The following is a 72,089-nucleotide window of genomic DNA, read 5'->3' as shown; positions in this document are numbered from 1 at the left end:
AACTGTCATTTTGTGAAAAAGCAGAATTAAGAACAACATACCAGAAAACTTGTTTGCCTTTAAAGTAATGTTGTCAGGCAGAGAAGTGAGGGGAGGGAAAACAACAGAAGGGAACCATTCCTTCATTATGGAAAAGTGAAAAATCCCTTAAAAATTTCAAGGCAACCAACATCAAGAGCAGAAGAGACAGGCTATGCAAAGGCCAGCTTTGCATAGATTCCAGGCAGAAGCAGCAATATTTTCACCTAATACTCTGTGTGTCCTAGAAATGGAATCATTGCTCGCAACAGTGGCTGTGTTCTGCATGCAAGCCATAACGCTTCTTTGTACAATGTCAGTTGCTCTTTCTAATTCTTATTATTCTCAAAACAGCAGTCCAGCTCATTGATACAGTGAAAGAGTAATGTCAGATGACTGGCAAGTGTCTCACCAGCAGGAAGTTAGCTGATAAGCTTCTTAGGCAGTGAGCTCTGGTAAGCAGGAAGCACTGGAGCCAGCTCAAGGAAGTTGCCCTTAAAATTGCTTTGCTCAGACCTCAACCTTAGCTACCTAATTAGAAGTTGTTGAAAGGAAGAGTCTCTGGTGTGTGTTATTCTATAGACAAGACTCAGGAAATGTGTTGCTTGGGCAGCAGTAAACAGGGAGATAAATGTTTAAAAGACATCATAAAAAGACATCAGTTGGATCATGAGTATAAGAATGGAAAAAATAGACTAGTATAAGTGTTCACTGAAAGGTTTTGAAGCAGCCTGGGACAGGTCCCAGTGGAAAAGCAGCAGGCAAACAGGCAAGCTATGCAAATGAGTATTGGCAATTTGAACATTTCCTATTTGTGGAACCCGATCAGGCCCAGTGAAAGGAATGGTGCATAATGAGGACTATCATATTTCTCCACATGATCTGCTGTATAGGAAGAACACTGAGAGACCTTTTTAAGGGCAGACATTCTCATTCTTTAAGGAAAAGACAAAGAATATTGTATTAGGAGCATTAGGTGGAGCTAATGATGGGATGGCAGTGTGAACAGAGAAAGGCTTAGAGATGTAAATGCATGATCTGTTAAGGTCATTAAAATTACATTTGCCTGAGTCTTCTCCCTCTACTCTGCATTGTCATAAAATTATGAATTTCTAAACTCATGAAGGCACTTATTTTAAAAACTTTCTCTGTATAAGTATTGATGTGTGTGTCTGTATACATATATATATATGACACACTCTATTAGATTATTTTCAATATAATTCAAACGTGATTTTGTTACTTAGAGTTCCTCTTCCTTCACACATGCTTACTGCCATGACACACCCCTTCACCCCATTAAGAAATCTCAAAGAGCAATTTCTTGGGGTTATGAACATTAGCTAGCTAGGGCTGGTTTTGGAGCTTCCTTCTGCCTGTGACAGATACAGCTTTGTTGCTAACACTGAAAAAAAATAATCGCATGCCTAGTTAAACATCCAAAGCACACACCATTAAGTAGCTTACTCTACAGTGCAAGCACCCACAGGTAACACCAAACAGTCCTAATTAATTCATTTTTGTCTCAAAGCTAATTATTAATGTAGTCACATAAATCTGTCATAGATGCCACTGGCATCAGATCTGTCTTATGGTCACTAGCACCCATTTCGGCTGCACTTAAGTCCTTTGAAGAAATGTGCAGCTTCCCCTCCTCCAGGGGTGCCATCTCACCTTTTCATATAACCAAGGGGACTTTGTAAGGGAGAACACAACTACCACTAGGCCCAGCTCCATTAATTCTGTGGCACTGATATCCACAATCTTTGTGAGAGGGTCAGCTATCAAGCTCTCCAGGATCCTTCCTGAAACTGTGATCTAGGGAATAAGAACTTACCATATTTAGTGAGTGTTTGATGAGAATGCAGGAGGATGCTTATGGCATGCAGTGGCTCCCTGGGCATTTGTGACATATCAGTGCAGTTGGCAGCTTGCAGTTTAAGTATTAGTGCTCCCATATACACCTCCTTTTTACTCCCCTGCTGATGGCACAGACACATTCTAAAGCCTTTCAAGGTTACTTAACTTCAACACATAGGCACAGCAGGGGGAACTAAAGACTGGAAGAAGGACTTATCTCTGAATTCTCATCTTATTGGGGGAGATATTTAAGAGCTGTAGACATATACATGTATGTATAGACATGCATATATATATCTATAAATAAAAAATAAATGTAACAGAAAATATGCATCATAAATGGAATTTCATAAGACAGTCCTATACTGTAATTTGTGGAGTATATGTCACAGGCACAATAGAAAGTCGAAGCTTAGAGGCATTATGGGCTGTCATGTCAAATCATACTTCAAGAGCTTTAATATGTGGATTACGGATACATTAAGCCATACTCTCCCCTGACTATTATGTCAATGGGACTTTGCATATTTGAATAATACTACAGTGGATAATCCTAGTACTATACCATGCATGCACAATAGGTCCAGGTATACCTGAAATATGTAGGAAAAGTCCAGGTTCTTTGCAAAACATTAATTATTTTTAGTACATTACCAGAGGAACAGATATCCTTGTTTTATAAACTCCTTTTATACAAAAATTACCAATCACAAATGTGCACTGATGATAAAAAAACTTTCTGTGTTTCAATAACACAAAACAATACAACATTTTTCCCAATCTGTTCTCTTTTAATTTTCAGTACATTGGAGCTGAAGATCCGAACACAACTATACTATCTTAACTACTTCTTTTCTCCTCTCTGCCCTCCAAATGGGTCCTTGCTGTTCCCAATTACTGAACTGTCCTTCCATTTTCTCAAGGGAGATTCAATCTTTCCACATCTCTACCTACTGATGCACCCTCTCTCTCAGTCAGTTTTTGAATTTCATCACCTCTCTTCCACCACAAATTCGACCTCTCTACAAATTTAGATAGCACTCACTTGTACCTAACTTACTTCGCCTCTATTTACTGATTTGTTTCTTCCAATGTGTCAAGAATAGGGCATACTTTGGAGAAGTGAACAAAACAAAATCAGAAAGGAGTTTCTAGTGAAAAACTTTATTTCTGTAAAACTCATTAAAGATGGTTATGTTTGCATTAGTTTCTGATAGGCAATAGAAGCATATCTATAAAGTGTTGCTGAAACCTGATGTCCATACTATATACATTATGCTGGAGATTTACTTCAGACTATTTGCACCCTTTCACCTTTTACTGACTGCCACACAGAATTTGGAATTATTTTGATTAATTTCATCCTAAAGTAATTCAATTTATGTACTCTTATTTAACTCCACACTGCAAACCAAAGTGGGTACAGTTGGAAGATTTACTGCAAAGGTCTTCCTTACCTGAGTTAAATGCTAATTTAGATGTACATATATCAAAGATGGTAATTTATTACCAGAATCACCACAGCTTCAGGTACCAATTGAAGTATCAAAAGATTGCAAGTGTAGTTATCCTTCTCTTTTCCCAGCTGAGAGAAACAGAGCTTTCCAAAGAAGAAATCAGTATAGGGCCCAGTAGAGCACGTTAAAACTTGTTATTGTTTGATGTAATGAGCTTAAAAAGATTCAAAGTATTAGAGGTTTATAGGAACAACATGAATATCTGGAGCTTATGTGTGAAATAAAGCAAGATGACTTTTAATCTTGAAACAATCTGTAACTTCTAGGAAATATATAGGACTTGTATGGAAGACTTATACAAAGATTGGCTGCTCCAGGATTCTTAGACTTTTGTATCAGCAATACATTACTACTGCTGGAGCTGGTTCTGGACTAAAGAGGTATCATAAATCTGATGTCATAGTGAAATTCTAGTATATATGTCATCTCTTGAATCTTTCAGAATTAGAAGATCATTCTCAGCCTGAATCTCAATCACAACTGTGTAGCAAAACCTACCTTCAGAAAAGAAATTTCTTCTATCCCTGTTGTTTCTTTCTGTTTCTGCTCTGGTGTTTTGGCTTCATAGCTCTCTTTGGTTTTATTTTCTTATGGTCTCCACAATCTTCTGTTTCCTTCTATAGTCCCATATTTATATAAGCTTCTGTTGAGGTTTCTATTTTTCTATCACTCCTTTAGATTCATTTCTCCCTAACTCTGCATTTCCTTTCTGCCTTTTTCTTCTCTTGAGAGACATTGTCACTCTTTGTTTACTCTGTGGTTTGTGCTATAACATTTTGTAAAGAAAAGAGAGACACATCTCTAGAGTGCTTGCTTATTTTTGAAGCCATGAGGAAGCATCTACTCTTCTGTAGTTTTAGTGTTTTGCCTTTTCAGAGATACACTTTGCTTCAGCTAACTTCAGATAACACTCAACCTCTCTATCTAAAAAGCCACAAGCACGCTGCCTGTGATAGCAGTGCTCAAGTCCAGTGATTGGTTTTTAACAGCAAATGAATGGGGGTGGTTTCCTTCATACTGTCTTGAAGGGGATCACGAATTTAAATCATTTTTTTACTACCACAAAAAGCTATCACCTTGCCTGTGTTTTTCTGCCCAGAGAATCAATTAGCTCACTTTCAATGGAGAAAACTAAATAAAGTGTTTGTAAAGTGGATGACAACAGAGTTTAGGCTCAGGGTTTGAACATCATAGCAATACAGACAGCGAGTCTTCAAAGAAGTACCAACTTGCAAAAACTATTCACAAAATAGTGGAAAATGCACTGATATCATCACCTCATGCAGAAGCTCTTAAGGAGCCTCTATGTAGGTTGAGGTAAAAAGGAGATTACAATGGAGAAACAAAATTATTTTTTGGTTGTATATCACCACTATATTCCCACTAAAACCGCTTGCCATCATGGATGAGTATGTATAAATTGTCAACAAATCCTAAAGTCTTTTGTAACAAATAATTTTTTTAAATACCAACCCATGTCTAATTGGTCTACTAATAGGCACCTCAGGTGACTGGATATGCTTTGGCATATAGTATTATGCTTCACAGCGTGCATTCCTGGTTCAATAAATTATAACCTCTTGTGTTTTGTTGTTTTGTTTAATTTATTTAAAAGTTCTTTCTAATTATTAACCTAAATTCTTTATTATTTTTCTTTTACAATGGATGATTTAACAAAGCTTTCATGCCCAATCTCACCCCCTCTGACTCAGGTAGAAATACAGTCTGAAGGGAGCTGAAAGCTTAAACTTTGATGCCTAACTGCCTGTTTTATTTTCTGGTACTGGATTCGTCAATCTGTTATGTAAGGCACTTTGATGAGTACTTTCTCTGTATTCTCTAACTGAATAAATAAATTTAATATGGTTGTGTGGGTTGGCTTGGGGTTTGGTTGGTTGGGATTTTGTATATATTGGAAAAAAAGTATCATAATAAATCAGTTTTTAAGATAGTTATGTTGTAGCTTTCTTTTCCCTTCCTGTGGAGATTAGGACTAAGTAATAGTTTAATAATTTAAAGTTCTCTGTCCAAAACTTGTCCCCTGTACATGATTTGAAGCCATCAAACACTATAAGTGTTGAAGCTGATGGGTTTTTTAAGTTTGTCTTTGGTTTTGACTATTTTCATAAACATTGTAAATTTATTCCACCAAGTCTCCATAACCCTTTAAATTACAGAACAGCAATAAAATGTTCAGGCTTCAGGAGAAAATTGCTCCTGGGGAAAAAGTCAAACCTTCTGCACTATTATATGATACCAGAGTTTAATGAGTATGTAAAGTATCAAATTAAAAAATGTTAGCAGTTTATTATAACTGAGCAATCACTGAATGAGAAACAGGTTTCCCTTTCATTGAGCATTAAGGACATGACCTGAGGCTGATAAGCATACTGCTGCTTTAGATTCAACACTTGATTTAGTGCTGGAGTAGTTGCCAGCCAAAAATCAACCTAGGATTTGTTTGTTTGTTTAATCAATAATTTTCCAAGCTGCTTATAGGAAAGAAGTATTGTAATGAATTAAGAAATTAACTAGGTTTAACTTATTCATCATCCACAGTTTTTCTCCAAGCCACTGCAACACAAATCATCCTCTGAAGACAGCTAGACCCTATACAACAATTCCTTATGATTGTATATTTCACCACAGTTCCACACACTTTAGGTGTCCATTTGTCTTCTCTGACACCTGTTCCTCAGTGCCTGCAATATTTGTTGTGGATGGAGAAGATACCACTGAACCAAGGGAAACAGAGGCATTGTCCTTTAAATCCTATGAGCTACCCAGGGCGTCCTTGCGGCGTTTGTCAAATTCTTTCCATGTGTCAGGTCTCCCAGCTATTCTCTTTCTGTGATCCTGGGTGTGACTTTTTGCAAACACCTGTCCCCAGCATCAGGACATACTCTTGTGTGAAGATCTCTGCCTAGTCCCATGTCTGCTGCAGGACCACAGCTTGTGCAACCACCATCAGTGATCACAGCAGCTTCCACACAGCCAAGTGTGCAGGATCATTTTTGCACCAACGAGGATGACTGGGATGACTGGCATGTGCCTAAGTCCTGACTCATGGGAGGCTGAGGTGTGTTGAGGATGTACTCATGAATATAACCCTCAGAAGCAGTCAGAGGACCCCTAGCCTTGACAGGTCTTTGGCCATTAGTCCTTGCCCTGCTGTTTGGTAGAATCGGAGGCACTTGGCCACTCTGAGCAGTCTCTTCTGCTCAGTGACAGGCCAGGATGTACATGGGTGGGAGACAGGATCAGGCCCAGTGAAGGGAACAAGGGCCAGACACAGCCTTTGGATGGCTGGACAGGACCATGGGGACAGAGTCTGGACCCACAGGGCAATTGCTGTGAGGGCTGTGAGGTAGTGGGGCTGAAGCTGGGCTGAGATGCAGCAGACAGCAGCTCCCAGGGCCAGGGGTGGCCCAGGATCCCACCTTGCTGCCCAGGATCCTGACCTCAGGATCAACAGTGGAAAGGGGCCGCTCTCCATTGTCCCTTGGCTGCAGCAGCCAAGCCTCACAATAGCAGTCCCACAGGACCCACAGTGGTTCCTGGGCAACAGTGTTCCTCTCCATCCTGCCTCCACAGGCTTTCCCTGCCACTCACATGTTTTAGAGAAAGATTGTATGCCATACATCAAAGTTATCGTTTTATAACACAAGCAAAATTTTGTGTTAGCAAAGAATAACAAAGTATAAATAGGCCTACAACAAAATCGAAACAGACGTTTCCCTTCCACACAGGTAATTTAAAGATTTTGTGACAATTCAATTGGAGTTTAGAATAACCAGGACAAAGTATCTCTAACACATTTTTCTTTCAATTAATTCATTCTTAATGCTAGGAACTGATGTTGTTTGTAATACAGTTGCTTTTTTTTCTGCTTGTCTCTAATAGAAATGTACTACAGAATTAGCTAGAATAGAACCAATATGAGATGCATCATCTGGAAAGGTAAACTTATGAGAGAGACATTAGCAAGCAGGAAATACAGATTCTGAATAAAATTATCATCTCAGTCTTAATTACATTTATTGACACAATAGTAATATTCTTCCCATTTCTTCGGTTTCATCCCTGACTGCTGCAATCACAATAAGCCCACAGTACAATTTGTTTGACCACACATTATTGCATTTTCCATGTAAGTAATCCCCGTTCTGTCACAATGTCTTTCCTAATGCACTCTAATAGAGAAGTAGAAATGCTAATACAGAGTCGTGCAGCAGGTCATGGTGGCTCTTCGACTTGCTTCTTGTGATTTCTGGTCAGTTCAGCCTTGCCATTTTCCACGTATTTTTGTTCATTTTTTCTTCTGTTCAAAATTGCTGCTTTTTTGGTTTAATCTTACTTTTCTCCTACTCACTGCAGTTGTAGATGTTATCATTTATAATGCAGAAGTATCCAGAAAACTGAGACAGAACATGTATCCTAGTGGTTGGGTTACAGAAACCCATGAGAAAAGGGTGTTTGCACCAGGAAAAAAAGCATCCAATCTTTTTCTCATGATCCTGATGAAACAATAAATTTTTCCAATGAGAAAATAAATGGTATTTGGAAACTAAGATATCTTGGTAGCTCTTCACTCTCCACCTTTTCAAAAGAATTTGACCAAAGTTCAAGCCTAAAATAAGGGAGTACAACTTTATTTCAAATTTTTTTTTTTTTTGCAATAAGCATTCAGTGTTGTGGGGGTTTTGCTTCTTTAAGTCAGAACTGAATGTGTTTTGACAGAACACTAGCATTCTTCCTTCCCCCCCCAGCCAAGCTCCTTCCCAAACTCCCTTTTCATAGTCTGTTTGAACCTGGACTTTAATTATGCTGTATGTGGAATTCTGCACCCTGTCTTCTGCTGTCATGGGATAGGAGTGGTATTTTGACCCATCCAAGTTCACACACTGCATCCTCAGACCATGCTGGAGCCTTTTGGTCTTTTTATATAAATGTACCACTAGTACACTACAGACAAAAAGCACTGCTCCGGGCTCTCTTTTTCTTCCTTCCCATCTATGTCAACCACAATCCAGCCCACTTGTTGCTCAGAAACTGCAGATAGTGTTTTGTTACGCTTGGGTAGCTTTAGTAAAGCATTTTTCTTTCTCTGATGCTAGTCAGTAACTTTCTCATAATCAATGAATGTCATTCACATTAGCAGGTTATTTTCATTCATCTTTACCAAGAATTCATTAGTCATTGGAGTTCTCCATAAAACATCCTGATTAATAGCCTCTCTGCTTTTGGGTTGAGTAGAAAATTTCTGTTGTAGTTGGTGAATTTCTCAGTCATTTAAGCACAGAATGTTAGAAGTCACAGATCTGAGGGTACCACCACATAGGCAGGATAAAAACCACTTAGGCAAACACTAGAAGAATATATAGAAGAATATATACTGACTTTTGAAAAAAACCACACCAACAAACAAACAAATAATAAAAAAGAACAGTCTATGCAATCATCTTCTCATATCGCTTCACTAAACCTTGGCTTTCAAAAATTTCCCCAGTATCTAAACTAAGTCTTTTCAGAAAATTCATCTGGTTTCTCTCTTAGACCTTATGATCATGGAGAATCATTCACTGCCATCATTATAACAGTTTTTATCTAATGAAATAAATTCATGTCTCTTATTCTTCTATCTGATAGACTGAATAAATGCAATTATTTCAACCTTTCTTTTTCTTCATAGGTCCCTTTTTCTAAACCTTTTATTATTCTTACTACTCTCAGCAACTTATCACAATCCTCTCTAAACCATGTTGTTGGACTCTGCTCCAGCCAAGGATCCACTAAAGCCAGGAAGAGCTAGAAAAAAAATTACTTCCCATATCTTACATCCAACAGTAGTCTTGATTCATTCAAGAATGAGTCTTTCCTGGTTTGCAACAGGATCACACTAATGGCTTCTATTCATTTTGAGATCTATGATAAGCCTTTTATCTTTTCCATCTAACAGCCAGCTAGTACCTATTTCAAATGTGTGCATCTTATTTCTCTTTTCTGAGTTCAGTGCTTTGCACCTGTCTAAAATCAATCACATGAAATTCAAAGAACTCTTCTCAAATCCTCATTTTTGACCTCCAAAATGTGTTTTCCAGGGTGAATTCTGCTATAAAGTTTGTATATATTGCATGGATTGTTCAAAGACTCTTATACCAGAATAATACATTGACGTTCAAGAATCTAATTTAACTAGGTTTATATGATTTACTGGATCTTCAATGATCTTTTGCAAAAAACCCTGTTGTTGCTGGTGTAAGTTGTTTTCTCAATTGCCATTTCTACAGAGTTCTGCTCTGCAAAGCCAATCACTGTTGATTTTGGTTTTTTTTTTAGCAGATTCTTCAATTCAGCAGACTATGTTATGTGAGATTTCTCTACTTACCATTCTACATTTCCAATGAAATAAAAGGGGATATACAATCAAGTCCATGAGGGATACATCTGCTGTTGCCTCTTCATCTGTTTCCAGTCTTACTCCAGCAGCTGCTTCTCTCCAGAGTCTCTTGTATGCTACTGATAATGTATTTGCTGATGTCTTCTGCAACCACCTTCCCAAGTGCTTTGCAAAGTTCAGTACATTAAACCATCTCTCTGGTTTCTTGGTTATCTCACCAATATCTTGGCTGCTACTTCCTGTGATGAATCAACCTTTGCTCACATTATCACTTTGCATCAGGCATTCAGACTTTCAGTCTGTCAAAGCTTGGAATTTATTCAGTTCAATGCTAATTTCTATCATACCAAGCATTTCTAATTGAATTTGTGATGCTTTCTGCAGATTAGTTTTACTCTCTCCCACTTCCATCTTCATGTTTGGCATAGGCATATCCAGCAGGAGGACTGACAGCATATAAAGGCCAATTACATACTTCTACAGCCTATTGCAGCTTTTCGCTCTGCTCAGGATACAGAAAGTTAAGTGCTGGAATAGCTTGAATAAGTCATTTAATATCTATGTGCCAAAAAAGAAGGATCCAAGGTAAGTGCACCAGGGAATGACTCCAGTTTACTACTTGACTTCCAGAAAGGGAAACAGAATGACTTCTGAAGAGAGATTGCTTTGAATGAGTGAGCAAATTAGAAATTGGAAAGATGATAACGGAAAGATTTAGAAAGTCTAACAATGCTTTGAAATCCTCCTAGTGCTGCTGTCACTGCCATAACCAGCCTGCTACTCTGCTACTCTGTTAAATCAGCCTTTCTAAATGCAGTATTTGTCAGTGACACTACTTGCAATTTGTTGCCAGTTCAATACTTAGCAGAATAGGTAAGGACAGCAGAAAAGGCATTTGCAGCAAGAAGTTTTCTTTCCATACCAGATGAGGAACTCCAAGGTTATCTGCGGTATATCAATACATGTGTTAATTGTCAATAAAAAGAGGCTAATGGCACAGTTCTTTACAAAGACACAGAAAGAGGGGCAGGAGCCAAAAACTCAGGAGGAAAAGAGGGACTTGTGCACAGGTAGACTGTGAGGGTATAAAAGCCCAGGGTTTTCTTGGTTGGGGGTCCTCCTTGGAGGCACCAGCTCAGGCTGTTTCTGTGTTACTGTGATGTGAATAAATGGCTTTGTGGAACGAGACATCTGAGAGACTCTGCCATGGGAAACCTGAGACCAAACTGGTAGGGAAACCTGGTCTGACTGTGTGAGTGGGGCAGAGTGGGAGAGTCAAGCCAGGCACCATCAACTCACCAGAGTCGGCCCCTGTGAAGGGGCTTTGGCCCCAGCAGTGACAGTCTCTGGCCTTGGGAGTGTGACTGACAGAGAGTCTCATGAATGGTCAAACTGGGTAGTTTCCTTAACATGGAATGATTTAAAAAGCTCAGAGGGCCATCCAAAAGTTGGTTTGATGTTTGAAAGTAACACTGATCAAACGGATGCAACAAAAGTGCATGAAGTGTTTTGGCTACCTTAGGTTAAAAGTAAAATGACACTAACAGCAGCTTCTGTTACCCACAGATGATCTCAAAGCATTTTATATATTATGTATAAGAAGAACAATCCACTCACTACTGGAACACAGTTATCTCTGTAGGAGAAGTGTGGCATTCCATGATAGTGACCACATGCTCTTCCAAAGTAATTTGATGCAATTGCAACCCTGAACACTTATATCCAGCAAGCATAAGTATATAAAAAATTCTCTACAGAAACAAAAAAATATATAGAGGAACATACACAAATACGTCTAGAGGGAGATGAGGGGAAAGGGTGTTTTAAAAATTTAACTTCTACATTAATTTTTTCTTTTTTATTGTTTTTTTCATGGAAACAAGATAGGTAAGTAAGACTTTCAAAACTTACATTCTCACTTCCTCTACTCACATCTGTGTTACTGTGATTTTACTCAACTGGTAAAAGGACAGCAAGAGTTGCTAATAATTAACATTTTTTCTTCCTCTCTTTTCCTCCTTCTCCCACACTGATACAACAAAATGGTTAGTGGCTGTCCCTGGTGGTCAGAAACTATGAATTTTCTTGCAGTATTGAAAGAATCAATTCAAGTCCTGCATATTTACCAATTGTATGGATGTCACAAAGAGCATCTTGAGTAGATCTGATTAAAATTATCTTCATCCGATTTATTGCAATAGCCTTTGTCTACAAAAGACTCTTGTGGTGTCAAGCTATGTGAACTCATGAGATCGATGGAGAAAAATTCTGGGGTGCATGCTGCAGAATTTTCATGTAATTCACACTTACTCTTTCTTTTTGACCAAATATAGTTTGCAGGTGAGAAAAATTTATTTGGTGAGAAGACAAGATTGTTTTATATATTAATACATCAGACCATCAGTTGTTAAAAAAACCCCAGGGAATATGATTCATGGCTCTGTGATTCAATGCAATAATACTTTAGTTCCATTGATTTCAACAACATTGTGCTGTTCTGTTGGAAAAGGCCCATTTATGACCTACACATAACAAATACAAGTTAAAAAGACTCTTTCTCAAATTTTCCTTCTCTGCAGTCCATCATTTATATGCACAGTTATGTACTGCATATACATATATTGTACACAGTCACAAAAATATGTTAAAAGAACTTATTAGGTCGAGTGCTCAATCACTCAAAAATGTTGGATTCGAGGTTACTACTGCAATGTTCATTTCATCCCTCATACATATGCATTGTGTTATAATCTTTAATTACACTATTATACAATATATTTTCCACAGGACCTCAGCCTCACTACAGGCCATGAATGTATGATACTCACTTAGTGATCAATATGATGATCAATATTTTTTTTTACCCTCATTATTCAGTGAGTGACCCAAGGCTTTACTTCATACAATTCAAACCTTATTTCTGAATAGGAGCTATGATTAATTTTTCTCAGGTTACTCTCAGAAGTTCATAATAAGGGTATCCCAGTGCTTCATTAATATGGAAGTACTTATTCTACAACTAAGCTACAAGTACCCTAGTGGGGAATATGGCAATATTATTCCTATATTGATGACAGGAAACTGCATATGTGGTTTAAGTGTCTTGCCCAAAATTACATGGATGCTGTCATAAGGACAGTAGATATCAGCTACCACAATAGTATTTAAGCATCATTGCTTCACTGCCATTCTATTTTTCCTCCCTGGAAGTCATTCACTGTATATATTTATTAGGGAATTTGACTTTTTTGTTTAGGTAAATGGACTTTTAACATTTCAAACATTTTCAAGATAGAAAAACCATCTCTCTTCCACTTTATGAATAAACCCTGAGATTATCTTAGTTGGTTAGAGCATGGTGCTAATAATATCAGGGTTGTGGATTTGATCCCTGTACAGGCTATTTGCTTAAGAGTTGGACTTGATGATCTTTTGGGTCCCTTCTAAATTAGAATATTCTGTGATTCCGTGAAACACTGTACCTGAAAATTACTGTCAGATGTTAAAATTCCCAGAATAGATGGAAAGATAAGCAAATACACCTAAAATAAAGTGTTAGTTTAGGTTTTGGTTTCTTCTGGGTTTTTTAACCTGCTAAACAATACAGCCTGCATAAGTGATCTAAAAATAACAAATGCATCATGATTGCAAAGACAGATGCTTAAAAATATATTTTCTATGCATCCTTTAAAAGCCTGCAGAAACCTGCAGTTCTATCTTCCAAACGTGTAGGTTAATTGCTAAAAGTTTCCAGAAATACATTAATAATTCAGTGTCTGCCTTTTTCTTGGACTTCTAATATGAATTGGATCTCAAATCATAAGCAAGTCATGTTTCAATAGATTCAGGAGTGTTTTGTATATACTACTATACTTTTCGCAGTTTATTGCACCAATCCACAGGGTTTTCTATAGATAGATCAACTCAGGATTGATACAATCAGGAAATTTGCCAAATTAATTGCATTTCTTTTATGAATCATAAGAAGAATATCATTAGGGCAGTATAAAGCTATGTCCTACAGAGCTTGTCCATGTTTACAAGCTTTTTCTTTGGAGAAAAGCTGTGAGGACAGACTGTTACAGAGTTACCTCTGAGACAAGGATGAGTTCTAAGTAATATAAGACACATAAATGTGCATCTATGAATCCATATATAGGTATGCTCATAAAAGAAACATGGCTATAAAAGTTAAATAAATATACATTGTTGCTGACTTAAAATCTTCTCAAAAGCATAGTTATATCAGGTAAAAAAATGTTCTTTGTATTTTCTGTTGAGAACTAGTTGACGGTCAGCTATTAATAGTTATTACAAAACACATTGTTTTTATTAAATCTTTTGTACTGAGTATGTTATTTATTTAACACTTAGGTTTATTTTCTTCAATTATCTAAGCAGAAATAACCCAATGGCACTAGATACAACTTCTCTTAGTGTTAACTTCAGGTTGGTGAGAAAGTTGACATATGCTCCAAAACAAAGTGAGGTTTAAAAAAACTCCCACAAAGTATTATTTGGGTAACTTATTGTGTAGAACGCTCCCTGTGGTGGGTGGCTCATTTCTGTTTATGCTGTGGCTTCTTTCGTGTTTTTCGCCAACAGCCAAATAAAATAAAAAAAAAAAAGAAAACTACAAAACACAGAAGAAAAGAGCACTACTCTGTCAGAACTCTGTATAAGGCAGAGGTGTGTGCCAGCACACTCTGTAATGCAGAGGTGTGTGATGTTACTGGCAATAGCATCCAACTGCATCCAGCTCCATCATTAACCCTCCACACATTAATTTCCGTGAAAGAAGTATCACCACCTCTAAACCTGCTTCCCAGAAGAGCAGCTCACAAAGTATAGTTTGGTGTTCTTTATGTTTATTTTGCATAATTTCTTCTTTCCACCCTCTGCTTCAGTTACTTAAACATCACAGCCTCAGCATGCTGCTGCAACAGAACAGCTTGATTTAGTTTCATACTTATGCCCCACCAGATTCTAATCCATATATTTGAACAGTGTTCCAGAACAAAGATACCATCAGCTAGAATTCACATTGTGATGTGCAACTCATCACTCTGCAGAGGAGGGAAAAAATGGGTTTTGGAGATTATGCTTTTATGATAACTGCATTTGTATTTTCTAGCATCTTGGATTTTGCATCAGGCTTTTAACAAAGTCAGTATGATGTTAATAGCATAGTATGATGTTTATCTTACACGAGTGCTCAAAAGTAGCACAACTTAAGTTTTGTATTTGTTAGCAGAAACAATTCCATGACAGAATCCTGGAGGATTTGCCTTATTAAAAATAATGTTAACTGCTACATTTCTAGTGTAATTTTCCTCTCCTCATAGGCAGAAATAATAGATAATAAAAAAATTAATTCCTGAAGTTCAGGTGTATTCTCATGATCATGCCAGTATCTGCTTGTAAAATTGGTTTATAGCTGGGAATACTTTGACAATGCTATAAAAGCTGATTTTCTGGCACTGCATTAGCTTGTTCCTGGAAGAACTATCTTCCAAGGTACAATACTTAATACATTTCAGAATAAAGATTTTCAAAACACCGGTTCCATGGGCACAATTTAATCACTCAAGCATTCAGCTATTTTAAACTACAAATATGTATTTTCAGAACATGTATATAATTCAACACCATACATATCTCTGAAAAAAAAGAGTAAAAGAACTTGCACCGTTTTGTTTTTTCCACAGATGACTGCCTATTCACAATAACAGTTCTTAGATAACTCAAAAATGCATAGATAATATCATCATGTAACCTCTTTCAGATGAAAAGTAAAGTACACTTGTTCTCTACTATAAACTCATGTAGCACAGTGCACATATTAAAGCAAAAACCACTTCACTACATATATGATTTTTGGCTCTGAGACAGAATGATGTGAACGATAGATCACATTTGAATTCATCATCACATTTCTTATTGGAAAGGCTCAAGATGAATGTGGCATAAAAACCTGAATACATTACTGCAGTAACTGTAGCTCTATTCTGGTGGGAGAGGAATATTTAATTGCAATCAGACACCAAGGAAGAGACAGATCAAGAAAATTTATACTTGAATTGAGTTTTTAAATTAACATAAAGTTCATGACTTACAGGTCAGATCATGTCTAGGAAGTACATAGTTAAAGCTTTTAGATGTCTTTATGCCCACTTCTTCCATGACTTAGGAGCATCTTCCATCAATACCCAGAATGGTCAAAATACAGGTATGTTGCATCATACTTTATCTGTAGCATTTCTGCCTAATATACGTGCTCTAAAGTAGTTTTCTTTAGTAGTATCTGCAGCATAGTTCATTTCAGCTCTGAATGGAAGAGACAGTGAAATTTCTGATTTTAATAACAATGGCCATGAAGCATTCAGCTATAAAGCACTAAAGTTAGCTTTGCATCCTTAATATTTGTTTGCCTGTGAGTGGGTGTATAATAGAAAAAAAAAGTTATGAATAAAGACACTTAAGCTGTAACAGTGTAACAGAATTCTCTGGTTTAACCCAAGCTGCTAGCCCAGTATTCAGCAGCTTGCACACGCTTTCAGATAGAAAGTTGACTCAGATAGAAAGTCGATAATGGAGATGAGTATCAATCACATGGCCTTGCTTTTTTCTGTGAAATAATTTGAGAATCTTGTTTTCTAATCACAGGATGGATCAATGATAAGGAAAATTTTATATAATTTAATTTTAATATTCTGTCTCTTACAGCCAGAATTCTGTCAAGCAGCACTTGTCCAAACCACCACCATATGAAGTTTTGAAGATACCTGAAGTTATGCACACTATTGCATTCATGTTAATTCCTGATTGGCTGGGGTAGAGTTAACTTTCTTCACAGTGGCTAGTATGGGGCTATGTTTTGAATTTGTGCTGAATGCAATGGTGGTAATATAGAGATGTTTTCTTTATTGCTGAGCAGGGCTTACACAAACCAAAGCCTTTTCTGCTTTTTGTACTGCCACACTGGCAAAGAAGTTGGGGGTGCACGGGAGGTTGGAAGGAGACATAGCCAGGACAGGTGACCCAAACTGACCAAAGAGATATTTCAAACTGTATGACATCATGCTCAGTATAAAAAGCAGGGGGAAGAAGGAGGAAGCGGGGGATGTTTGGAGTGATGGCGTTTGTCTCCCCAGGTAACCATTACACATGATGGGCCCTGCTCTCCTGGAATTGGCTGAACAACTGCCTGCCCATGGGAAGCTGTTTTGCTTCACTTATGTGTCTGGCTTTTGCTTTCTCTATTCAGCTGTCTGTACCTCAACCCATGAGTTTTCCAGCTTTTACCCTTCTGATTCTCCCTCCAGTCTTATTGGTGGGGGAGTGAGTGAGCAGCCACATGGTGCTTGGTTGACAGCTGGGCTTAAACTACAACAACACCCTTCCCTAAAACAAGTGCTCAGCAAAGCCTTCTAATAATATAGTTTTAAATCTTGAGTAATCTCAGACATGCTTTTTTTTGGACATCATCATACACAGGTCTTTTCTTTTGGGGCTCCTATTTTTCTTAAAATAATGAAAAATGAGTGTTAATATCTCTAGTTTCCGTAAAATTTTCCCAAAAGCAAACCATGGTCTGTAGGACAAATTCTAAAATGCCTATTCCCAATAGTCAGCTGTTTCACTTTCATTCAAGTGAAGCTCTGCTGCAATGCACCACACAATTTGTATGGACTTTACTGCCACTACTGAAATGTTCTATTATGCATTGTGACTCCCTGGTGTGTCTAATTGTGTTACATTGTCAATTTTATGAAATCTACTGTAAAAAGCACTTTATTCTTCTGTCTTTTCTGTGATGTTGTGCATTTCTTTCTTGTATTAAGTGTTTGCTAGTTTCCTATTAGATGTTTTCTACTTTAATTAGATGTTTGGAAGTTTTCTGGCTTTAAGCTATGTAAGCTATAATCAAGCTGCAATGCTTGATTTTGACATTTTTTCTAACAAATATCTAGAGTGTGCTTGAGTAATTTAGGGAGAGTGCATATAACTAAACTATGGAAATACAATATGCTAATAGCTTCCAAATAGAAAAGACATGCTCAAATGGTCATGAATTTAAAACACTTTGTCCTGATTTTTCTCTTTTTTGGAAAATAATTATTCTCAAAGTAAATCTTATCTGGGTTGCATCAGTGGATGTATAACAGTCTACTTTACAAACATTTACTTGATAATTATATTTATGAATGTAAATTTCCAAAGCTTAGATAGGTATACATTTATGCCTTTTTTTCTTTGTCCACATACTTAAAAGACCTACTTACATCCAGTTATCATAGCTTTAGGCATACTGTTTTCCTATCCTTTAAATGATTTAATCCTCTGCTCACACTGAGAATTTTTCAGACTTTCCTAGGCAGTGTAGAAAGCTATTCTTTATATACTCTGACATATTTTTTAAGTGTAACATGGAGATATAAAAAACTCCGATTCTTTTCTAGGTTGGGGTTTTTTTCCCTTTAATAACATTCTTTATACTAATGTGGACAAAATTCAACTTTATATCAGAAAATACATGTGGATCTAAAAAGTATGAGAAGGTTCTACATATTAAAATCAATATAAGAACATTGTTACATTTGAAAAAGGTCTTTTATTTTTAAGGCAATGTGTTAAAAGATAAGCTCAGATATTTTAAAGATATATGGAAGATATGTCTAGAAGAAAACAGGAAGGAAAAGAAGTCAATGGCATTTAAAATATGAAATGTATTTTACTGCCAGGACACAGATTAGCTGTGACAGGGACATCTAAATGCATCTTGAAGAGCTGTACATACAGAATCATTAGCGCTGCATGAGGACATCTTCTGTTGATCCAACAAAACCTATGAAGAATGCTTTAATATATATTCTTCTGTAATGTCTCAGGATTGTCAACTCATGAAATTTTTCTAACTCTCACAATAGAATGTGTTGCTGTTTTTTAAGCCTAAACTCGTTTTGTCAGATAATTGTTTATAAAAGAATCTGAAGTGTCTTACTTGAAAAGTTTATGATCCTTGAGTTTGTGAAGAAAAGATGGTAGGTGTATAGATTCTGAGAGTTTAAAGTCAAAACAGCAAAGATCATCTTCAAATTAATACTATTTTCAACTCATTTAAAAATCATGATTTTTTTTGTGTTTTCATCATATTTTTCAATGTTCAGAGATGGTAACTTTTAATCTACTGATATATAAATCTACTAATTTACACTTTGACACACAGTCTTTTGAAGAATTTTCTCACAAAACACAGTATCTATGGAAATCTGACTCACTTCAAAGAATAAACAACCTTCTCACATTATAGAATAGAATTTACATTGCACTGAAACCCTCTTAAAATCAGAAGCCATACTACATTCACAGTTTCAACCTAAATCAGCCAATTTAGATGCACAAATACAGAGGAAGAAAGGCAACTTTAAATGACCACTCTTTCAGAATAAAAGTATTAATTTAAAAGGCTTTTAAACAGATTTTCAATGGGATATTCTACATTTCTTAAATGTTCTGGAATGTTCTGGAAGTCCAAACCCAAAGAATTTAGTTTCTTCTACATCTCCCATTTACTGCCTTCATCTATATACACTGCAGGTTTGTTTTTCAATGGGTTGTTTTTCAGAATTCCTTTGAGAATCAAGAAGTGTCTCTGCAGTATTTCCAAGAAGAATAAGAAAAGCCTTTGTGATTACCCCCAAAAGATCACAGAGAACCTGCTGTACGCACAGGTTTAAATCATCTAGAAAAAAGAGCAGAGATAGTCACACAGAATCTGTAGTCAGTTAGCATAAACCATCCACCTATTAGTTCTCATTCCAGGCAAAGGAATGGAAGGATGGAACCACTCTTTGTCTGTTTGGCAGTGACACAATGCAAAAGGTAATGTAGGCATTATGACTTCCCTGCTCTTGGAGTTCTCTACTGCAGGCAGGAAGCCAGGAGAACATGCCCAGTTGCAAAAGGATTATAATCCAGCTTGCAAAAGAGCCATAGAGTCTCTGAAAGACATGTCTTTTGCACATTCATGGCCTTTGTCTCTCATCACTGACTGAAATCACATTTCCATAATACATGTAGCTGAAACACAGGTTATAAAGCACTACGTGCTTGTTGACTGGAGGATTTTTAGAGGGCTTTCAGATCTGGTTCACAGTAAAGAGTTTAACTACAATACAAAATGCAGAGTCACCCAACATCTACCATTTCTGCTCAAGTACTATCTCAGAGAAAAACTGTCTTGCAATCAGTCTTTGTATTTTCTTAAACTGTTGCTTTTCTCTCTGCCAGTGATCCTGGCCTCTTGAAAGCTGGTCCATGCTCTGTGGGAGATCAGCTTCAGAGATTATAGATCCATTTCTATTTTGGATGGCAGAGATTCAGATGTGAAGGGACAGAAAACACTGTGTAATACAGTCAGATCTCGTTTGGATATGCAAAATCTCATTAAACATCAGCTTCCCCTACTTTGGGAAAGGTGTGGACAAAGACACTGAGATGGAGGCATGGAGAAGAATGCCTGATGTAGTGAAATAGCTCAACAGGAAGTATTAGGGAAGTCTGACCTACAGAGGAAACCAAGTATATTTTAGCGTTTTCCTATGATGAGGTTTGAAGAATGTTCAAGAAATTACAAGGGTAATTTCCACATGGGGTTAAAAGCACTGACAGAAAGATAGTCCATGTTTAACTCAAAACTGAGGCCATTAAAAAAATCCTTTAATCTGAGAGAATCTGTCTGTCTTTGAATTTGAGTAAACTATTACAGCCCTCAACTACAGTAGCACAAGTATGTTGTTTACTGAATATTCATGTGTTAATGTCTGCTTGTTCTAAAATATTACTGAAATACATTTCACAGTCTTATAGTATCAAGCAGAAATCTTGCCTTTCTCAACCAATACTGTTGCCAAATTCCAGAATAATTCATCAGAATCATCTTTCAGAGACTTTTTTCCTTTTATAAATTCTCTCAGGTTTTTGGGCAGATGGATGCAGTTTGACAAATAGGTATCAGTTTCTTTTCAGAAAACATTTGAAAAGAACTATATACGTCAACATTTTTCAAAAGTATCATTAGAGGTATCATTTAAGTGTTTGCAGAGACACCACAGAGACAAACCAATTTTACGGAAAGGCTAATTCTGTCTCTGACAAATTCATTTGAATCTAAATATTTTTTATTGCCTGCCAAACTCATTGTGCCAGTGATTTCTAAATACTTAGCCATATGTGATTTAAATTTATACCCATCATTGACTTTCCCTTTTCTCCTTTTGCAGAAAAATAAAAATCAACAAAAATAATGACTTTTTCAATTTCATAGAGAAATGAGTGAGAGAGGAATCTACAGATATTACTGACAGTTACCATGGTTACAAAATGTGTTTTCTTTCATCAAGCTCATTGTACATTTTCCAGTGTGAGACAACAAAACACAATTTTACTATATCTATAAAGTCCACAGCTTGAAAAAATAACAAAGACAGTACATAATTAATAGTTCATATTACACTCAGGACAGTAAAAAATCTGTTATATTCAAATGGTTTCATGATATAGTCCAAATATTTAATATTCAGTATGATCATCCATAAAAAGATCTATGTCAGATTAAAATAAAATATCAGTATAGATAGCAGACGAAGTTCTAAAGATTAAGCACATGAAGAGAGGAAGGAAAACAAACCAAAGCAAAAGCAATGCAGGAAACAACAATCATACACACCATCTCCAGCCAATAAATTGTCAGCTTCTTTGTCAAACTCAGTCTGAGAAGCTGACAAATTAGCTTCAGGTATAGCTTTGTATCCTCATCATTTACTAGATAAATATCTATTCTTGTTTGAGAAAATATACTGCAAAATAGCCAAATGAGATTCAGGAAAATCAGAATTTAAAAATACCTATGTAACCCACACTATATTAAGAAACACAAAACTCCATTAAAAAAATGTATTCAGTTTTAAAAAACTGTTAGGCAAGGTCTGTGCTCATCTCTGTTGCCCTTTAGTACTATATTTTGAGACTGGTGTCAGAAATATTTTATGTATCAAAATTATTCAGCTCTCAGTAGCAGATTAAACACTATGTCAAAGAAAGTCACAAGAAGTTTATATAGTACTGCCTCTAATCAATTTAATCCATTCACGTGGACTTCAGATTCCCACTGAAATCTGAAGTGTCTGCTTTCAGTATTGTTCATCGGAATTTTGTTCTTCAGTCATTAAGTCACATTACGGACTCATCATTTCCACCTTTCTCTGCTGAGCATCTATCAGTATCCACATTTCACTGTTCCCCCTTTGCTTCTACTTGCCTTTCAGCTTTCATTATCCTCATTAGAAACACATCCATATTTTTGCTTTCATCTTTTCCTTTAAGGAGCTGAAGGATGACAAAATAGTTTTCAAAGGGAGCTGGGTCAGGAGCATAAGACATTTCTGATGGGATTCTTCTACCACGCAAAACAGAGCAAAAAAGAAAACAAGCGGAAACAAATTAGACCCATGTAAAATTAGAATTTTTTTCCTTTCATAAACAGTTTTCTAAGAAAACACAACTTTTTATGAATCTTGGTGAATAGATTGGGAAATATTTTGAAAAAATATATTCACAGTAACTCCATGGTTCCAGTGAAAATTACAATGATTAAAAAGCTTCTGGGATGGAAACTATATGTCCCTATGTATCTCATTTAGCCTACTGGATAGTATTTATTTTTACAAAGGAGTCTTAAAAAGATCTTACTAAAACTGAGCCTATCAATAAGGCTAATAATTTTGTTCCTCTGTCAAAACATGTTTGTAAAACTTGTCAATTTCTATCCCTTGCTATATTGAAAATGAAAAAAGAAAATAAATCCTATGAAGAAAAATTGTCTTTTTTTCATGAGTTCTGTATAAGCATGTTTCGTCAACTGTTTTACCAGTTACAGGAGAGCTGTATATCTACCAGTATGTGCTAGCTTCAAAAATCTCTTCATTTTTCTCATAGCATCAAAGTGCAGAGCCAGATATAATTCTTTATTCAAATCTCTTCTTATCTCCACTAACATCTTTGCTACTCACAAAGTTAAAGAAATAATCTGATTTTCTTACAGAAATAAAAAAAATCTGCTTTAAAAACATTACAAATAATATATTGGAACTTTTTTAAAATGGAAAATCAGTTAATTAAATCAAAAGCCAATAGAAAAAAGATTCCAAAGGAAGACTCTCATCTAGAGCTGAACTATATAAAAGCTTGTAAATGGGGTCTCCCAAATCAGACATGCTAACTGCAAGACCTGTCCTAGAACAGTTAAAGTATCTGTAGTGTTAGGCCAAAGGTCGACAAGCAGATTTATGGACTTCAAGTGTGGACTTCTGGATTATGCATGTTCCATTTTTTATACCTTCAGTGTTTCTTTTTTTTTTTCTGTATCTGCTCCAAAATAGAAAATAGTTCAGCACTCCATTAGCTGCGTTACAGGTGCTTCTTGATTTTGAAATGCCTATGAGTGCCTTAAGATATAAAACCTTATTCAAAATACCACAAGTATTATATAATAGTAACTTCAGACATTCTCCAGTTCAAAAAGATTGTGTCCAGCGTTCAATATATGAGGGAAAAAAAATCAATATAGGGCATAATAAGTAACATATACAGGTTAATTATTTTGTGTGCATAGGTTGTTGTCTGAAAGACAATGAATCTGATCCCTCCAGTCTCTTAAAGGCAGTGTTTTTGAATTTTAATTATAGTATAATTTAATTAATTGTATTATAATTTTAGTTATAGTATAATTAAATTACACTATTATTATGGTATAGTATAATTTCATTATAAATGCAATTATTATAGTATAAGTATATTATAATATATTTATATTATATTTATTTACAGTTTAAATACCCATATACCAATAATATGGATATTTTTGGTAGTTCCCCTAATTCTCCACTACCCTAGGATTAGGGTCTTGATTATCTACACAAAAATTTCTATGCATCTGTATCGTCAGTCATTTTTATGTTGGCTATTGTCAAATATACCCCAGCTATTAGAAAATACACTGAAAAAAATTCTATCACCAGAATGGGTTTTCAAGAAGTTAGATATGGGGGAGAAAAAGTAGTAGTAGCTATGTACGGATGGGCTCCATAACAATGAAAGAATAGTCTTCCTGAGGTCATAACAATGGTCTGTCTAGTCTGTCCTGCCTCTGACTGTGGCCAGGAAAAATGCTTATGGGAAAACTATAAGAAAATGGGCCAAGATTAAGTTGATATTTCTCCCCCATAAGTTGTCCAAAATGTCGGTATGATGATGTGTAGGAGGTTCCTAAGCAAAATGTTGCATCTGCATTGTGGATTTAATAACTACTGCAGAGTTTTCCCCAGTAACTTTTAACTAAGCCGTATTCTGGAAATCCTATGAAAATGAAATCTATGGTTTAATTTTAAATTGTAGGAAAAGCTTTTACTTAATTATGATTTTCCTGATTTCCTGTGTCTGTATTATTCCTCACTTCAGTCAATCATTTTCTACTCTGAACATTTAGGACCATCTTTTGCTGCCATTTTTGACATCTTTGCTGAGAAGAAGGAATCAAGACTGTAAGAGAATTCAAGAGAGAGGTGTACTGTAGAACTAATCAGTGTTATAATTTCATTTTCTATATCACTGTTTACCCTCTTTTCACAATTTTCAATTTTATTTTTGTTCTTTGTTTGACTATTCAATGTACATAATGATCTGTTAAAAAAGGCTCTTTTCTGGGCATTTTTACCTGATTTAATACCTATTGTTGTTTGCAAACTCAGAGTTGACTTTTCCTTTTACATGCATCATTTCGCATTTCTAAATCTTGAATTTCATCTGCCTTCTTATTGGCTGCTCTGTACTGTGAAATCTTACTGCAGATTCAGTCAATTTCAGTTTTGTTTAAGCTGAAGAGCTATATAACAGCACCAAATTTTAGGATCTTGATATTCACTCCCTATCCCAAACTATATAATAGCATTTGAGCAAATTCAAGAACCAACACTTGTTGGATAACTATATTACCTTCCCTATTTTAGCAAGTAACCATTTAAATCTACTTTTTAATTTCTACCCTTTAACCTACTATTGGTCATGAAATTACTTCTTACTCATTGATAATTCTGTTTCTTTACAAACCAGTGGTGAAGGATTTAGTTGATAGGTCCTTGAAAATACATGTAGGGCCTTTCAAGCAGATAACATGTACGTTTAGTGGCATTTAGGAAGAAATAATACATCTACTGCATTTGTGAATCACAGACTTCCTTATACAAATGTCCTGTGTTTCGTCATAGTCTCATCATTTAGTGTAAGTATTTGATGTGTCTATGAATGATATTATTTAACATATTTCCTTTAACATTTGCCTGAAATGGCAGTCAGACATAAAAATCTTTCATTTCACAGATGCTTTTGGTATCCTTTAGAAAACGGTCATTACATTAATTTATTCATCTTGTACCAAAGCCAATTTAAGCAGTAAGCTATCCACTACAAACAAGATCAGTAATTTATATTTGATTTCCTTTAAAACTCTTAGGCAAAAGTAATTTCATTCTGACAATACGTAGCTATAAAAGCTTTTATACTGACATTTTTGAGACAGTTCCTTAGACTTGTAAAAAAACTTCTTTAATGGCCATCACTGTTAATACCAATGCAGAGAATTCTTTTATCTCTTATGCTGTGGCTTTATCATCTTCTGATATTGTTTCTTTTAGACATCAATCTTATGTTGGCTATACAAATGTAGTTGGCAGGGTTTCCGCTTCTGAGATGTTAAGTAAATGAAATATATTATTAATTTTTGTGCTGTTAGCAAATTGTTCCACAAGATCTTTTTTGGCCTACCTTATTGTGTACTTAAGTCTTTGTTGCCAAAATCTAGACAGCTTTCTCTCATCATTTAGACACAGCTTCTGCTTTTCAATTTTAATGACTTCTCCAGCTGTCTTCTTGAAATAAAACCAATGGTACCCAGTAATGCAAGTCATAGGACCAGGAACCAAACAGAGAAGAGGGGTTTGAAACTAGCTCAGCAGAAAGGGGGGAAACTGATTTCTGAGCTCTTCTTCAAGAACTGCTCTGGTTTTCTCTTATAATGATCTAATGTAAAATGCATACACTCTGCCAGAGGCAGGATCTAGAACCTCAGTTTGTCCTCATCCAGGCGAGGGCTGGGCTTTCTTCTAGCCCTCTGTTTTCTGCACAGCCTAGTAATTTAACAAGTTCTTGTCCCTACACATCAATGCCGTAAGAGCTGAGAGTTATCAGATCCATAATTATGGGCACCACTTTAGTCCTTTTATGTGCAGGTGACTGATAGATTATTAGAATATATCTTCATTGCCCACTGACTGGAGAGGCTTGGCAAAACAGTCTATATATGAACTGAGAGAAACACAGACTGGACGTTTTACAGATGAGCATTTTTGTCTTCTATTTTATAACTTGGCTTCATCTGTTTTACACTCTTACTTTTGGTAGATTGCCACAGTTTTTATTTATCTCATAGTATTTTGTGACTATAAGCATGACTTTGAACTCACGGTGACTTATACTGGGCAAATTTTCTCCTTTGGGAGTTGTAAATACTCTATTCACTGGATTCATTTAAGGTGGCTGTCAACCTAGGAGACCGACAGGGACATCTCTAGAACTAAAGGCTGTATGTAGTTTGCTTTCCCATGACAGGCAGTGTCAGTCAAGTGAAATGGCCTCAGTTCACCTTCCATTCATCACTCTAATTCTTAGCTAATCGTTTTGATGCATATCTTTTTTTCACACATTTAAAAAAAAGGAGCAAAAAACTATGCAAAAGTCTTTCTTCACTTTTAAACCTGCCACTCTTCAGAAAGTTAGAGGCTAGATTTAGTATATAGTCAAACCTGCAGTAAGGTTTCATGCTCCTGTACTGCTGTTTCAGTTTGAATCAAGAGTAACTTTTAAACAAAGCTTCCCATTGTTCTGACTTATCACATTTTGTAACACAGCATGGAGCAGTCTCAGCACACACAAACCAGGACTCTTTTACACTGAGGTTAAACTGAGGTTTTCAATGGACTCCAGGTGCAAATAAGCCTTCAGATATTCATGCATCAGGCTAGTCTGAGTTAAAAACCTTATGAAATGTGTATGGAACAGGTATCAGGCCCTCAGACAAACGGTTTTGCTCTCCTTATCCTTGCCTTCTGGTCCAGACTTCTTAGTCATGTAGATGGAAGAAATCAAGGAATTGGTATTAACATGCTCCTTAGTAGCAAACCCCTCTTCCTAACAAAACAAGTCAAAGGCTTAACCATGATAGATTAAGAAACATTGAAAAGATTAAGTAAAGTTTTATTACAAAATAGCTCTTTTTAAATTGTATATATAAAATAAAGCTGTTGTGTTATAATACAGTTGATAAAAGCCTATTACAGACACAGCATGATTAGATCAACATTTTTGTCTGCAGCTGCTTATGGCTCAATGTTGTATAATTCTGCACCCCTCTGGGCATCAAAATATGAAAAGAAAAAGATAAACACCCTAAATTCAAAATAACATTTTTGTACATTGCCCTGATATATGTACTATTATGCCAAAGAAAACAGTTTAGTTTTCATTTACCTTTTAAAATGTATATAAAAACAACCGGCATTCATACATAATAATATGTTCCAAGACTTGAAACATCAACTAAAAATTTATCTTAGTATTTACATTCTACTGTGCATGCAACTAACTTGATCTTCTTTTTATTAGGATTGTCAATGATTTTTTACTGTTTGTAATTGTTTGACTTTTTAATAAGCATAATTTTATTGCTGCTTGTCATCAAAATAACTCAGATTTTCTAAGTTTTCCCTCTCAGAGTCATGTAAGTTGTATAGTCGATAAAATACATTTATCTATTCTGAGAATAACAGAATAAATATTTTGGTGCTGTTGTTTTACAATATTCAAGCTACTTGCCTGAAATTTTTCAGAAAGTAAAAGGTTTTAATATTTATCTTTCAAACCATATAGCTTTCTAAACAGTTTTGTTCTTCTGCAATGACTAGACACTCTGTCCAAACTCTGTGCTGTTTGGTAGCCTGGTACAAAATCAATGCAGTTATTCAGAACTCAGAAACACCCAAGCTTCACAAATATCCTTTTACCACATAAAACAGTACTTCCTGCAAATGTTTCAAACAGTCTATCAAATAATCCAACTTACTTTTGTAAAATGTTCTTCATGGGAAAATCCTAAGCACAATGTAAATTTAATATAAAACAAGACATAATAGATATTTTAAAGGATAAATCAAAAAGGGTGTTAAATCTGCTTTTCAACTGGACTGTGATTTTTGTAGAATCATAGAATGGCTTGAGTTGGGAGGGACCCTAAAGATCATCTAGTTCTAACACCCCTGTCCTTTTTCACTAAACCAGATTGCTCAGAGACTCAACCAGTCTGGCCTTGAACACTTCTAGGGATGGGCATTCACAGCTTCTCTGGACAACTTGTTCCAGTGCTTCACCACCCTTACAGTAAAGAATTTCTTCCTAATACCTAATCTAAATCAATCCTTATTCTTTTACTGCTTGCTCTTGTATATAGTCTCTCTTCATCTTTCTCGTAAGCTACCTTCAGGTACTGAAAGGCCACAATTAGGTCAATGTGAAGGAGCAAGATTCAGGATGGGAACAGTTCCAGGCGTGGAGAAAAGCATACAGCAACTGGCAGGACTTTATTATATGGACCTTACAGTTATCATATGGACTTTACTGTTATTATGTGGTTTCATTGTATTCACACTACACAGTGCACAACCTGGTCATGCCCAGGCTTGCCATGAGTTTGCCTGCTGCCTGCTTCCTGCTTCCCCCACTCCTCCCCCTTTTGCCCCTGTCCCTATCCTGATTTGTTCCCCTGCTTGTCTGTCTCATGCTCCGCCCTATGTTCTGGCCCTTTCCCCTCCGGAGCTGATAAAACCCACATGCGTGCTGGAATAAACACTCTACCTGCATCCCACCTTTGTGTCCCTGACCCGTGCTGTGTCGCGGCCCCATTCCCCTCCCCCCTTTCAGACCCCGGCAGGTCACCATGAAGCCTTTTCTTCTCCAGGCTGAACAATCTGAATTCTCTTAGCCTTTCTTTGAAGGAGAGGTGCTCTATCCCTCTAATCATTTTGGTGGACCTCGTCTGGACTTGCTCCAACAGGTTCACGTCCTTCCTGTTTTAGGAACCCCAGAGCTGGATGCAGGACTCCCGGTGGAGTCTCAGGACAGCAGAGTTGAGGAGCAGAATAACCTCCCTCGACCTGCTGACCACACTGCTTTTTATGTAGCTCAGGACACAATTTGCTTTCTGGGCTGCAAGCACACGCTGCTGTCTCACGTCCAATCTCTCATCCACCAGCACCCTCAAATCCTTCTCGGCAGAGCTACTCTCAATCTATTCATCCCCCAGCCTGTATCGATATGGGAGGCTGCCCCAGCCCCAGTGCAGCACCTTGCATTTGGTCTTAAACGTCATGAGATTCCCATGGGCCACTTCTCGAGCTTGTCTCAGTCCCTCTGGGTGGCATCCTCTTCTTCAGGTGTGTCAACTGCATCACTCATCTTGGTGTCATCTGCAAATTTGCTGAGGGTGCACTCAGTCCTTTTGTCTATGTCATTAACACAGGTATTAAATAACCCTGTTCCCAAAATGGATCCCCGAGGTATACTTGTGATACTTGTGATATCCATCAGGACTCTAAGCCATTGACCACTACCCTCTGGATGGGACTCAATGAGATACATCCCAGAGTCTTGAGGAAATTAGCTGATGTAGTTGCCAAGCCACTCCCCATGATATTTGAAAAGTTATGGCAGACAAGAAGAAAGTAGCTGTTGACTGGAAAAAGGAAAACATTGCACTCATCTTTAAAAAGAGTAGAAAGGAGGACCCTGGAAGGTACCAACCAGTCAGCTTCAACTCTGTGCCTGAAAGGTCACGGAACAGATCCTCCTAGAAGCTTTGCTAAGAGACATGAAGGACAGGGAGGTGATTCAAGGAAGCCAGCACTGCTTCACCAAGGGAAAGTCCTGCCAGACCAACCTGGTGGCCTTCTATAATGGAATGACTACCTTAGTGGATGAGGGAAGGGCTACAGGTGTCATTTATCTGGACTTTTGTTGTGGTCTCTCACAACATCCTTTTCTCTAAACTGGAGAGAGATGGATTTGATGGGTGGACTCTTAAACAGGTACACCTAGATAACAGCCATGTCAGGAAAGGGACATGGAAACAATTTATCAGATTACAATTTAAAATTTCTAATTTCTTCATTTAGACCTGATCAGAAAGAAAGCAGCCTCAATTTAATCCTGAATTCTTTAACAACCGAGACAGTAAAAACAGAGTTAGTGCTGTACAATCAAGACTTTTAATGAAAGTTCAATAACACCAAGGTCATAGTCATTATCTGAGGAAGTTAAAAGAGCTACGACTTGCAGATATAGGCATGGATTATACCTAAGATATCTGCGCTGAAGAACCAATCAATAGCAACTCAGTTTTATCCTTCCTAAATTCAAGAAATTTTGATGATGTGTGCTTGAAAATTACAAAAGTCATACAAAAAATTACATATGTCATCAAGCTGCCTCCCAGGACCTCAAAGACTGGAACAAATGTTCCAGTGTGCTATCAGCACACATATGACACACCAGGCCATGACAGTGAACAGAGACATTCTGTGGAACAAGCAAATATAAAGCAAAAGAGAATCCCAAAGAGATGGTGAGAGTCAGAGAGGAAAAACAGGAACGCTGCAATTAAGAAAAATAATAGAGGTTAGTTAAAACAACAAACTGGCTTTTCCAAAAGGAAAGGCAAGTTAACAAAATAAAACTTAAAAAATTCTGGTCCATAGTAAAATTTAAAAAAGAAAATATTTTTTTGTTAAAAAAAATCCTTACCTCAAAAGGAAATACATATTTCATTGCCAACCCAGAAAAATACCAAGTTAATGAACATCTTGAATACTACGACTAAAAAAGGGGAAATAATTAAAATATTGCAGATACTCTGCTGCACAGATCTTCTTTACCCTTGTAACTATCTTTGTTCATTTAAAGGCTTGAAGAATGAGGAAACTAGCTCCTCTGGATATGTATTAATAACTTTGATGTTGAAATTCTGTGGCCTTCACTCTGGAGGTGAGACTAGTCAAAAGGTTCCCCCACTGGCTTTGAATCCAATGAAGTAAAAGTAAGATGGATTCACTAGACCAAAAAAATACAATCAATTAAAAGACAATAAAGATATTTCCTTTATCAGAATATTCTAACTATTGTAACATATAGTTTTGGAAGCATCTGGCTTCCATCATATCTGTCTGTCATATTTTACAGTCCAGTCTTAGAAGTAATAAGCAGGGTTGTTATGAATTGCTAACAGGATTTAGATCTAATTCAGACCTTTCAAGCAGTAAGGACCAAATCTGGACTTCCTAAAATTCATTTCCTTTCAGAAATGGGAAGAGAGTGGCAGCAGTTAGCAGAGCTTCTTAGGACTAGTGTCTATATAACTTACATTTAAGGTTACTGTTAACATAACTCAGCTGTGTGATACCTTGCTTTAGCCTGAGAACTAGATGTCATGCTGGCTGCATTACCTTGTGTGGGACTACCTATAGACATTGCCTCACCTCAACTGCTCTACATGATGAGCTTCTTAGATCCATAAGAACCTTACATTGCATTTCATGGTGATATTCTTAGGCCACCTTCTTGCAGTGATACCGTACATGTAAACTGTGAAACCATGGAAGATAAATGGTCAAAGTTTTGGTTGCATTCAAAAAAAAAAACAGGAGCAGCTGATGCAGACGGGGTTGTTTAGCCTGCAGAAAAAGAGGCTGAGGGGAGACCTTATTGCTCTCTACAACTACCTGGAAGGAGGCTGTGTTTGATCCCTTCTCCCAAGTAATAAGTGATAAGACAAGCGGAAACACCCTCAAGTTGTGCCAGAGGAGGTTTTGATATAGATATAAGGAAAATACTCTTCCTTGCAAGGGTTAGCAAGTGCTGGAACAGGCTGCCCAAGGAAGTGATTGAGTCACCATCTGTAAGGAGTTAAAGTGCAGTTACCTGTCTAAAACATTGTTAAGGCCACAGAAGGGAGGAATTTGAGACAGGAAGGTGCTAATTCCAGGCTTGGCAGAGGCATGATCTGGTTATCACATCCTGGTTAACATATCCAGACAAAATTTCCTGCTATGGCAAACTGTGTGGAAAGAAGCAACTGCTCATACACATATCACTAGTCAAACAAAGATCACCCCAAGTTATGGGACAGATGGCACCTGCAACCACCAAAGGCCACTGAAGCCCCCCGAGTACACCTCTGTGGATACCTGGAACTTGGACTGTATAAAGATGGTAATGCTGTCTGGGTGTCAGGCCTTGCTCTATCAGACCTAGGGGGAGGTCAGCAAAACTTGGGAAGAAGGATGTATTGCTGATAGCAGATACAAAGAATGCAGAATTTGCAGGCTACAAGAACATTTGGCAGAACTCCCAAGATAAAGAAGAAACTAATGAAACCAACTCAGGAACTGTACTGAATTTAGCTTTGACTGGGTAAAAGTTGATTCCAGCAGGAGGAGGTCATGACCACCAACTCATTGCCCACCGACCCACCCAAGAAACCCAACTGAAGATGTGGATTAACTAACATAAGAGGACAGGGAATAATTTTACCAATAGAAGAGAGATTACTAATTAATAAGAGATCTATGTAACTTGTAACCAATGAGCACTAATTCCTTGGTGTGCTAAAATGTATGAATAGTGAAAAATTTTGCATGACCTCAGTAACACCTGCCACCAAGAAGCCCAGGATGAAGAAGGACCAATAGGATCCACAGTGGATCCATGGTGACTATGTCTTGCTTGATCCCTTTCCTTCTCTCTCCCTCTCTCTCTCCTCCCCCACACCTTCCTTCTCTATTTCTTTCCATCTCTCTACCTCATATTCATTGTTAAATAAAATCCCTATTGTTGACTTTGGATTATGGTCTTGTTTGCACCTTAATTTGTACAAAGGCTCCTCTCGTTAAGTGAATTGTGACACCATCCTTGGAGGCATTTAAAAGACATGTAGATGTGGTGCTTAAGGACGTGGTTTAATGGTGGACTTGGTAGTCTTGGATCAATGGTTGGACTCGATGATCTTAAAGTTCCTTTCCCACCTGAAAATTCTATGTTTCTATGATTCTGTAAGTTTTTTCTCTTGCTAATAATGGCCAGTCTTCGTGAACGAAGATTTGGGGAAAGGTCTTTTTTACCTTTCCAGCCTGCGCAATGGATTTTTTAGGTGAGACACAGCCTGCGCTGAACTGAGCCCACCCTTTAATCCTAAGGTTCATCTGCCGGGGCCAAGCAAGCTTGGACAATGGCAGTGAAGTCCTTAGGACGTAGGTTTGTTTAGAGTGACCTTCTCATAGATGGATGGCCTTACAGGGCTAACGGGCTCCATCTGCCCGGGGGACTGGCTGGGATTCGAACCTGGGTCGCAGAGGTGAGAGTCCTGCATGCTAACCACTAGGCCACCAGGGGTCCCCTCTCTTGCTACAGCCATCTATATAAACAGAATAACCCAATTTAATTCTTGGGAAGGGTCTACTATTCTTCTTTTCAGTTAGCAACCACATCCCACATTTCCTGCAGGTTTTTAAAAGATCTCTTTAGTTTCAGAGCCAGTCACAGACTTGTTTCTAAAATTCAAGTTATTCAAGAAACAGATAAAATATACAAGCAGGAGAAGTTATGAATTGTACTTTTTTCAGGATATGCAGCACAGTCCTAAGGCACATATACACACAAAAGTGGTAAATGTTCTGAGACTTATAATTAAAATATCAACATACTAAAGCACTGTGAATATTAGTTTCCTGGGTGCTGATTCTAAAATAGGACAGAATTTTACATGACTGATGCAGCAATATCAAAGCTGAATAATTCTTAGATAATGCTGACAGTCAAATATTAAAAAATAAAATTTTCCTAGAAGAGGGTTATCTTCTCCTATTTGCATTCTGATTAGAAATCTAATGTCTTCATTAGTCACAGATATCCTGCTCTCTAATATTAAGAAATTCTAACATTAAAAATACATATTTTGGAGTTAATCCAGTAGTTTAATGCAACAATGGTAGTGAAAAAAAATATATTTTATATACACAATCACTGCTGGAACATGATGGGGTTTTTGGGGTTCTTTTAAACAAATGCTATAGAACCAGGCAAAAAGAAACCCTGAGCTCTGAATTTGTTCTGACTTTTCCCATTGATTTCCTTTCAGTCAAATATTCATGTGTATATGCTCTGAAGAGTTTGGCATAATTCACCTTAACTAACATGGTTTTATCCTGCTATTTGATGATTCCCAAAATAAAAATTTAAACAAGCTAACATAGAAAATCCTTTCATGGTAAACAAGCACCATTGCTGCTGGCGAGCTGGGGCGCTTGAAGCATCCCTCTTGAAGCTGTGTATGCCTTGAAGGTGTCCATCTGGTTGCTCAATCTCTTCTTAAGGAAAGAATTCATGTCTTCTCCCAAAGGAAGCCCTGTTCAGTTGTTAACAGCTTTAGAATAATTTCCTCATTAAGTAAGAGTGCAACCTGGTCAGGACCACTTGCAAGGTAATAATTGTTCAGTTAAAATTAAGGAAGATGTTTAGTAACATTTAGATCTTGGTTAATTGGGGATTGGATGACTGAGGTTTTTGGTAACAGGAAACTGAATATTTCATTGCAAAGCCAAAAAATTCAAGATGGTTGTAATAAAAAACTCATTAGCCTCTAATAAGCACTCAGTGACGTTGCTACATAATATTTGCAGTGTGCAAATTTGCAACATGATACAGAATGGAGCAGTTATCAGTTCAGAAATTTGTCATATGATGATAAGTTTAAGCAATCATCATGCCCATTTAGTAGGACTCCAAGTGGATGTCAAATGCAAATGGGACATTAAAGTGTGTGGGAAAAAAAGACACAATTTAAAACCAAGAAGAAGAATAGAGGTTTTTAAGATGAGACTGGATGTGGCACTTAGTGCCATGGTATAGTAACCACGGTGGTAGTGAATCAAGGGTTGGACTTGATGATCTCAGAGGTCTTTTCCAACCCAGTTGATTCTATGATTCTATGATTCTATATGGAACTATTAGAATTACTTTCAGTTCATTCCTCCAGTTGCATTTCTCAAACCAGTCCCAGCAGGACTGATATTCCCTGAACAAACTCATTTCTTGCCATTTTGGCACATTTACCACAAAAGCCAAGACTAGAAGGAATATGAATATAGAGCTACCACCTTGCTGAAAAGTCCCTTTTTACCAGTATGTATGAAAGGCTACATGAGGGAAGCTTGTTGGCTATTGCTCATTCTCTACCTGTGCTACTTCTATAATTTAAAAAGTGAAGTTCCATCTGCAGAGCCGTCCATCTGGTGTAGCATAGAAGCATTAAATTCAGAATGAAACATTAAAACACAAGAGGAAGGTGAGCACTGAACCCCAAGGCAAAACAGGAGCAGCGTAGTCCTTATGGACATGTAGGGTACAACACTTATTTGCCCTCAAATTAAGTCAGAACAGACCTTTATTCCAAAGGCTAATGCATGACTTGTAGGAGAAAAGAGACGGGATATGGGAAAGTTGTTGTTAAATGCAAGCATTTAACCCCTCTGCATTTCTGTTTCATGGGGATTGAATCCAGAATTAGCAAACAGATGTCCTTAAGATCTCTTTTTAAATTTTCTTCATTGGGTTTTGTAAGAAATATTGGAGCAGCTTTTTTTTTTCCATGTGTTCTTCCTAGGCCTGAAATAGTGACAGTACTTATTTATCCTTTTTACAGGTGTGCAACAATAGAATGACTTAGTTAACATTTCTGCAGCGTTCTATCTAAATACACACACAGTGCTTTACTGATTTATAATTAAATATTTTTTTTCAAAAAAGCATAATAACTGTTCATAGGCAAGGTAAGATTTACTACTGTACCTGTTGTTTGCAATACAAAATAGAAGTCATCTGTCCAAGATTCTGAACTGACATTTCAGAGCTCACAGTGCTTTGATGTTTCTCTTCATAATATATTTACTGAAAATTTGTATTACTTCTTAAAATCTTAAACAGCAGATGATATTAAAAAAATGTTGCTAAAAGCTGAAACAAAAAAGAACCTACACAAAGTCTCTTTTTTCTCAATTATTATTGCCAGTGGGTTATGTAGCTGAACACAGTCAACAGTTATTTTGAAAGGCAGAAAAGGTGCTATATGATAGCAATGTGAAATAAACAAATAGCATTTTAATTTGATACAATGGGACATAATGCTTTTGGGAAAAATCATGAAAATATTTTAAAAAGAAAGGAAGTTTAATGGGGGTGGCACTTAGAAAAAATTTAAATTCATAGCGAAATTATTTATTCCCCAAATCTTGATAACCATATCAAGGTTGTATTTAAATTTCATTTATTTCTACAAATACAATCAAAAATTAAAAATATGAAGAATAACAAGAAGGGATTCTGTAAGTACATAGATCAGAAAAGAAAGTCAAAGGAGAATATAATCACCAACAGACAAGGAGGGAGAACTGGTGACAAGGGATGTGGAGAAGGCTGAATGCCAAATGAGTTCTTCATGTTAGTTTTCACAGGCAGCCAGACTTCCCATATCTCTCAAGTCCTTAAACCTCCAGGTGAGGAGTATAGTCCCCCCACTGTAGGCAAAGAGGTGGTTCAAGACCACTTGAAGAAACTGAACAGGAACAGGTCTATGGGGCCTGATGAGATGCATCACAGGGTCCTGAGGTACCTGGCTGATGTTGTTTCCAAGCTGCTCTCCATCAAATATTAAAAGTCATGGCAGTCAGGCAAAATCACAGTTGTCTGGAAATATCACTCCTATTTTTAAAAAGGGGAGAAAGGAAAACCCAGGGAACTGCAGACTGGTGAGCCTTGCCTCTGGGCCTAGGAAGATCATAGATCAGATCCTCATGAAAACAATGTTAAGGCACATGTAAGACAAGGAGATGATACACAACAGCCAGCACAGCTTCACCAAGAACAGATTGTACCTGACCAATCTGGTGGCTTCTATGATGGAGTGACTGCAATGGTCGGCAATGAAAGACCAAATGATGTCATCTAACAAGACTTCTGTAAGACCTTTAACATGGGCCCACCCAACATCTTTATCTCTAAATTGGAGAGATACATATTTGATGACTTGACTATTTGCTGAATAAGGAATTGGCTGGATGGACACAGCCAAAGAGTTGTGGTCAATGGCTCTATGTCCAGGTAGAAGCAATTACAAGTGATGTCCCTGAAGGCTCTGTGTTGCCAATGGTTCACTTTAGTATCTTCATCAATGACACAGACAGTGGGATCAAGTGCACCCTCAACAGGTTTGCAGATGATGCAAAGCTGAGCAGTCAGTTGACACAAGAAAAGAAAGTAATGCCATCCCGAAAGACCTGGACAAACTTAAGAGATGGGCCCACAAGAACCTTATGAAGTTTAACAAGTCCGAGTGCAAATGCTGCATCTGGGTAGGGGCATGAGTAAAAACTGACAACAGTCCTACAGAGAAAGACTTGAGGGTTCTGGTGGATGAAAAATTGGACATGAGCTAACAAGTGTACTGTCATTGCCCAGAAGGTTGGCCTTCTAGATCAACATCCAGCCTGCACCAAAAGGTGAGAGTTGAGAGAGGTGGTTCTGCCCTTGTGAGACCTCACCTGGAGTATTGCAACAAGCTATAGGTGTCCTCAGGACAAGAAAGATGCGGACCTGTTGGCTTGGGTCCAGAGGAGGGTCATGAAGGGGATCAGATGGCTGGAGCACATCTATGAAGTCAGGCTAGGTGCTGGGGTTGTTCACTCTGGAGAAGAGAAGACTTTGGGGAGACCTTGGGCAGCCTTTAAGCACTTAAAGGGAATTTATAAAAATGATGGAGAGTGGGCAGATAGTTATAGTACAAGGGGTAATGGTTTTAAACTAAAAGAAGAGAAATTTAGATTAGATGGTAGGAAGAAATTCTTTACTGTGAGGGTGGTGAATCACTGGAACAGGTTCCCAGAGAAGCTGTGAATGCCCCATCACTGGGAGCGTTAAAGGCCAGGTTAGATGGATCCCTGGGTAACCTGATATAGTGAGTAGCCTTCCTTCTGACAGTGAAGGCGTTGGGATTACATGATCTTTAAGGTCCCTTCCAACCCAAATCATTCTATGATTCTATGAAAAATAATAAAAGCAACCTCCAAAGGTTGTGGAACTTATTCTGGATGTGTACTTCAAAAGATGAAGCCATCTTTCTCTGTATTGACCATAAGGATAGTGTAGGATTCATAAAAGTTCTAACTCACAGTATTCTTCACAAAAATCCACTCCTCATGCTCATATCTCTGCTTGATCCTTTCTTGGATTCTTGTTCCTTTTCCAGTCCTGTTCACTTATATTAATAAAGAAGAAGTAAAGATGTCCAATATATTGAGCAGTGACCAAGTGACAAATAGAGAACATTATAAGCTAGACTGTTTTTTACCACATGGCATAAATAATTATTGGAGCAGAATACAGACTATAATGTCTTTTTTTCTGCATTTTGGGTGGTAAAGCATGTTAGATGCAGCTAGCAACATCTACAGTATCCTCCCATATTTGCAGTTCACAAAAAGGAATGACTAATTTTTAGGTCCCAGTAGGTACAGTTTTCAGCCCTCTGAAGAGCAAACCATTTATTTCTTCATCTGGGAAAATCTCTAGGCACTTGAGGAACTTTAGAGGGGAAAGCACCTTCAGATACACATACACCTCTCAAGCACTAGACAGAAGATAAATTGAGAGTTTTATGTGGACTATCTTGATGTCCATATCTCTTAATTGACCTAAGTCAAATGAGGACTTCTAAAACACACTGAGAATCTAATTACAGGGTTTTTTTAAATCTGGCCTAAGTGACCTCTTCAATGTCTAAACCGAGTCTGAGGCTAAACAGGGAAAAAAACTCTTCTACCTGAAGTTCTGGTTAAGCAACTGAGTCACCAAACAATCTTCCAAATTCTAAACATCTGTACAATTTTTTTTTCATGAATTTCGGTTCTGTAACATTAGTTTTTGAAAAATACCTAACATTGTTCTTTGGTCAACAGATGCAGTGCAAAATCTAGTCTGCTTGCTGTAGGCCTCAAGAAATCAACTTTCTCGCCTCTGAAAAGTGGGTTTTTTTCATATCTTTCCTGAGGTGGTTTTATTTTGTCCTAACTTCATACTGTGATGAAAGTTTTAAAGAAAAACCAATTTATGAGTGGCAATTATATATAGTTATATTTTCTCTTACCACATGGATTCTCTTATTCATATTAGTTATACAGTAGGCAGATAAGCAATAGAATTAAAATGAATAAATCTTTTGTTGATCTTGAGAAAAAAATATTATTGTTTCATTATGAAAATGGTACTTCCTTTCAAAATGTCACACATAACTGTGCACAGCCAGACTCAAATGAACCAGTAAATGAATTGGCGTTAATAATTATATTGGATGTGCATGCAGTTTCAAGTATTAACTAATAAAAATGATTGATAGTTTTTAGATAATTGTATTTAAGAATATGAAAGAACTTTTAACAAAATGTGATTTGTAGCTTTTTAAATAAGTTAATTAAATACTTGTTAAACATAATAATTTATTTTATTACTGTTGTTTTATGAATAAAATAAAATAAAAAGAATAATCTGCACTTTTTTATAGTGATGCAGTGCACAGGCCTGTAAACATAAATCTCAAGTCCTTATGATTGTTCTTGTCTTCTATCCATACTATCAATCTGATTTCTAAAATTCTTTCTGGATTCACATTCATTAATCTACAGTAGCAGTTTTGCCTTTACTTCTCATCACAGGCTTTTTGGTTAAAATGTAAAATAAAATAAAGTATAAAAAAATAAAGAAAAATAATAATAAAAAAAATAAAAATATACTAGAATTACAAAGTAGCTTCAAGACTCCTAATCCTGAAGATTTACCTGAGATATTTTTAAAAGTTGATGATGCTTTTTATATTGTAATAAACAAAATCATTTTTTTTAACTTGATTTGTTGTGAGCTATTAAGTGTTCATCTTAGCAATGTCAATTACTGAAGCAATTAATACATCAAGTAATGTCTCTGATTTTCAGGGACTGTGGCATATTCTCATAACACCGCCTAAGTAAAGGCAGGAAGGGAATGGTCTCTAACTACAGTTAAACATACGAGAAACCCCCAAAACCTTTTTGCGAACAGTAATGGTCAACTGCTATATATCCATTAAAAGAGAAGGCAAGAGAGCCTTTTCCATAAGAAACTAGAAAAATAAGTGCCCCTTACTAGCTTTGGTTTACTAAGGATTTAAAATACCATGAAAGTGATCAAGAGGAGGTAATGCTTGGGAATTTTCCCCTCCACAGTCATCAGACTGGTTAGTCACAAATTAAAGCTGTCTGGACTTCTTCAGTTCAGTGATATGATTTATATAAAATGTGGGGAATTTTTGAAATCCTGTAGCTCCCTAACATGCTGTGTGTCTAATAACTGTCCCTGGAGAAGCAGGATGTGACCCAGCAATCTATTATCACCACCTATCCCTGTATTTTAATGTTACAAACATACTACTAAAGAAACGCATTAGTCAAGTAGCAAAATGAGGCATTCAGAAGTTATGAAGTGCTTGCATCTTCATTCATCTCTCTTCACTCTATACTTCATGATGCAGTTCATAATTATATGATGAGACAATATTTTTACACCAGTTCATTCATCATTTCAAATATAGAATGGATAATGCACTGTAACTGAGAAATTGAGCAAAAAGCTTTCACTAAGCTGTTTTTGGTTCCTTACCTTTGGTGCTACAGACTTACCTAGGAGACCAAGACTTGGTGTCCACTTTTCATAAGGAGCATTTGAATATCTGACAGTCACCTCTAAGATCGGAGTCAGAACCAGCAAGCTATGGAATATTTGGGAAGGTTAAAAGAAGTTTTCAGTATGCCTTCTTGACACAACAATTCTGATAAATAAAGTCATGAGAGAAGGGGTGAGAATTTACGTGAACATCTTAGCCAATTGGCTAAAGAATGGTTCTCTCGCTTTATTATTTCAAAGAGCACCAAATGATTTTAAGTGGGGAACAACAACTCCAAGCACTGAGCTGGAAATAGCCATGCTTTAAATATCCTATAGGCAAAAGGTAAGGCATTCAACAAGGAATATTTAAATAATTTAAGACATTTATATTTGAGGAATATAGGGACATTTCTTACTATTTTATTGTTTGCATTCTTTTACTTTTTATTTAAAGAAAAACAGGAAAATATAAATATTTTCCATTCTCAAGGATGATAGATATGCTACTTGCAACCTACTTGGTAAGATAGTTAGAAAAATATTGGGTAATGAGGCACTTAGGTTTCAGTCAGCCATAGGGAAAGTTTAGATCTTGTTTAGGAAAAAAAATCAAGCAATCAAATCTCTCCAGAAAAATATCAGTGACAGAATTTAGACTGAAGAAAGTGGTGTCTGCTGACAAAGCAGTCTTTGCTGAAGACATCTGGTAGTGGAGCTATCTTCCAGAGGCAGCAAAACAGTCTGTATATCTGACTATCTTCAGGGAATGATTTTCTCTTAACTTTTTCGGGCATAGCAGGGCAGAAGGGAAAAAGGGAACAGAATAGAGGAGATATTGGCTACAGTTTTTTGCCTACATGCTTTTCTAAGGGGAAAAAAAAAATCTTTCTCTCCTCCCAAGGAAAATTGTCGCTTTTAAAATGAATAAACCACATACCTCTAACAAACCTCTGACTTACTTGTCCCCTTGTATTAATAGCATAGTTACATTGTTTTGCAAATACTGATCACATTAAATACATCCAAAATAAAACCAACCAACCAAACAAAAAGAGTGAGAGCCATATATACGTATATATTTATAAAGTTGAAATATTTTAATTTTATTTTTCTTCAGATTTAGCACTAAAAGAGCACTTCTATACATTTTTGAGTGTTTGGCAATAGTTATGCTCTTATTAGTAACAGTACATACACATGACTCTGAGATTATCTTAGTTGGTTAGAACATGGTGCTAATACAACAAAGTTGTGGATTTGATCCCTGCATGGACCAATCACTTAAGAGCTGGACTCAATTATCCTTGTGGATCCCTTCCAACTCAGAATATTCTGTGATTCAGAATACAGTAACCTTGCTGACCAACAGCCTTAAATTCTCAAATACAGGCAACAATTTTCCCCAACTTACCAAATGAAAAAAAAAGAAAGTTCAAAGAAGGTTTCCACATCTTACCCCAATGGACAAAATTTCATCCTTTTTCCAAGAAATGATTAGATAAATAAATCTTGCAATATTGTTTGATGACCACCAAATTTAGATTATTCCAGAAAAGAAACATAAAGAAGAAATTCCAGATTCCTAAGAGATATGGCCATTTCTTCCTCAGTAATCTGTCTGTACAACACTGTGTGTGAGGTGCTTCAAAAACCTAAAGTGGCTTAGCAACTTTTCAACAGCCTCAGAGTCAGCTACTTGCTTTTTGATTTCTTAGGAAAAGATTTGACTCTTTAGTTAATGCCGTAATTTACACTTTGTCAAGCACATGACTAATATTGTTACTTTTATTATCATATATATCCCTAGTTTATAATAACTGATTACAGGTAAACGTCAGACAGGTTATGGATATTTTAACAGAATATTTATATTTCATCAACAAACAACAAACATATGCCATTGAGGTTAGGATGAGTATTTCAAATGTGCAAGCCCGGAAGAATCAAAACACTTAAACAACTTTGAACACTGGACCTGCTCTCTCTTATTTAATTGTATGAGTTGTGAATATAGGAAAACACTTATACAGCACTTAAAGTAGTCAGACTTTTAATAACCATACATATGACTAAGCTAAGTTAATCCAATCAGCTACTTTTATATAAATTTAAAAAGATCAGTGAGAATTGCACTTGTCTGATAATATTACTTCTTTATTGACCATTTATCCACACAATTTACATTCTTGGTTTTTGCTATTTATAATACAAGATCACTGAGCCATTTTTTACAATTTGCTGGACAGAACATAAATAGAAATAGTCAAATCTTTATTTTATGATGGTTTATATCACAAACAAGCCCAATAGTCTTTAGCAGAAATAGCTGTAGAGATTCTGTGAACAGGTTATACCATATGGGCTGAAGGGAAATTCGTTACTGTTGCAACAAAGAACAATGACATGAAAACAGATTTATCATTTTGGAGTAAGATCAAGGACAGCTCTCTGGAGAATATTTTTTTTCCATTAGCAGTGCATAATGAAAAGGATTTGCATTGTGGGAGTGCATAAAATATCTCTACAAATATAGAGTGTAGATCTCCATAAAAGTTACAAACAAAATGGAGACTAAGAATATACTATAAAAACTTTTAAGGCTTTAATCCACAAAAGGTATCTCACCTTATTATTTATCAGTCTTTAGAAATTAATCACTGTAATCCTGTAATTACTTTACCTGAATGATGTCATTCAGCTGTGTTGACACATGACCACATTTAAAATAGACTTATTGCTATGAAGTTTTTGGTTTTTTTTTTTATTTTCTCACTTACCTTGATAAAGCATAAGAGTAAAATGTTAACACGAGTCTTTAAAGATCAATTTCCACCTTGTATAATGCATTTGGCTCAGAAATGACATATGCTTGGTGCTATTCTACTTCATCAGTGTTAATCATATTTTCTTTTGGCTTATCTTCAAAGATTTTTTCTGTCTTATACATTTGGTACTTCCGGTTTCAAAGCACTTTTTTATTTCCTTTTTTTTTTTTTTGTTCTTCATTGTTGATTATTTAATTTTTTTTAACATTGTTAAACAGGATTTTAGAAGGTATTTCCTAAAAGAAATCTAATCTATAGCATTCACCTTCAAAGCATATTAGATCACCATGTACTTTTGTCTACAGAAAATAAAAACATAAGAGTAGAATGGCTAAATTGTATTTCAATAAGGATTCCTGCTCCAAAGTCCAGAAGGTCTGTCATTATTAGCAGAAGTATGGGTAGCAAATCAGAAAGCTAATTTTTAGAGAATGCATGTTTTGAAGTACTGTACAACAGCCAGTAGAGCGCACAACAATTTAGATCTCATCCAGGATTCTGTGGAACATAAATGCCTTTAATTTTATGATGTGATGTATGTACACCAAAATTCTTAAATGTCAATGTATACAGCACTTTGTAAACAAGAAACACAGCCAGGAAGTCTGATTTGTTTCTGAAAAAATCCCCAGGCTTAAAAGACTGAAAAGGGAGAGCCGCCATCTTCTGTCTGAATTGGAACCTCTATAAGGAAGGAATATTTATTTTTAAGTAACACTCTATTGAATTCCAGATTTAAAGAAGCCTAGTGCTTATGCAATTTGGGAAAATTAGATATAGGGACAGAGGGATATTTTCTTCACATTAGAAAATAACAAGTGAATCACATATAACCAGAAGATACACATATACACATAATCAAAGCTATATTTCACCAAAGTATTCCAATGATTTGCCATGAGTGTATAAATGTCCCTTCTTTCTTTCTGTTTGAAATACATACCTTTTATGCTTGCCACAGCTGCCCCAGAATATCCTAATTTTCAGGAAAAGACAGTTGATTCAGGAGTAATATACATAGGTTTTTATGATGTATAGGGTTCAAATAAAATATATTTGAATGAAGACTTTAACAACATTGAAGTTCACCAAGGAAAGGAGAAAGCTATGCTTGTGCATGTGTTTTGAACTGAACCAAAGAAGCATTATTATTTCTGTCACAGTCATAGAATGGTTGGGTGGTTTGGGCTGGGAGTATTCTTAAAGATCATCTCATTCCAATACCCCTGCAATGGGCAGGAACACCTTTCACTAAGCCAAGTTGCTCAGAGCTTCATCCAACCTGTCCTTGAACAGTGTTATAGAACTTTTTTAATACTTATTCGTTAACAAGTTGTTACATATGAATAACCCATTAGCTAGAGGGCAGTAGGCGTTTCCCTCTAGACCTGAGGTACAAACATCTTTTTAATTTCCAGCTAGAAAACCTAACTTTTTTGCATGCAGTTGGTACAGACTGTACTTACCCTGCACTCATCAATCTGTGAAGAAACTGACACTTCCAGGAAACAATTCAGCCTAAGATATGAATCCCCCAGAATATTTCTAAGAGTTCACCAATCTCAAATGATTGCAGAGATCACAGACAGGGTGACATTTTGCACCTAGATCTAACACAGAAGGGAGTATTTCATCCATGAGGCTTTCAATTCTCAAGAACTACTTCAAACCCAGTACACACCAAACAAGTGCTCATTTCAAAGGAATGTCAGAAAGTGAGTGAGTGCTGGAGCAAACATCGCAGGCTGTAAAAGAAAGAGGAAGACATGAAGCATAACGGAAGCTCTTTCTTAATTATTCTGGAGGGAAAAAATCAAAAATTTTATTTTGCTTTAGGAGAGAGGGAGAGGCCATGTTCATTCATTAATTTTTACAACATGGCACATTGGTCTTCCAAGCAAATAACAGGGTTTCAATACTGCTGACACACAGATCAGATCTTGTAAGCAGAAGGTATGAGATGACATAGCAAACTTCAATGGTGAGATTCTTAAAAGTATTGAGAAAGCTTATTAAAAAGACCAGAAACATATTCTGTATAAAAGAATAAAGAGTTTGTTTCCCAATTGAACAAGGTTCTCTGGGGCATTTTACCCACACACTATCCTTCCATACTGGATGGATTCCTGTTCAGGAGCCACCATTTTGCTGTGTTGTATTAAAATCTACTATTTTGTCAACCCCGTCATAAAAAAAGGAAAATTGTTATACTGACCAAAAATTGTTACAGTGGCCATATTCAAAATTTATGGCCCCCCAAAATTTAAGGAAAATAAAAGCAGTCAGTTTAGGTCACGTCAAAAATTCGCCTTGCCCAGTAACCTGTCACTAAGATAGTTCATGTTGCATGTCAAATCCCTGTTTAATGCCTAGGGAAGAATGTAAGAAAGGGAATGACATACAAGATACTGATACAGAACATACGTTTATCCTTTTCCCACTGAACTCATTTCTACATAGAACAACCTGCTTTGTCTTATAATGACTCCTGAATAGTTTTCTGTACAAAATTCCTAAGGAAAATCATAGAAAAGACAAACCTCTCTATATATATCACTACATTAACCAAGATGTGTGAATTAAAAATCTGATTTCAGGACTATAATTTTCTTCCAAAGAAAAAAGTCCAAACTAAAAAAAAAAAACACAAAGAAACAAAACACCACAAACACATAGCCATCTGTTTCCCATTATTATTACTGAAAAACAAAGACAATGCAGTCTATTTTACATTGCCTACAACTATTACTACATGGAATAAAAAGGTAGATCAGGGAGATAATGACAAAACACGATGTAAAGAAGTACTATGTTTTGCTCACTGTGATTAGTAAGATCTTAGTAATTATTTAGAGAAATTGTACATACCTACAAAAATGTTTGCAAATTCCCAAGGTTTCATTTATTTCATAAAGAAATGGTGTATAGCCAACAGTTTCTAGTGTTTCAATTGTAAATCTTTGGTTAAAATCTGTTAGATGGGAATCTGGCAGGGAAAGTAATATTGTCTGAATTGCATCAATGTTCTCGCTTTTTTCTATTTTTCATTCTTTTCATTTAAAAATTTATCAAGGGTTTAATTATTCCTCACAGTCCTGGATATATAAGAGGTGATGAAATTATGGTCACAGATGCTAATTTTGTATGAGTTTGGAGGCATGCGATAATTGGGATTGTCAGATAATCAGGCTCTAAGACTAAATCTGAGGGAAGGAAACAGAGTCCAAGAAAACATTCAACATCTGTGTATGCAAAGGACAAAATTTGTCCCACTAAAAGGCAGAAGGAAACGCCACTGATACCTGAAATATGTTAAAAGGTAAAGAGATGTTGAATATTTCCTCTTCGGCATTCTGCAACGCTGGTCTCTAATGCCGAAAAATCCGGTATGAAGAACTGCTCAGAGACTTTAGATCTTTTGAGCAGCAAAGGTATTTATTACAAGGTTGGGAGCAAGCGTGATTTGCACCACAGAAAACTTGCTCAGAGGTATCACACAAAATCAAGGTTTTTATACAATTTTCATATATTATTCTTATACATATTCATATGATTGCAACACCCATCCACACATATTAATGATAGGTGGAGTATAGGCGGAGTTCAGGTGGAGCTTAGGGCGGTGCTTTTCTTGGCCCCCAATTTCGGTGGTGGTTCCGGTCTTCAGTTCGGGTTTTGGGGTCTTCTTCTCATCTTCATCGATCTGACCTCTCTACCTTTCCATTGTTCTCGACCCGCTCACTGAAGCTTGGAGAAAGCCTTGGCTTCAGGACTATTTCTCTGTTCAAATGTCTACCTTATCTTATCTTATCCTAATTTATTACCTCTAGGCCTATTGTATACTGCTTCTAGCATTCTTCTAAGTTTTGGTCCAGTAGGCAGAACAGAATGAGTCTTGGTAGCTCAGGCAGAGTAGATGTTAGGGGGCCTATCTTAGTTAACTCTCTTAGGCCCAACTCTTGTTTCATCACCTTGGAGAAAGGTACATACCATAAATGGATAGGTTAATTTACTGATAATGTATTAAATATGGTAACAATACCAATAATAGTACTTTCATAATCTAGTTTGGAAGAATGAACCCAGTTCAGGAGGATGATGTTCTAAGTGGAAAAGAATATTCTTTGTAATGATCTTACTTGTGAAAAGTGCTCAGGTTTGCTCAATGTTGTTACTAAAATTCTTACAAGTGAGATTTCCAAGAATATTCTAAAATCGTAATATTCTTTGAAAGGCTAAACAAAGAAGATATCCACTACACTTTTGTCATAATTGTTTTGCTAATGCCTACTATCTAAGGGACCGAGGATTATGATTTTATTAACAACATTGGTCAAAAAAAGGCTAGTTTCCCAAATGTATACTTTACTTCCACAACCTTTTTCTGTTATAGAATCTGAGGGATCAGAATTCTAGTGCAATCTGCCCAACTGTGCACCATTATATAGTAATAATATTTCTGTTTTCTGTAATATATGGCTGCATTGTGCTTCTTTACCCACAGGTCTGCAGGTATGTACAGGATCTGCTAATTGACACCCATCTTAGATGGATAACCCAGAATTTGAAAGGCAATTTTTAATTCATATTTTGCATGTTCTATTCAGACAAGTCACTATATCAGGTGAAGTCTAGTGAATATCATGAAAAATCCAGACTCACACTGCCCAGACAAATAGAGATGTCATGATGAAAATGGAGTAATTAATGAAGTACCATTTATGGTACTTAATGAAGTAGCCCAATTTATATACCATACCAGACTAAGCTTATTGTGTTACTTCACTAATTCTCTGCTCTGATCTCATTTGGCAAAGGATTTTTTTTTTTATTATTTTGTCAGAGTTTTTTTCTGTCATCAGCTCTGTTTGCAGAAAAGAGAAAATGTATCTGAATGTAGGTGATGGACTCAAAGGGACTTCCTTTATAAAATGTCTTTTTACAATTAGATGTACTGTGGATATTTTTTGATCATCTTTTTATCCTTTATAAGATATTTTAGATGACATTCAGTCCTGGACAAATTATGCTGATTTCCACTGAGTCACACCTGGAATGAATTTGGCCCTTTCTGTTTTCCTCAATGTCACTTTAACTCTGTGCCATTTGCTGGATTAGAAGTCTTTTCTTGATCTCAAAGCTCTTCTAATGCTGTCTGTGACTCTGTTTCTTAATTATGTGAAATGTAATCACATTCTATTGACTAATGTTCTCTGTGATGCGTATTCGTTATGTAGTAAATCCATTAATCTCATGGTAATTTTGCATGTTAGTGTAATTTCCTTAACCCCATAATGTGTACTTACTTCTTTCTTTGTAACAATTAAGAAATTTATATGGTGTGTATGTGGATAACATTAAAGTCCAACTTTTTGCTTCTTTAATCTGTATTTGACCAAAAATATCATCTTGAACTTCTTTGAAAATAACTGAGGAATTATTTCCCCAAAAGCCTGCTTAAAAGGACCACATAGACCAGGATTATAAAACAAGCTAAGCTTTTGAACTAAAAATCTGAAACCTTTATCATAGCATTTCTATTTCTGCTGATCACCTGAAAATGTGCATGTTTCACTACAACTATATCTTTTTTGCAAGTCCTTTCAAATTCAAACATACAGGCTGAAAAACACTTACGGCCTTAGCCTAGGTCTATGAAGCAATTCTTCCTCGTCCCTATTTTTATTGTTTTATGTTGCCTTTGATCCCTTGCCAGCCATGCCTTTCCTGCTCTGTGAGCTCTTTTTTCATCTATGTCTTATAAACTTCCAACTGAAAAAGTAGAGAGCAATGCAATAAGAGGAACCGGGAAAAACATAACTAGGCAGAGGACACACACAAAAGATCCCAGAGAAAGAGGCAGTAATCAGAGATATGTTCTGTAAGAATCCTTATTCTACCTACTCACTTTTATCATCAAGAGATGTCTTGAGAAATCCTCCACAGTAAAGTGTTCTCACTGGATATTCAGGTCTTCATTGTATTCTTCCAAATATTGTTTTGCCACACATAACATTTCTCACTTTTATATATATTTTTATGAGAAATAGTGCTAGCCAAAAGTACACAACTATGTAAGATAAGTTAGATATTAATGTAAAACATGAAAAAAAGTCATAGACCAAACATAAACAGAAATTTTTTGAAGAATGAATGGCTATTTTAGAGGGCATGATCTGTGTCTCTCTACACAGCACTAAAGGAAAAATAGAAAGAAGATCTAAAATAATGTCTGATTGGTTATTTCTAATGGCCTCAGAGCCAAGGTTTTTTTATTGCTTTGCAAAGAATTATGGGATATTTATAACCTCTTTTGCTGGAAGGCATAAATATTTCCTATATGCTACTATTCTTTCAAGGCAAAGTCTACCATGTGGCTCTGCAATATTTTAGACCTCTACAGGGAAAGGGAATTCTTTAGTTTGACCTTTCCATGAATCAGTATGAATTTCTCAGAAAATTACAATTATGAAGGAAACATTACAGTAAGAAATCAGGAACCACTCCTCTCCTGGAAGGCAAGAAAGAAAAAAAGGTTTGGTCTAGAGAAAAAATGTCCTACTCTTCATCTCATTAAGAGTTATACTCTAACTATCAGAGAGTACTTTGGTTTGTGAAACCTTGGGAGAAGGACTTTTGTTATACACATACTTCCTCTTTAACTTGTTGCATTCTTCAATATTGTGACTATTTATGTTTAGTAATAATTTAAATAAATCAAACCCACAATTTAGCATTAAACAAGTAGTGAAAATCATTGTTACAGTGATAAAACATAACCTAGTAGTGGGCTGAATTGTCAGAAGGTAAAGGGAAATAATTATTGATGTCTCTTTACCACTTGTAGTCCACATTTGGCTTTGTTTAGCATTGAGCCCTTTGCTTTAACAGAGGTATTGATGAAGTGAAGATAATACAACAAAGCAGCACTGAGATGACTAGGAGGCTAGAGGACATGATATGTCAGCAAATGCTGAGAAACCTGAATTTGCCTAGACCAAATAGAAAAGGCTTAGGGAAGGTCAAATTGCTCTTCTCAACTAATAGTTAACTACAGAAGAGACTGCAGCAGACCCTTCACAGAGATGCGTCATGAAGAAAAAGAGGCCATGATCGTAAGGTGAAGCAAAGTAGTTCTCACTAAGGAAAACAAATTTCATTATGGGAATGCTCAAGCACAGGAATGGAACAAGTTGCCCAGGGATGCTGTTAAATGTCCATCTTGAGTTCCAGGTCCTGAGCAACCTGATCGAATCACAAAACCAGCACCACTTTGAGAAGAAAGTTGGACTAGAGCATCTACAAAGGTACCTTGCAACCTAAAATATTGTATGCTTCCATGAAGTATAAGGATCCACATTCTTAACATCCCAAATGACCATTTTGCCAACATTCTCATTAAAATGTACTCTTCCTTCAGCTGTATTGCCTAATAATTCAGTTGCACGGGTCTCTAATTTTTTTCACAGTACACCTCAATACTGCAAAACACCTTTTTCAGATCTAGATTGAAGCTTCTCCTCAACTTCATCAGTTGAAAATTGCATGATGAACCACAAAACACAACATGACTTGCTCGTCATTATTTTTGTTAATTAAGGTCTTGGTTATACAGTTTATGCACAGCCCCACAGTTGAGCTTCTGCTTCCTGGATCTCCCTGATCTCCCTGTTCACAGGAGGAATTTGTGTACTGTTAGTTATTAATATACATTTGCATTACACCTGTAGCTTGAGGCTCTGTGGTGCAAGGCTCTGTGTGAATACACACTCTTGAAATGATCCCTCCCACCCACAACAAGTTAAAAGTCAGAGGAGAGAAGACAGGCAAAACTTATGAGAAGAAAAGGAAAGAAGAAATCTACATATGGGAAACTGTGTCTGACAGCAAAGACATTTACACAGGACATATTTTGAAGTCAGATATTTATTGAGGATATTCTTAGTGATTTAATCACAGGACCATTTCTTCCTTTCTTCTGCACTTCCTCATGGCATGCCAGCTGGCTTCTTCAGTGAAGGAAGTCATGGCTATCCTGCACCAGCTTACAGGAGTGGGGACAACTATTCTCTTTGATTGTTTCTGAAATAAATTCCAGTTTCTGGCAAATGATGACAAATATCTTTTTTTCTCTATTAATCACAAGTTAGGCAGAATGGTTTCTCCTGCACAAGACACTTACTTGTCTACCTACATCCTTCCTTAGGCAGTGGTGAAAAATAACACTTAGGAGGCAGTTCATCACAACTAATTTAAACCTCTACATTAGAATAAGACAAATTGGATCTGTCTTTACATACACCACAAAAACAGTCTTGTTAGGGTATCTAGTATAGTGATAGAGTTCACAGGTGAATCTCACATTCACAGTTAGTGGATTGCAAAGTTAGTGATAAATCTACCAGCCTAATATTCATAGAAGTGGCTGGCTATTTCAGCCAAGGTCTGTCTATTGGCTCTTACTTCCAGGACCCAAACCTTCTCTTTACTCTTTCAGGTAGACTGCTCAGCCATTAAGTATGTTGACCACTTTGAATAACACCTCCTCTATGATAAAATATTCCAACACAATCAACAACTTTTAACCACAAACTTCATTTAAGATTAGGTACATGGTATGGTGCATAATAAACATAAGTCTTTATAGTAGTGACAAATCTCATACAGTATGGTCATTTCTGCAGTGGCTTAACTCAAAATAATGGGTTTCAATTACTTAACAACCCATTTTCATGCAGCTATCATGCACTTTTAATAGCTGGTTATCTTATTTATGCACACAACATCATTCAAGTTACTATGACTATATGAATGACATATAGCTACTCATGTACCATGTTATCAAATGTTAGATGCAATTATTTCCCTGTCATCCTGTGGCAGTTTGAGACCCCTAAAATCCAATTCCCGAGTCCAAGCCACCCTCTCACCCCAGTGTGAGATGGGTTTTCCAGACAAAACGCAAGACTCAATATGGGGAGATGGGAATTATATTACAATCACTATACAAATAAATATTATAATACATCATATACATAATCTTAACTATCTCTCCTATGATAAATCAGTATTTACATTGGATCAAATCTCTTCTCCCTCCAATAAAAGTCCAGGAGGGAAGAAGGAAGAGATCCTTTCCACTCTCAGAGCAACAGTCTCTCTTCTTCCATGCAGCAGCTGTAGCTGGATCTCTTTCCAACACACAAGTGGGAGGTCTCCAAGCCCCTCTCAACCCTTCGACTCCAATCGAAGGTCTCTCTCTCTCTTCCATAGACTGCGATAGCCGGGACAAAGGCTCGCTTCACCACGTCATATCACGAAGTTCAGGGGTCTTTGTGACAGTCCCTTTCCTCAGGGGATTCAAGCTCCCTTGAGTCAGAACATCTCGGGCAGCTTTCAGTTGAAAGCCTTTGCTCAAGTGTTCTATCAGGGCTCCTGTGCTCTGTCTCAGGCTGCCAGCTTGGCAGCAGTAGCAGGGGGGGAGCCAAAGTCACCCCCTCCGCATTCTGTCTGGCCGTCCCGGTCCAGCTTCCAGGACGTCTGAGCTTCTTAGCTCCTCTCTCTCTGGTGTTGCTGCATTGCAAGGCTCCCCCCAAATAGGGGTCCACCGCCTCCTCCTAGGAGGTCTCAGAGGGGTTTTGGGGGATTTTTGGTTCATTTCTTACCCCAAAACTCTCTGTAGATCTTAGTCTGCTCTGTTGCTGTCTCTCTCTCTCCATTAGACACACTCTCAGTCTCTCTGTTTAGCTGCATGCTTGTTTCTTATCTCCTTGGCTTTCTGCCATGGTCTCTCCATTTGCTGTTGCTCTGCTGCCGCTTTCCAGTATCTCCTGCTGCTGCTTACAGTGGAGAAACTCCTCCAGCTCTCAGCTACAGAACTCGGCCCAGTTTAACACTGTTCCAAGTTCTTGTAGCTGGGGGGGCCTAGCACCCAACGGGGCTCCGGGCCCCTCTCTCTCTCCTTGTGGTCTCAGAACATGGCCACTTCTTCTCCAACAACTACCTCATCCTTCTTTTCCGGTCTGGTTGTGATATGTTTAAATTTTGCAGGAGCGCTGACTGGGTCACACCAAGAGAGACACCACCCCCTCGGGGGTTACCATTTCTTTAACTCCTGGGGGAAAACTTTTTTTTCCCCCACCACACATCCTCCTACAGTAATGCAAGCTGTGTTGATTTTGTTAACCTGATGAACAGAAATCTTGCTTATTCCACTGTTTATCTTATCAAATAATCATCACTTCACTGACACAGCTACATCAAGTAAGTTTTCTGATCTTTAGACCTACATGGTATTGTTTCAACCCAAAATAATATTATCAAGTTCAACAAAATGAAAAGCACCACAACAGGAAAAATGTCAGAATAAGCATGCCTAGTATTTTTAGTTGATGCTGGTGATAAAAATTGCCTGGTTGACTTTTAAAATCTTCTGTGCTGTCTTCATTTATGATGTTGATGTAAATATTAATGTTCAGAACCATTTTAGGAATCTATGTCCAAAAGCTCAATTCAAAACATTCCTCAATAAAACTTGAGACTCAACAGTAGTGTGCAAGCCTACTGGTAGTCAAATCTCTGTCACTTATTTACCCCTTGGTCACCTTTAACCCATCTAATGAAAATGTATTCCACAGCCATAGAAAAAAAAAAAAGAAAAGAAGGGGTTTTCTACTGATCTAGATACAGCACCATGTGTGAAGTGGTTCTTTTTTAAGATGTTAAAAATTGTTTTTTAAGATGTTACCTATGCACAGATGAGGCATTTTCCTATCTCTCTTACCTTCGTAGCCCAGTTCAGTAATTGTTCTCCAAGACTGGTTTTTTCCTAGGGATTCCTGCATGGTAACAATCAGAGGCTACAACCTTAGGTTACAAGACAGTGACAATAATATACATGCAAAATGTAGACAAAATATATTCAGTTCTTTCTCTCTTCCCAGAAGAAAAAAGAATTGAGACATTCAAGGTTTTTCTTTATAGGTAATTTTTTTCCATAGCAAACAAATTCCTAATGAAAAGGAAAGTCTGCATTCAATTTTCTTTTGTAAGAAATTCCCAGTGAACAACATGGTTGTACCATCAGAATCTGGCATCTCATGGACATTAGCATGGAGTCAGAATAGGAAATTAATCAGCTTTTACCCTGCTCCCTAGCCCATCTATCCCAGCAGAATAGTTATAATCTCTGCCATCTAAAAACCTACTTCCCATAACTTCTGAAACTTTTGAATTCCAAACTAATTGAGGGAGGAAACTTTCACATAATCATCTAATCCTGGAACAGCAATGGCTATCTGCCACTTAAAGTAGAGTTTGACAAGTACATGCCATTACCAGAAGAGCTCTTGAGACCTTTGAATGTTAGAGTAATGGATATGTTTAATTACTAAGGTAACGTGAAACAGACGAGAGAAAAAGAACTTCATTGTGTGGAAGACAGCTTCATAACACACAGAATACGAACTCAAGCTTGAAAGGATGACCTTTTCCTTCGGAAGTTCACTGACAGTGTGGAATAGTTTGAGAATGGAGAAAAATAAAACTTGGGTCAGATAGTATTATGCTTTCCAGTGGGCAAGACTCTTGTATAGAGAAAGAGAAGAGTTATATAAAGCAGAATTGCAAAATTAGTAGATGAAAGATATATGAATCTGTCTTTATTGTAAGAAAGGAGGAACTCAAATGGAACAGGTGTTTACTTCATAGGATAAAAAAGAACAAAGCAAATCACTGCCAACTGTTGAAAGGATTGCAGAAGGTTTGCAGCAGCATGACCCTGCCCAAATCAGTCAGTCAGGAGAGCATCCCCAGAGCAAAAAGTCTTGTGAAAGGTAAATCCCATATAAAAAGTAGGAAATACAGACTGCAGGGAGCAGAGGGGCATATAGCAGTTGTAGGTTTGTCATAGGTATGGTATTATAGGTGAAATGTCATTCCTGAATTTTGTATACAGTATTTCTAATGTTCAAAGTCATGACATAATCAGAGCCACTAGAAAGTGGCCATTGTTTTGTTTCACGGAAGTTCACAGCAAGACCTTTTGTATTGACAATGGTCAAGACTAATAATGTCATAAAACCCTGCCCTTAGAGTACATTGGACTGGGAGCTATTTGAAGCATCGTAGCACATCCACCTCACTCCCCACCCATTTTTCATACAAAATCAATTTGACGTTTCAAAAAAAAGGGTTTGTGTTTGTGAAACATTGCAGTTGCACAAAGTTTCATGTTTGGATTGATAGGGGACCAGAACCTTGGAATGATAAGAAGACACTAGTGATAAGAAGATCAATTTACATGTGGCATAGAAACAACAGATCTCTGTAAGATCACTTGGTGTCTGATGGAGCAGTTAAAAGCTGCGTTAAAACTGACATTCCTGAAAAGGGAGATCAAACAGAAAGGTTTAAAAGATAATAATTCATTTGTTTTCTGCAAGCCATGGTTACCCTCAGAAAAGAAGACAGAGGAAACTTGCTGTTAACAGCTGGTCTTGAATCACTTAATGTCTGTAGTATTTTGCAGTTAATTCAGCTTGATGAAGCTCAGGCAGAGTAGACTAACTGCAGAGATTTAATACAGAGATTTGGGAAGCGTTGCTCATTACGTAAAAATGAAACACATCAGCAATGCATTTCTAAGCAGAGAGCACAAAAAACCTGAAAACATAGAAGTGCTCTTGTGCGAAGAGCTAATGTAGCAATCCAGGGACAAACTGAATCCTTGATAATATCATGATTGGAATCTGGAACAAAAGAGTCTAGAGGAGAAATTAATGTAAAACTCAGATTTAACTCTTGACCAGTGATTAGAATTTGTCAAGCAAAGAGACCTATGCAGACCAAAGTCATGGTTTGCAGACAGTCCTCTGAGACTTGCAGACATGATAGTGAATCCAGAATACTCCAAGAAAGAACACCTGAGGCAGAAATGCATCCAGAGGTCAAAGTATGAATCTGTTGAAACCAGAACATGATGGCCCACATGCTGTGGTAAACAGCTGGAGTCAGCTGAAACAACTGAGCCCCAGGATATGGCAAAATCAGAACTAATAGACTCACTGCCATCTGACAGCAGTCATCCTTATTTCTCACAGGAAACACTATCTCCACTCCTGCATTATCCCAGGACTGCATACAGGGTATCTCTAAGATTAAATCACACATTCCTACTTGGTTGTAATTAGCAAATGAGTCATACAGATTTAAAATTTTTGCATTACACTACATTATATGTTAACTACTCATCTACTGTTATGAAGTTCAGCTAGAAACAAAGGAAAGAGGGGAACAAGTCTTTAAGAAACCCTGATGCAAGCTACTTAAAACTAGATATAAATATAATCTCAATGTATAAAAGATTAAGCAGTTACGATTTACACATTGAAGGATCCAGATTTAATTGCCTGACTTTCAGTGAGGTGGTGCTCAACTCGCATACTGGCCCTGTTTAGTTAATCAATGCAGATGCAGACAACTAGACTAAACAAGTACTTACGGTCTGAGGAAACTCCTATCTTTAAAAGGTTGTTTCAGACATCTTCACTTGTTTCTGAGACCTGTACTTTGTGGTTAAGCTAAGGTCTGTGAAGAAAGATGGAACATGGGCACACACGGAGAGATAAGAGGGCTACAGACTGAGCGTATCATTCTTGCAGATACCAGCATCTGACAGTTAAGGAGTACTTTGATCTGCACAAGAGCTAGACAGACACCACATAAGTTGTGAAAGAACAGGCAATACATGCACTGACAAAAATTCTTTTAGATAGTCCAGGAGGACTGCATCTACACCTCATTTCGGAAGATGAATACTTTTTCTAAGAAATAATTTGGTGAAAGATATCTTTGGTGGTTGAAAGAGCTTATCTTTGGTGCATTCTTTTTCTTCTTTTTCCCCACAACTCAGTTCTCTAAGTAGGCTCTAAAAGATACCATCAGAAAGTATCTTTGAAATTAAAAAGGTACCTGAGTAAACTTAGAAGTTTTAAAGGTCTTCCTTCAAGCGTGTATGCTTTCTTGAAGTTTGAGTTCTGTCAAATTTTGTATGGTATGATGAGGAATATCATGTAGAAAATGATGCATTCTCAAATGAAAATTAAACCAGATCTAATATAAAGCCCTATACAAGACACACAGTGTTATAAACATTCTTAAGCTGTATAAACTCATAGTCAATCTGCTTCTCTCTCATATTGTTGATATGCTTTGATATAGATTTACTGTGATTTGCCATGATCCCCAATTCATTTTCAAGGCTATTCTTTCACTGTAATATTTTGAGAAAGAAGCAGTTTTTAAAATATACAAGTGCTTAAGCTAGGTGTTAATTCATTCCTACAAAAAAGAAAGCCATTACAAGAAGACAAGACCATATATGAAAAGTAAATATATCATCATGGTTATGCATCTCAAATATACAATGTATGAGGAAACTACATTCTCTATGCAAAAGAGACATTCTGCTCTATAATTTCAAACTGAATAATTTTTTATCTTTCATTTTGGATAACTTTTATCATATTCACACTTTTCTACTTTGCTAAAGAATAATGAATTACTTCAAAAGGTTATATTTTTAGTTGAAAAGACTTTAATCTGAATTTTAATTAAAAAAAAAGAAAGAAAAATGGAGAAAGGGGGAAAAGGTATGACATCTCCTCCTGCCTCCAGTGAACGCTTGTTTTCTAGTATGGTGTAAATGGCACAAAGGTATACAAGATCACTTTTGGTACCTGTGAAAACTATAGAAATATAGTTAACACCACATTATAGAAAAAGAACCAGTAGCAGTTAGATTTGTCAGCTAGCACAAAGAAGCAAAACAATGCTTATTAGCTGTCTCGGTAGAGCAGATAGCACATGTCAAACGCTAAGAAGCAGTCTTCCCCAGGAGGAGTTTTTAGACAGTTGAATCCACAATGCTAAGGCCCATTTATAGCTGCTTTTAGTTTTGTTTTTATTATAGAAACAGACCACTTTACACTGCTTTAGTCTCCCTTATAAATTATTCCTCCAAACACTTACACGTGAGTAACTTTATGTGAGTCTTTCTCTCAGTAAACCTCTATACATACATACATAATTATTTGCAAGAACAGGGCCACTGAACTGTGTGTAGAACACAGCAAACATTATGCTCTGCTCACAGACAGAAACTGAGCACACAACAGAGAGCTAGAATAGCTTGTCATTAGAGAGGAATAATGCCCCAAATCCATGCACAATATAATGAAAATCCTCTTAATATTACTAAGCACAGTATGTCTGCTTATATACTGCCATATGTATTAAAAGTACTATGTATACAAAGCCCCTGAATGCCTTCTAGATCCACAGTAGCATAATCCTGATCACAAGATTGATTGTGTGCAGAACTCTACAGTTGGAAATCACCATGGCTTACAGTGAATTGTTCACGGTCCATTCAAGATCTGAAATGACAGTGGTTATTAAGTTAGTAATGAGTAACTGTCTGATTATTTCGAAATGAATATTTCCATGCTATTCGCTCTCTTCAAAACATCTGGGACGTAGAAAAATATACTTTTTAAAACAGGTAAACTTTTGCCAGTGTACTGGCTTGCCTTCTTTCTCAAATGTTTGCTGATTTATGGATTCTTTTAATACAAGGATTTTTCTTGTGTCAGCATATCATTAGAGAAAACCAAAAGCTGACTAAAGCTTTGCAGAATCCTTGAATGAAACTAACAGCCATTGTATAAAACAAACTAAGTAGAATTTTCAGCTGGCTGAATGACATGCAAACAACCAGAAGGAAGACAGAACAGAGACAAATTTGAATGAGGGACACGAAGTCAATGGAGAAAATTGTGCTTCTTGACAAAGAAGCCAAGCTATCATTACAATAAAGATGACACTGTAAGTCATAATACATAGACCTGAATTGCATATAACTGCAGATTTTCAAACCATGTCTCCCATTGGGTTAGAGAAACAACATTCTTAGGGTCAGAAGAATATAATCAGGACATGACATGGTCCATTGAGTTCAAGTAGGAAAATACTGCAGACCTGCTGCTGTAAATTGTAACCGGCAATAAAAGTAGTAGACCTGTCTGGACTCGAGAAGAAATTACATATAAAAGTCTGCTAAAATGTCTAAAAACCACAGGACCACAATTTTAAAGTAAAGGATGAATAAAATATAGGCAATATATCCTGCAAGTATGTTCTGAAATGTATTTTAAATGCCAAACCACTGCACTGTTTGGCAATTACTTATTTAATAAGCAATAACTAACAATAAATGAACATGAAATGTGTGATATTGAAGCTGTTCGTGAATTGTAGCTCTCCAGTGGCATCATAGTATGAAAAAGTTTCCCATAACAGCAACCAGCTACATCTTTTAGTAGTGTTTCTAGATTGTGGTTCTCCAAAAAATAACATTTGGGTTAAAAATCTCCTTTTGTACTGGTGACCTGCACAACCCTACAAAAACCCTATATTTTGAGCACTTCATTAGCACATTGGCTTCAAGCAGAGCCACTCTGTCCTGAGCCACTCTGTCCTTTTCACCCCCAAAGTGCTGAATTAAAACAAGAGATTCTTTGCAATGTTTCCTTAAAATAAAACAAAAGTATCAATCCATTAATCTTGGACCTAAACTAATGTCATCATCTGTAAGATAATTCTATACAGCTTTATAATCACTGTTGTAATTAGTGATGTTTTCTTTTGTCTACTGCACGGTTCAATTAGCACACACTGCAAAGGAAATAATCCACTTTCACTTGCAAGGCATGTCAATTTTATACTTGATTAAACTTTTGGGTGATATGGCAAAAATATCCAGTACTTTCTAGTTTCTATGTAAAGGATAGTTATTTAGTGGAGAAGGATGTTTGCTTTGTTTAAATAAACCCTTGATCAAAGGCGTTTCTTTTACATTTTCAGAAGAGAAGTATCATAAATTAAAACAATGAATAAATAGAGAGGCCAATTCAAGAAATAAACTCTGTGACAGCAGCATACTGGTAGGCAGGCAGTTTGAGATATTGGGAAAAGTTTAGATTCTGCATCTGAAAATAAATATTTACATTTGTGATAAATGTATGCCTGAGTCACCAAGGGATACATTTCTCCAAGTAAAAAGGGGAAAAACCCTCTTAATAGTCACACCTTCAGTTAGCAGATTTTAGGCTATAATTCAACATGATGCAATGAGTGATTCTATTTTCATGTCCTTAGATAACAAAAATTTTCTCCTACAAAATATGAGGCAGAATTTTGGAAACTGTTTGTAATAGCATAGAAGTCTACCATACTATTTATTTGACTGATAACCTTCTAGCTGTGGCCGAAGTAAAAAATACTAGCAAGAGGATTGTTTTTAGGTTAAGAAATGACACTATTCCAAAATATCACTCATTTCACAAAATGCACTGAGAGATATAAGAAGGTAAAATAAATAAATAAATAAATAAGGGTCTTTTGCTTTCTATCGAGAGTTCAGTAGAAGTGACATTCATTAAAGTTTTTAATTCTCAACAGTTTTGAGAGTCTCAACTCTGAAGGGATATTGTATAGAAGCTATTATAGTACATACCTATATATTGAAGTATAATATATGGTGTTACATTTGTTATATATGCAAATATATATTTGTTTGCTTTCTGTTTCATAATTGAATACTGCTATTGCAGTATTACAGATCTGAATTATTTGTCTGCTAGAGTAATGATGTGACTTTTTATAGTGGAGTTTTATTAAACACATGCACATTTATACAGCCACTTCATTTAAGTTCCTCCTGGGGTAAGTATATAACACTAAAAAGAGTATTCAAAATGGAAAAGGGTTATCTATTCTTGTTAGGAAAAAGTAGTATGCTGCAAGGATTTTTTTGTAACATTTACATAAGTTAGAGGCATTTTGCTAGTTTAGAAGCAGAAAGCATATTTCACTATTTAACCAATGACCCAGCCACCCCTGTTACATGTCCTGTGAAACTTTCAAACACTTCTGTTATAATTTTTGTTACCTTCTGTCCCAAAGCCAAAAGCAGCTGTGATTAAAGAAGTCTTGTGGCTTTTACTCAATTTAAAATAAAATCAAAATCTAGAAATCAGTGACAGAAAGAGTGATTGTTCCAGCTGTTGAAAGGTAATTGGATTAGAATAATGAGCACATATTTCTCTTTGGTAATTATTGTACTTCCCTGAAAAGACTATTGTGCAAAGGTAATTGTACTGGAGAGTTTCAATGATGTGCTTTTATTTCCACAGCTAATGTGTTTTACAAAATGCAGTGCTAATGATATTAATTAATTTTATTACAAGGAGATGAAGGTATATTTTATAAAATATTTTATATATTCCCACATCTGATCTGTGAAACAATACTCTGGGATTTTTCAACAGAAAGGTTGAAAGAACGGGTATACAAATGTTTATTGGGACTGTACTGTGTGGGTGCCTGGGGACCCCTGGTGGCCTAGTGGTTAGCGTGCAGGACTCTCACCTCTGCGACCCAGGTTCGAATCCCAGCCAGTCCCCCGGGCAGATGGAGCCCGTTAGCCCTGTAAGGCCATCCATCTATGAGAAGGTCACTCTAAACAAACCTACGTCCTGAGGACTTCACTGCCATTGTCCAAGCTTGCTTGGCCCCGGCAGATGAACCTTAGGATTAAAGGGTGGGCTCAGTTCAGCGCAGGCTGTGTCTCACCTAAAAAATCCATTGCGCAGGCTGGAAAGGTAAAAAGACCTTTCCCCAAATCTTCGTTCACGAAGACTGGCCATTACTGTGTGGGTGCCACTTGCAACTTGCCAACATTTTTGACTTGGGGACTTGGGGCTTGTGAGTCTTGAGTGTAAGCAGCAGCACACTCAGATGAGTGCCTGTAGGCCCTGGACTTGGGGCCTCAGGAGTTTTGATCTCACAGGCATGACGAAGTTGTTGAAGCTTCTCTTTTACTGCCTTCTACCACAATACCAAATTAAGTACTGAAATGGTCTAAGTCTATACAACTGAGGCTTTGCAAACCTATCTGGAAAGATCTACAGTCTAGATTTAGGATGCCTGCTTTTTGACCTGTGAATAAAATGGGACACAACCCACACTTAAAGTTAGGCTCAGGTTGAGGTTAACCACGCACTGCATAGACATTTACAGTCTATGTGTATACTAGGGGACCTGACAGCTCTTCTGAATTCCCAGATCTGGATGTTCACTTGAGCTTTTCCTAGTACTCTGGTGGCTAAAGGCTTATGCCGATTCCCACCTCCAATCTGCTACGCTTCACTGGCCTGAGAACTTCAAGTTCTAATTTTCACAGGACATGAAAAATAAATGACTGGAGAAATGGCAGTTGTGGCAAGATTTAAACAGGTGCATAATGTGAAGCCTAAGTAACCCATTGCCTTGTATCCCAATGCACTCCAGTAGCTAGGTTCAGATTAGCAGTAGTGTCCTTTCTTTGTAGTAAACTCTGCTGATTAAACCCACATTCAGGCTACAAGGAAACTGTCACTTGTAAAACAGCCATTGGTTTCTGGTATTATCCAAAACTAACAGCTTAGAAGCCCCAGGAGCAAAGAGCATTTAAACATTGCTGACATTCACCTTTGGATATTCTCCCGAGTTGTGTCAAATTCAGATTGACTCAGTCTGTACGCACAAATCCAGGAACCGTATTTTCTCTGCAATATACTGGGGAGAATATTTAAATTTTAGTAAAAAGAGGAGACACTGTTCTCCTAGGCATGGCTTTAACTGTCCTTGTAGTGGCTTGTTTCCTGTTAGATAAGTTGCTTTCTCAGTTGATACTGGATGCAAACATAGATAAACAGAAAAAAAAAAATAAATTTTTGAACTTCTTACCAATCTGCTGCTGAAGTTGCAGTTATTTAGAAGTTTCAGATTTTATATCAAAGTCAACAAGTATATCTTAATATCAAAGAGTTATATTGGAATATGAAGAGAGAAGTATAACACTTTCTTTGCTTTTTCTTTCGGTGCACATTATTCCTTTCTTGAGTACGTGGTTAACAGCACATAACAAATATCTGCAAATCCCAGTGATTTGGAAATTTTTAGCACATATGATTTTCCATTGAATATTTTTAATATTTTTTACTATTTATCTAATTTTTTTTTAATATGAAATATGCATTTCATCCCCTCGATGAACAGACTTGAATTTAAAGTGACTAGTCATGTAGTGTGGACAGTACATGGTAATTGCGGTTAGTAATTCAGAGAAATATAGGTCTCTTGATTGTACAGTGATAGGATAGATTAGTAGCTGTTTGGGTAAATATGATGACCTGGATTCTCCTATTACTTCAAGCATGATACAGTATAGGTATCTGAATCTATTTCCTTTTAGAGCTCATGAGAGTCAAACAGCGGTTTAGAGTATAGTACAACAGACCTGGTTTAGACCAGGATAGTGCTTTGAACTGCTCCTTAGAAGTGTTTATTTGTCTTGGATGATTCACTGTATCTTGCACATTTCTGCACGTAATTAGCTGAATTTCACTCCAAGGTATTCTTCAAGCATTGTCTCCAAAGCAAAGCAGGCATAAGCTGTAAAGCAGACATCCCCAGAAGAGTCACCCTTTTCCCAAGTAGTACAGTAACATGCAATTTCTCCATAATTTTCTCAACATCAGGGTGATGGTTAGGTGAAACAGATATGACTAGACTAACAGAATTTTGCTGACCAGGAACTGTAGGACTTCTAATACCTTGTTTTGGTGTTTGTCCACCCCAAATGTAGTCTCTCTGATACCACTGGCAAACTTTTTAACCTGCCAGACAAGAACCCATCAGGACGGGAGTCTTCCTCATATGTATCTATTTCTGCCGTCATAGGTCTTGAAAGTACTTTAACATGACAGTGAGGGGATCCTGTTAACTCTATATAAGAGCCTGAAGGGAAGGAGGAGAGATGTGAGTCTGTCTCTTTCCAGCTTAAAAAACACTCTCTGTACCTAGAGAATTCCCAATTTATAAATGTCTGTTAGCCAATCGCACCAAACTGGGCAATTGTAACACCTTTTTCGTTACCAGCAGGGAGAATCTTGTTTCATTCTTTGAAGAGGAGTTGTAAGTAAGCAACTTACCTCCTAGGCAGGGTACAGCGTCAGGGATCATAAGTGGCTGGAGGCATCCTCTGATGAGCTTTCAGTCAGTCAGCAGACTTCAGAGATGGGTAGACTGTTAGATATACACCTGTCATCGCTGATTCCCATGCTTATATCAAGGTAGCTCCTCAGGCGGCCCAGAGGTTTCCTGGATTCAATTCTTAGTTGCTTAGCTGACTCCAGGCCCTATGTGGGAAAATATAGATCTAACTCTAAACTCTGAATCCCACTTTGTCACCAGGAAGACAAGTTAAAGTGGAAATTTATCAAATCCTTATTTTTGATCTAGCTCATTCTTTTTTTTTCTGTGGCTCAATACACTGTAAATGATTCCCTCCGACCACCCCAACAGAAGATAATAATTGGAAACACTGACTGAGTCATGTCAACGCTTAGCTCCTTCATGTGAGAATATCTGGCTGATTTGGCAATCCAGTCAGAAACTGACTCTATTCCTGCTTATTCAAGTCTTCTTAAAATTGGATAATACAGTGGACGTCCATAACAGGAGACCCTAAATGTTTGAATTATAAAGAATTATGAAAGTAAAAAAATCTATTCGGTAAGTTGTTTGATTGTTTTCTTAGGAAGAACTGTTTTAAGCTCCTGAATGCAAAGGTAAAAAGGTAAAAAGGCTGTCTATAGGCTGGAATTCCACATCTCACTTTCCTACAGATAAGAGCACTAAATATATTTATTCTCTATTATTATTAAGGAATAATTTATGAATCTTTCCACTCTTTTATGGGGGATGTAGTAGGATGGAGATGTCATAAATACTAAACCTAGACTCAGTCTTTGAAACAGGGGATCAGAATCCAAACTGAAAGAAATATATGTAATACCAAGTGACCTAAGTCTTAAATCATAGGATAAGATCCTAAGGATCACAATGATCCGCTACTAAGATGAGGTAAGGGCAAAAATACTGATCAATAAAAAAACCCAAATGATGAAATTTGAAAGGGCAATTCTGTAGATAAATGTCTTGGGGGGGAAAATCAAAACAAAATAGGTGGGGCCTCTGTCGTTTTTGTTTATTTACTTATTTCTTTATGTATGTGAGAAAACAGAAAACCAGATGTCTGTGGAAATGGGGCAAAAACATGTCATGGTGCTAAAAGATCAACTAAAGTCTAGAAATAAAAGAAAAATGAACAAAAAAGAGTTGATCAGCTGGAAGGCAGGAGGACTCTGCAGAGGGACCTGGACAGGCTGGAGCGTTGGGCTGATTCCAACGAGATGAGGTTCAACAAGGCCAAGTGCCGAGTCCTCCACTTTGGCCACAACGACCCCCTGCAGCGCTACAGGCTGGGCACAGAGTGGATGGAGAACAGCCAGGAGGAAAGGGACCTGGGAGTTTGGATTGACAGGAAGCTGAACATAAGCCAGCAGTGTGCCCAGGGGGCCAAGAAGGCCAATGGCATCCTGACCTGGATCAGGAAAGGTGTGGCCAATAGGTCTAGGGAAGTGATTCTTCTCCTGTACTCAGTGCTGGTGAGGCCGCACCTGGAGCACTGTGTCCAGTTTTGGGGCCCCTCAGTTCAGGAAGGATATTGAGGTGCTGGAGCAGGTCCAGAGAAGGGCAACAAGGCTGGTGAAGGGACTCGAGCACAAGTCCTATGAGGAGAGGCTGAGGGAGCTGGGGTTGTTTAGCCTGGAGAAGAGGAGGCTCAGGGGAGACCTGAAAGGAGGTTGTAGCCAGGTGAGGGTTGGTCTCTTTTCCCAGGCAGCTATCAGGAAGACAAGAGAGTATGGTCTTAAGCTCTGCTAGGGGAGGGGTTTAGGTTAGATATTAGGAAGAAATTCTTTACAGAGAGGGTAATCAGGCATTGGAATGGGCTACCCAGGGAAGTGGTGGATTCTCCGTCCCTGGAGGTTTTTAAGATTAGACTAGGTGTGGCACTTAGTGCCATGGTCTAGTAACCAAGGTGGGGTTGGATCAAGGGTTGGACTTGATGATCTCGAAGGTCCCTTCCAACCCAGTTGATTCTATGATTCTGTGATTCATCCCTCACTCTTTACAGGTACTGGGGATTGCTGCAACCCAGGTGCAGGACCTTGCACTTGGCCTTGTTGAATTTTATGAGCTTCACACAGGCTCATTCCTTGACCTGTCAAGGTCCCTCTGAATGACATCCCTGTACCTACAGAACTCCAATTTATATCTAAACTTTCTTACAGGTATTTATATATGCTCAGTTGTAAAACATTTAATGTACTAGAGAAAAAAAAAAGAAACCTACCTAGATGTTCTTTATTGCTAAATCTGTGTCCCCACCTGGACTTAAAACACTTAAAAAATTTATGCTTCACTAATACGGTTGCTATGGTCCCCTCCCCCCTCAAAAAATCAACGAGTCATTTAATCCAGCAACTTCTGCCAAATCTTTAATAAGATGGCAAGAATTCCTCATAATGAGAACAGATGAAAATGAAAGAAAAACATTTAAAACTGACTTTTGGCAGAACATGAGATTTAGCACAGAATATGTTGAAAGACAAAGGGAAATTAAACACAAAACACCTGGTGCTTTATACATTTCAAGCAGGTAAATTTCATCGACAAGTCAACCCAAAAGTAAAGTGAGTGTTGTCTACCTAAAACACAGTGGCACCTTGTGTTTCTTTTTCCTTTATTGCCTCACTTTACCATTAGTGGCACAGCACAGAGAAGCTTCTTCAAAGCACTGGGTGCTTTGATAGGACAACTCTCCATAACGCATTTTGAGAATTGCAGGGAATACATGCCGTGAAGTAATTGAAAGCATATTGGAAACAAATTACTGTTCTTATGATCTTAGACATAAACAAAATTGTATGGATACAATGTGAGATTAAATCTTTCATTTTCATTTTTCACATTAGGAAAAAATTTTTTTAAAAAAAAGCAAGTCAATATTTTCAGCAAAGTTTTCTCTTTTTTTAATTTCAGGAAAAATCCTTGACCTATATATGACTTATATGTGACATGATATTTATGATATTTTGGGGAAAATTTGTGATGGAACAGGCATATTCACTCCACTTAGTCCAGTCTCTTACCTAACAACACAACAAATCAACTCAGGTGAGAAAGCTTTTATACTCCACCTAGAAAATGTTTTTGGCCAAGACATAGAACTATCTTCTAATTTTACAATTTATTTACTATCTTAATTTGATATATTTGGGTTACTTTAACTTTCATAAAAAGAAGCAAATTGCAGGCATTAGTGACACTAATGCTTTGCAAATGTGCTAAAGGGTACAAAATGGCACCATATATGTTGCTTTCAGTATTTCCTACCCATACAAATTGGCCATGCAGTATGTTGACCTATCTGGATGATTCCCCATCCAGAAATAATTCTAAGTAGACTTGAATAAGAATGGAAAAGAGCCAAAAAAATAATTTTTATTCCCGGTCTCACCATTTTTCGTTTTTCTAATGTCCCATCCATACTGAAGTCACACATCCTAGGGAATTACTGCAGGTTATATTAGCTAATTTTTATCTTAATTCATAACTCATCATGTTGTGGATTTTATTAGGGTAACTCTACAGAATTCTGATGAGAGAGAGGCTGGCGAAGTAGTAGAAACTTTACTTTTCTTCTTCTGTACAACATAGTCCACAAGTAACCAGTGGGATTTATTCATATGGTGTGCAAGGAAATCTGGAGAGAGAGAGTCCTCTGTCACCTTTAATAGGTTATGTGCTCCCAATTGATATCAAACATCCTGTTGGCATCATCAGTCATGAAAAAGGTATCTTTTCTCCTCTATTTGCAGCCTTAATTTCTTTGGAATAATAAAAGACATTCTACCATCCTTCCCTACAAATTCTGTCTAAGCTCATAAGTCTACGTAGGCTAGGCAGTGGGGATTTTGCTACTTTGGGAAAAAAGGTGCATTCTTTGGCCTTGAAACATAACTTTTTTTTGCCTCTATTTTTTTCTTTTTTTTTCTTTTTTTGCCTGCAGACAGAACAATATCACTTTGTGAAAACATTATAAAAGAAATAATTTCAGGAACCATCTTGTCATCTACAAGTAGAAGGATTCACAGCTCTTTTAGCTGTAGGTCAGAGTGCCTTTTTTGAAACCCCTAATCTATTAAACACAAAAGTACCTCTACATTAATTACTGACCAGAATACTATATGCATCTCTTCAACATCAGCATCAGGTAATCTGAAAATTTTTCTCCTTTTGAAATAATTTCCTGGTTACTCAATTTTAAAGGAAAGTGACATATATGGCAATATTATTTTTACATTAGTGCTATTTTCCTTGAAGGCAAAGGAAGTTCTGCCCACCTACACAGAAGCTGAATGTGACCCATAGTGTTTAGTAACATTTTTTCTTAAAATACTACCATCAGCAACCAGAGATCCTCAAATCATCATTCTTGTATTTCTACATTGACTTTTCTAAAGCAAAAGATGCAGTATAATTGAAACTTACTGATTTAGGCAAACACTCTCCCTTTTCTCTGTTTTTATACATGACCATGACATCTCTCATATGTGCTTCCAGCAAGAATTTGTCAAAATTAAGCATCTTTTTCACCTGTAGAAGGGGTCTTGAAGTGGGCAGAAAGGGAAATGCTTCATTGAGTAATGAAGTCATCTCCTGTCAGTCCTAATTAACCCTGGTCTATAGGAAAAGTTTGTACAGAGCTGTTGAGAAATCAAGGATTTCCTGGACAAACAAGTCTTTCTGAAAGATACAGAACTCATAAATTTCTCCCAAATGTGGATGAACACTCTCTCTGCTTTGACAAAGTTGGGGGTTTTTTGGTTGTTTTTTTTTTTAATATCTCCCTTTTCTTTTTTTTAAATCTCTTCCTGTTACTATTCATGTGAGAAACCCAGAAGTTTACTACCTTTTGATTTCTGATGTTGCATGTGATCTGTACTGTATTTTTGGTAGAGTACCTGTAATCATGGCATTTGTGAACTACACAGCTTTAAAAGGGAAAGCATAAACACTTGCTTTGTAAACTTCTCTCATCTCCAAATTGGAAAAGTGGAAAAAACAGCAATCCTTAGCTTTCCTCCAGGGAGTAAGTGAACAGACGCCTGCTCCAGAACACTAATCATGACAGACAGGTCGACAGTGTTATCTTGGTTTTTATCAAGCCCCAGCTTTATTGTCTTAATTCCTTCTAGTGCAAATGGCCACAAAAGAATTTTTGACACTTCCACCACCCACAAAATAGGAGTTTTGTTCACTGGGGTTCAGGAGCCTTGTACTCTTTGTCATTTTCAGTAGATCACATAGAAACAAGGAATTCTTATAAAAACAAGACGAAGATTTATAATATATGGATAAAAAGACAGATCTTTTAATTTTTATCACAGGATTGAAATGTACCTTTGTCAGTTCTCAGAACGATTAAAACACAAATAAGAGAAGAGTGAGTCTGGATGTCTCCCAAATTTTTGCGTTAGAGCAGGAGAGGGGTCACATAATCTCCTCATAGAGGAGTTTGGAGACTCTTCCAGTCTGCCTTTTGTTCCTGGTGCTGTAAACCACCTTTCTTCCCAGTCAAGTTAGGCTTGGGCCAGGTCATAGAAATTACCTTAGTGGAAAAATAGCTCTTCAAAAAGATCAAGCAGGGAAGACTGAAGCAGGGGATGGGAAAAATTTGCTATTGAAGAACATGAAGTCAAATTTAAAAAAAAAATCTTCTAATCAAGTCCACAAAGTAAAAAACAGGTGTATATTACAGATGTGATATGAAAATACAGAAAGCACAGATGCTATTTCCAGTTTTCCTAAGAGTTCCTATGATACAGACTCTATTTATCATGTATATCTCTTAGACAGAGCTGGCAGCATTTGGTCATTTCACTTGTTAGACCTTTGCCTCACTGTTAAATAGAAAATCAAATTAAGAGACCTCCTTTCATCAATTTTGACCCCTTTCTTATGCAGGCACATATCCACTGATTTGGGGGATTTTGTTTTAAACACAGAACAAAAGTAAAATCATAATATCTTGGTTTAAGCCTATGTAAAGGGGCTTTTTTATTCTATTTCCCTTATGGTTGTTTTATCTATTTTTTTTTTCTCTTTTCCTTTAGAACTAATATTTTGTGGTATGCTTAAAAGACTCCTACGCTCCTTGGGCAGAAATTTAAAAAATGCAATGGATTTTTTCTGAAAGTCTTGCATGTTATGCACCTCAAGGATGTATTACTGGGGATCAACCTTTTTCTGCTTTAGTACACAAATAATTGCATTATCCCTTTGTTATCAGGCAAAGGAGCAGCTAACAGTTTAAAGTTTAGGGTCAAGGGAAACCTATTTGTGGTTTTTTGGGTAATTAGGTTAGGTTAGAAGAGTCAAGTGAATATTCATTAGTTGCAGGATGAATATTCCACATGCATTTCTACATGCTTCCAAATCTAATTCATGACTAGTATTGACATAGCAATCACATTGTGGGCATTATTTCCTTCCAGACAAAGGAATAGTTGATTTGTTATAATCCCTAAAGTATACCATCAAAACTTTCTAAAGGAGTGACGCCTTCAGAAATCTAATAGAATTAATGCCGCTTACTGTCTCTGTTGTTGCTGACATTTCTCTACAGTTTTTAAAGAGAACTTACAAAGAGTGAAAGTTGTAATAATTGACATAATTTTATTAAGTAATATAATTCCATTTTTTACAAAGTTTGATTAATGTATTCATGTCTGTAACATTTATATCTTAACAGTAAATCATAAGACTTTTAAAAGCCTGAAAAGGATTGCCCAGGACATTACATAAGATATATAACTGAAGCTTAGATACATAAGTTCTATGAAAAATTCATTGCATTTGCTTAGCATCTGACATTCCTCATCTCTTTCAACCATTATCATTTTTACCAAATGCTTAGCCAGATTTCATTAGTACAGCCCCTGTGTCATATAGCAAAATTTCACTCCTATACATACTTTTTTTTATTGCAAGGGTGTCATGGTTTGAAAAGGCCTAAAATCCCATTCTTGATTCCTAGCCCCCCTCCCACATCTCAACCCCATGTGAGATGGGTTTTCCAGACAAAAACACAAGACTCAATATGGGGGGAAAGGAATATATTACAGGACTGTACAAATAAATAAATACTTATACTATAATACATTACATATTATCTTATCTCTATTTCTATCTCTACCATGACAATAATATTTACAATGGGCCAAATCTCTTCTCCCTCTAAATAAAAGTCCAGGAGAGAAGAAGAAGAAAAGACCCCTTCCAGTCTCTCAGCAGCAGGTCTCTCTCCAGGCAGCAGGCTCTCTTCTTCTCTTCCGGGCAGTTGCAGCTGGATCCTTGCCAATGCACACGAGGGGGGCCTCCAAGCCCCTCTTGGCCCTCCGTCTTCAAAACGGGGGTCTTTCCGTGGACTGC

This window comes from Neopelma chrysocephalum, unplaced genomic scaffold (assembly GCF_003984885.1).
Source record: "Neopelma chrysocephalum unplaced genomic scaffold, ASM398488v2 Primary Assembly neopelma1_25, whole genome shotgun sequence".
Lineage (NCBI taxonomy): Eukaryota > Metazoa > Chordata > Aves > Passeriformes > Pipridae > Neopelma > Neopelma chrysocephalum.
The sequence above is the reverse complement of the archived record's forward strand: the minus strand, read 5'-3'. Positions refer to the sequence as shown.